Source organism: Oncorhynchus kisutch, unplaced genomic scaffold, assembly GCF_002021735.2.
Source record: "Oncorhynchus kisutch isolate 150728-3 unplaced genomic scaffold, Okis_V2 Okis03b-Okis08b_hom, whole genome shotgun sequence".
Taxonomy (NCBI): domain Eukaryota; kingdom Metazoa; phylum Chordata; class Actinopteri; order Salmoniformes; family Salmonidae; genus Oncorhynchus; species Oncorhynchus kisutch.
Window position 1 is genome coordinate 10,655,177 of NW_022261980.1, and position 62,107 is coordinate 10,717,283.

The following is a 62,107-nucleotide window of genomic DNA, read 5'->3' on the forward strand; positions in this document are numbered from 1 at the left end:
GACTGTTAACTGAGTCTTTACTCTAGTTATAATATGTTATAACCACATTACAGGACTGTTAACATATTATAACTAGAGTAAAGACTCCGTTATAACCACACATTACAGGACTGTTAACTGAGTCTTTACTCTAGTTATAATATGTTATAACCACATTACAGGACTGTTAACTGAGTCTTTACTCTAGTTATAATATGTTATAACCACATTACAGGACTGTTAACTGAGTCTTTACTCTAGTTATAATATGTTATAACCACATTACAGGACTGTTAACTGAGTCTATACTCTAGTTATAATATGTTATAACCACATTACAGAACTGTTAACATATTATAACTAGAGTAAAGACTCAGTTATAACCACACATTACAGGACTGTTAACTGAGTCTTTACTCTAGTTATAATATGTTATAACCACATTACAGGACTGTTAACTGAGTCTTTACTCTAGTTATAATATGTTATAACCACATTACAGGACTGTTAACATATTATAACTAGAGTAAAGACTCAGTTATAACCACACATTACAGGACTGTTAACTGAGTCTTTACTCTAGTTATAATATGTTATAACCACATTACAGGACTGTTAACTGAGTCTATACTCTAGTTATAATATGTTATAACCACATTACAGGACTGTTAACTGAGTCTTTACTCTAGTTATAATATGTTATAACCACATTACAGGACTGTTAACTGAGTCTATACTCTAGTTATAATATGTTATAACCACATTACAGGACTGTTAACTGAGTCTTTACTCTAGTTATAATATGTTATAACCACATTACAGGACTGTTAACTGAGTCTATACTCTAGTTATAATATGTTATAACCACATTACAGGACTGTTAACTGAGTCTTTACTCTAGTTATAATATGTTATAACCACATTACAGGACTGTTAACTGAGTCTATACTCTAGTTATAATATGTTATAACCACATTACAGGACTGTTAACTGAGTCTTTACTCTAGTTATAATATGTTATAACCACATTACAGGACTGTTAACTGAGTCTTTACTCTAGTTATAATATGTTATAACCACATTACAGGACTGTTAACTGAGTCTATACTCTAGTTATAATATGTTATAACCACATTACAGGACTGTTAACTGAGTCTTTACTCTAGTTATAATATGTTATAACCACATTACAGGACTGTTAACTGAGTCTTTACTCTAGTTATAATATGTTATAACCACATTACAGGACTGTTAACATATTATAACTAGAGTAAAGACTCAGTTATAACCACACATTACAGGACTGTTAACTGAGTCTTTACTCTAGTTATAATATGTTATAACCACATTACAGGACTGTTAACTGAGTCTATACTCTAGTTATAATATGTTATAACCACATTACAGGACTGTTAACTGAGTCTTTACTCTAGTTATAATATGTTATAACCACATTACAGGACTGTTAACATATTATAACTAGAGTAAAGACTCCGTTATAACCACACATTACAGGACTGTTAACTGAGTCTTTACTCTAGTTATAATATGTTATAACCACATTACAGGACTGTTAACTGAGTCTTTACTCTAGTTATAATATGTTATAACCACATTACAGGACTGTTAACATATTATAACTAGAGTAAAGACTCAGTTATAACCACACATTACAGGACTGTTAACTGAGTCTTTACTCTAGTTATAATATGTTATAACCACATTACAGGACTGTTAACTGAGTCTTTACTCTAGTTATAATATGTTATAACCACATTACAGGACTGTTAACTGAGTCTATACTCTAGTTATAATATGTTATAACCACATTACAGGACTGTTAACGTAGTCTTTACTCTAGTTATAATATGTTATAACCACATTACAGGACTGTTAACTGAGTCTTTACTCTAGTTATAATATGTTATAACCACATTACAGGACTGTTAACGGAGTCTTTACTCTAGTTATAATATGTTATAACCACATTACAGGACTGTTAACGGAGTCTTTACTCTAGTTATAATATGTTATAACCACATTACAGGACTGTTAACGGAGTCTTTACTCTAGTTATAATATGTTATAACCACATTACAGGACTGTTAACGGAGTCTTTACTCTAGTTATAATATGTTATAACCACATTACAGGACTGTTAACTGAGTCTGTACTCTAGTTATAATATGTTATAACCACATTACAGGAGTCTTTACTCTTAAAATAATGTGACCTGACTTTCCTTATTCATCCCTGAGTGGATAAATGTTGTATTAAATTTGATTAAATAGAATTTGTCTTCCAGGACAAGGGGAGGTTCTGTCTAACGTACGAGGCGTCCATGACACGCATGTTCCGAGAGGGTCGCACAGAGACGGTGCGTTCCTGCACCGTGGAGACCTGTGCCTTCGCCCGCTCCATGGTGGAAGACAACCCGGTAAGCATCTTGGTTCAACTGATCTGTGAGCGTTACAGGAACTGAAAAGTTGTGGGTCAGTCCTCGTGAAATAGACATATTTTTTGGCATAAAAAAAATCTGCATATATATATATTTCCATATCTTTGCTCGTGGGAGAAATGTAAACTATTTCCATATCTTTGCTCATGGGAGAAATGGTTAGATTGTGATATCTGGATGTGTTTGGCCAAAAGAGACAGATTCCACCTTTCCTTAGTACCCCTTTACCCCTCTGTTTCAGACACATTTTGGTTGAATGCATTCAGTTGTGTAACTGAATAGGTCTGCCCCTTTCCTTTTGTCTCCTCCTACCCTTTCCTTGTCTTCTCTGTAGAGAGAGCTGCGACTGAAACTGTTGAAGGAAGCTGCGACGAGACACCAGCAGCTCTACCGGCTGGCCATGACTGGAGGAGGCATCGACCGCCACCTCTTCTGTCTCTACGTGGTCTCCAAGTACCTGGGGGAGGATTCGGCCTTCCTCAAAGAGGTCACATGCAGTATTTTTGACTTGTGGATGTTACTATTCGTCTTTAAAGTGGGAATGGAGGTCTTTGTGTGTTTTTGGTTTTTCTACAGTTAGTTTTCCTTTGAGAGGTTTTATGTTAACGCGTGTGTGTGTCTCCTCTCCCGTAGGTGCTGTCGGAGCCCTGGAGGCTGTCCACCAGTCAGACTCCTCTCCAGCAGGTGGAGTTGTTTGACCTGGCCAGACACCCGGAGTATGTGTCCAGTGGGGGAGGCTTTGGTCCGGTGAGTTCCCTGCCTGACCTCAAAAGGGCCCTCTACTCAAAATCAATTAGGCTTTTAAGTAGCATTAAAGATTGTCAGATGTTTTCAGACCAGATTCGGGAGTGATATGCCTTAAAACATAATCGCACAATCTTATTGTCTGTGTTCTTCATCCTGGTGCTCAAAAATCCTACGCAATATATTACGCAAAGCAGCCACAACTGTCAGTAAGCGTGTCCATGATTGAGTCTTTGAATGAAGAGATTGAGATAAAACTGTCCAGTTCGAGTGTGTGTTGCTGCTCGTTCTAACTGCAGCGAACTGAAAAGAGGAGCGACCCAGGGATGTGTGTGCTTTGGGGACCTTTAACAGAATGTGACTGGCAGAACGGGTGTTGTATGTGAAGGATGAGGGCTACAGTAGATATCTCAGATAGGGGGGAGTGAGACCTAAGAGGGTTTTATAAATAAGGAGTGATTTACGATAGAGGAATCCAAGTCTAGTTTTAACTTTAGCCTGCAGCTTGGATATGTGCTGAGAGAAGGACAGTATACCGTCTAGCCATTCTCCCCAGTACCTGTATGAGGTGACTACCTCAAGCTCTAAACCCTCAGAGGTAGTAATCACACCTGTAGGGTAAGGGGCATTCTTCTTACCAAACCACAACCATGTTTTTTAAGGCATCTTGACCAACAGATGCATATCTGTATTCCCAGTCATGTGAAATCCATAGATTAGGGGCCTAATTAATTCCAATTGTAACTCTGTAAAATCTGTGAAATAGTGGGGGAAGCCTGTAAAACAATTTTTTATTTCTTTTTTTTCTTCTTAAAGGGCCCAAGTTTTCTCTAATTTTAGCAATTGAAAATCCAGTAGGATATAGTGTGATTATCTCTGTGCTGCAGTGTAATCCTTTTCCACACGCTGATTGTGTTTTCTCTCTTTGTGTGTCAGGTGGCAGATGATGGATATGGTGTGTCCTACATCATCTTGGGAGAAAACCTCATTAACTTCCACATCTCCAGCAAGCACTCGAGTCCTGAGACGGTGAGTTGGCTGATCCACATGGCCTGTCTTCAATGTTCCTTTCAAATCAGCTGTCCTCACTTGAAACAAAGACATCGCTATCGCCTGGGTAACATACAGACCTGAATTTCATGGTAGACCAGCCACTATTGATACCAACTGCATATCCATATAGGTTATTTTGCATCAGTTTGCCTTAGAACGTGTCTGTTCTAAAGTGTTATTGTATCAGCTTGTTGTAGAACGTGTCTGTTCTAAAGTGTTATTGTATCAGCTTGTTCTAGAACGTGTCTGTTCTAAAGTGTTATTGTATCAGCTTGTTCTAGAACGTGTCTGTTCTAAAGTGTTATTGTATCCGCTTGTTCTAGAACGTGTCTGTTCTATCAGCTTGTTGTAGAACGTGTCTGTTCTAAAGTGTTATTGTATCAGCTTGTTATAGAACGTGTCTGTTCTAACTAGTTCCCTCTCTGTCCAATAGGACTCTCATCGTTTTGGAAACCTCATCAAACAGGCCATGCTCGACATCTTGGCCTTATTTCAGCTGGATGCAAATGCCTTCAAATGATCTTCTCCCCTCCCCCCTACCTGAAAGCCTCAACTTGAACTCTTCCATAGGCTTACTCAGACGAAATGCTGTGTTATGATTTTAGAATGTGTTTTAAGATCATATAATAACAAAATAAGAGTGTATAGGAATGATTTATAGGGGTGTTTTTTTTTCTCCATTTTAAGTTGTGTATTGCATGCTAGCTCACAGACCCATGCTGCCATGTGTTGTCCTATGTTGAGGTTACGCTCAGCTCATTTCAAAGTGCTGGTGCCTTAATGCACTGTGGTAGTTGAAGTGAGATTTGGAGAGGTGAAGTGAACATTTCAGTCAGTGCTTACAGTACGCCCGCTGTCTTGCGTGCAGTTCTTTTGAGCTGCTAGCTGTGTATTTTGCACTGTGCAAAAGCATTTTGGTTTCTGGGTTTTAATATCAGTTGTTTTAACCGTTGCTCTGTGTACCACCAAGTAAAGGACTGTTGGCAGGGGTACAGTATCCATTCTAGTACAACTCCCATGGACAGGTGATGCTGTCCTAAAATGGACACCGTAACAGCCTTAGAGTCTGACACATTTCAATAGTATTGATTAGTGACAGTTGAAGGATCATACTTAAGGCCCGGTTGCCCAGACCCGGAAACAGGTCCTGGACTGAAGAGCACTTTATATGGATATTCTCCTTCCAATATGTTTGTCTGCCCAGGACTATGCTAAATCTGTGTCCAGGAAACTGGCCCTCTGTACTACAGTATAAATACAGTTGGTAAAGTCTTAAAGGGATAGTGCTACATTTTTGGCAATTAAGCCCTTTTTCTACTTACCCAGAGGCACATGAACTCATGGATACCGTTTTTATGTCTCTGCTAGCTGTACCCACTTATTGCGCTAATGCTAGTTAGCAATGCCTCACCGAACTACCTTCAACTTCCTTCAAACTGCACCATGAGGCATTACACGTCATTTTGTTTGTTAGATGTAAAGTATAATTACAAATATTTAAACTTGATAATTTGAATTTCAAAAGTATTTGAAATATCGTATAGCAATATAAATGTCTGCTGTAGAAGGGATTCCTTTGTTGCTAAGGCGATAGCGTTACATGTTTCGTTATAAATATGTAAAACAGCTTATATATATATACCAAAATAAAAGTGTATGTTACCAGTGGATTAATAGTTGTATACTTGTTTGACATTTTTGCTGCACTGTCAGGAACTAGTAACACAAGCAATTCACTGCACCCGCTATTAAATCTGATAAACTGTGTACACTACCAATGCACTTTGATTTGATGTCAGCCCGACTACCATAGCTGTTCTAACCCAGAAGATGGATCTCTTTAATTGGAATACCAGTACCTTCACTTTGGCCTTTCTCCTTCGTCCTCTTCACCCCGAGACTGTAATCTACTAGAAGCCTGGTAGGTATGCCTTGACGGATGGATGTACAAGTCCTGTCATAGTCCACAGCTGAAAAGTACTGCACTACCACACTGCTAAGGTCCTGACACATATTTCCTGTTGTGGCTTTCCGCTTTGAAGACTGATGATACGTAGCCACGGGCTGAACTTAGAAGTCTCCCCGCAGCGCAACTCATATCTACTGTTACTGCTCTACTCGAGCTTTTGAAGTCAGTATAAACACTGTCTAACTGCCTTTAGAAGTGTATATGAACATACACATTCATTATTAACAACAATGTTAAATGTGCATTCATGTATCCAGGCTTAAACCAGTCCCAAGGTGACACAATGACAAATATCTAATTTAGTTTGCTGTTTACCACACCGTTGTCGATGAAGTGAGCATTTTTATTTAAGATTTTTACTAATAAAACCAATATAATTTAATGCAAACATAGCAGAGTCTGTCTCCACCTGCTGCCTCATTTCTCTCCTCTTCTTTCTCAGTCGCTGCACTGTCTGACCTGATAGCTAATCAACATAATACTAATAACGCACACAAGGCGATGCGGATGAGTCATCAAAATGTCAAGAAGGAGTTGGCCATGTGCCATTGTCTGGATAGAGCAACAGGGATTACATTACCCACAGGAAATAAAAGGTATGAACTCTTGTTGTGTAAATATCCAGGGACAGGGATTACATTCTGCACGTCCTCCTCCAAGGCCAGCTGTCTGGACCTCATGGTTTTATCCAGCGTTAATGGTCAACATGCTGTCGTAGTGAGTTTGTGAAGTTGGTTTAAAAGTATCTTGGGACACAAACCTTTCATATAATTAAACATAAAAGTCACCATCATTAGGAAGCATGTAGAAAGACTCCATTCTACTCACGGGTTGGTGTGAGGTATACTGCCACGGGTTGGTGTGAGGTATACTGCCACGGGTTGGTGTGAGGTATACTGCCACGGGTTGGTGTGCCGTATACTGCCACGGGTAGGTGTGAGGTATACTGCCACGGGTTGGTGTGCCGTATACTGCCACGGGTAGGTGTGCCGTATACTGCCACGGGTAGGTGTGAGGTATACTGCCACGGGTTGGTGTGAGGTATACTGCCACGGGTTGGTGTGACGTATACTGCCACGGGTTGGTGTGCCGTATACTGCCACGGGTTGGTGTGAGGTATACTGCCACGGGTTGGTGTGCCGTATAATGCCACGGGTTGGTGTGCCGTATACTGCCACGGGTTGGTGTGCCGTATACTGCCATGGGTAGGTGTGATGTATACTGCCACGGGTCGGTGTGCCGTATACTGCCACGGGTCGGTGTGAGGTATACTGCCACGGGTAGGTGTGAGGTATACTGCCACGGGTTGGTGTGCCGTATACTGCCACGGGTCGGTGTGACGTATACTGCCACGGGTCGGTGTGAGGTATACTGCCACGGGTCGGTGTGCCGTATACTGCCACTGGTCGGTGTGATGTATACTGCCACGGGTCGGTGTGCCGTATACTGCCACGGGACGGTGTGCCGTAGACTGCTACAGGTAGGTGTGAGGTATACTGCCACGGGTAGGTGTGATGTATACTGCCACGGGTCAGTGTGCCCTATACTGCCACAGGTCGGTGTGCCGTATACTGCCACGGGTCGGTGTGCCGTATACTGCCACGGGTCGGTGTGATGTATACTGCCACGGGTCAGTGTGCCGTATACTGCCACAGGTCGGTGTGCCGTATACTGCCACAGGTCGGTGTGCCGTATACTGCCACGGGTCAGTGTGATGTATACTGCCACGGGTCGGTGTGCCGTATACTGCCACGGGTTGGTGTGAGGTATACTGCCACGGGTTGGTGTGTCGTACACTGCCACGGGTTGGTGTGACGTATACTGCCACGGGTTGCTGTGATGTATACTGCCACGGGTCGGTGTGCCGTATACTGCCACGGGTCGGTGTGCCGTATACTGCCACGGGTAGGTGTGATGTATACTGCTACGGGTCGGTGTGCCGTATACTGCCACGGGTTGGTGTGAGGTATACTGCCACGGGTTGGTGTGAGGTATACTGCCACGGGTTGGTGTGCCGTATACTGCCACGGGTTGGTGTGCCGTATACTGCCACGGGTTGGTGTGCCGTATACTGCCACGGGTCGGTGTGATGTATACCGCCACGGGTCGGTGTGCCGTATACTGCCACGGGATGGTGTGCCGTAGACTGCTACGGGTAGCTGTGATGTATACTGCCACGGGTCGGTGTGCCGTATACTGCCACGGGTCGGTGTGCCGTATACTGCCACGGGTCTGTGTGCCGTATACTGCCACGGGTCGGTGTGCCGTATACTGCCACGGGTTTTTGTGCCGTATACTGCCACGGGTTGGTGTGCCGTATGCTGCCACGGGTTGGTGTGAGGTATACTGCCACGGGTCGGTGTGCCGTATACTGCCACGGGTCGGTGTGCCGTATACTGCCACGGGTCGGTGTGATGTATACTGCCACGGGTCGGTGTGCCGTATACTGCCACGGGTTGGTGTGCCGTATACTGCCACGGGTTGGTGTGCCGTATACTGCCACGGGTTGGTGTGCCGTATACTGCCACGGGTTGGTGTGCCGTATACTGCCACGGGTTGGTGTGAGGTATACTGCCACGGGTTGGTGTGAGGTATACTGCCACGGGTTGGTGTGCCGTATACTACCACGGGTTGGTGTGCCGTATACATTCTCCACATGGGGGTAAATGTAGTCTCCACCTGGGGGTAAATGTAGTCTCCACCTTGGGGTAAATGTAGTCTCCACCTGGGGGTAATGTAGTCTCCACCTGGGGGTAAATATAGTCTCTACCTTAGGGTAAATGTAGTCTCTACCTTAGGGTAAATGTAGTCTCCACCTGGGGGTAAATGTAGTCTCCACCTGGGGGTAAATGTAGTCTCCACCTGGGGGTAAATGTAGTCTCCACCTGGGGGTAAATGTAGTCTCCACCTGGGGGTAAATGTAGTCTCCACCTGGGGGTAAATGTAGTCTCCACCTGGGGGTAAATGTAGTCTCCACCTGGGGGTAAATGTAGTCTCCACCTGGGGGTAATGTAGTCTCCACATGGGGGTAATGTAGTCTCCACCTGGGGGTAAATGTAGTCTCCACCTGGGGGTAATGTAGTCTCCACCTGGGGGTAAATGTAGTCTCTACCTTAGGGTAAACGTAGTCTCTACCTTACGGTAAATGTAGTCTCCACCTGGGGGTAAATGTAGTCTCCACCTGGGGGTAAATGTAGTCTCCACCTGGGGGTAAATGTAGTCTCCACCTGGGGGTAAATGTAGTCTCCACATGGGGGTAAATGTAGTCTCCACATGGGGGTAAATGTAGTTTCCACCTGGGGGTAAGTTGCCAGAGGATGTTCTCGTTTAGGCTTATTAGTAAGTCCACTAAATGTTTATACCTCCCAGTCACAGATGTTGATGACGGATAGACATAGGAATAGTCCCAGTACATAGAGGTCTCTGTGACATTTACTATGCATTTGGCATTTACATCTGAGGAGATCACACAAATGATCTACCGGACATGCAGTAATAAGCTCTGGATGTAACATTTAGTGTGCCAGGCAGTTCTCTTGTTAAATGTCAAATGACAGTACTTGTCAGTGCTGTTGCGCTGGTATCATTATGAGCTTTTTAAATATAATGGGTCCAATGATTCCTACTACAATAGGCCTTACAAACATTTCCATAATATCTGTGGGTGTGGGGAAATTACAGTGTCTAGTGAAAGTAGAAACATTTTGTTGTGCAGTTTCATTCTTCTCCAGCTGCTCAGATAGGAGAGATGACCTGATCTCCACAGTGTCTGGGTGATATGATCGTCAGATAGGAGAGATGACCTGATCTCCACAGCGTCAGGGTGATATGATCGTCAGTTAGGAGAGATGACCTGATCTCCACAGTGTCTGGGTGATATGATCGTCAGTTAGGAGAGATGACCTGATCTCCACAGTGTCTGGGTGATATGATCGTCAGTTAGGAGAGATGACCTGATCTCCACAGTGTCTGGGTGATATGATCGTCAGATAGGAGAGATGACCTGATCTCCACAGTGTCTGGGTGATATGATCGTCAGATAGGAGAGATGACCTGATCTCCACAGTGTCTGGGTGATATGATCGTCAGATAGGAGAGATGACCTGATCTCCACAGTGTCTGGGTGATATGATCGTCAGTTAGGAGAGATGACCTGATCTCCACATTGTCAGGGTGAAATGATCGTCAGATAGGAGAGATGACCTGATCTCCACAGTGTCTGGGTGATATAATCGTCAGATAGGAGAGATGACCTGATCTCCACAGTGTCTGGGTGATATGATCGTCAGTTAGGAGAGATGACCTGATCTCCACATCGTCAGGGTGATATGATCTTCAGATAGGAGAGATGACCTGATCTCCACATTGTCAGGGTGATATGATCATCAGATAGGAGAGATGACCTGATCTCCACAGTGTCTGGGTGATATGATCGTCAGATAGGAGAGATGACCTGATCTCCACAGTGTCAGGGTGATATGATCGTCAGATAGGAGAGATGACCTGATCTCCACAGTGTCTGGGTGATATGATCGTCAGTTAGGAGAGATGACCTGATCTCCACAGTGTCTGCGTGATATGATCGTCAGATAGGAGAGATGACCTGATCTCCACAGTGTCTGGGTGATATGATCGTCAGTTTCTCAATTGTCCAATTTATTCTATTTAAAAAGTTAATAGTGTAGTTAGCATTAGCGCAAACCTCAGAATACATTTCAATAACAACATCTGAAAACTATGCAAAGACATGAATACTTTCACTAGGCAGTGTACTGTAAAACATTCTAGAATGTGAATACTTTCACTAGGCAGTGTACTGTAAAACATTCTAGAATGTGAATACTTTCACTAGGCAGTGTACTGTAAAACATTCTAGAATGTGAATACTTTCACTAGGCAGTGTACTGTAAAACATTCTAGAATGTGAATACTTTCACTAGGCAGTGTACTGTAAAACATTCTAGAATGTGAATACTTTCACTAGGCAGTGTACTGTAAAACATTCTAGAATGTGAATACTTTCACTAGGCAGTGTACTGTAAAACATTCTAGAATGTGAATACTTTCACTAGGCAGTGTACTGTAAAACATTCTAGAATGTGAATACTTTCACTAGGCAGTGTACTGTAAAACATTCTAGAATGTGAATACTTTCACTAGGCAGTGTACTGTAAAACATTCTAGAATGTGAATACTTTCACTAGGCAGTGTACTGTAAAACATTCTAGAATGTGAATACTTTCGCTAGGCAGTGTACTGTAAACATTCTAGAATGTGAATACTTTCACTAGGCAGTGTACTGTAAAACATTCTAGAATGTGAATACTTTCGCTAGGCAGTGTACTGTAAAACATTCTAGAATGTGAATACTTTCACTAGGCAGTGTACTGTAAAACATTCTAGGATGTGAGTACTTTCACTAGGCAGTGTACTGTAAAACATTCTAGAATGTGAATACTTTCACTAGGCAGTGTACATTCTAGAACCTGAGATCATGATAGGAAATCAGATTCCATCAAGATGATCTAGTGGTCCAGTTCTGTCGCTGCTATCTGAACACCTCTCCTGAATACATACTCACCATCAACATCTTAAAACAATCTAGATCAATCCCTGATCATGTATCAGTGTGTAACCCTCTTTACATTTTTTAAATCTTTATTTAACCAGGTAGGCCAGTTGAGTTCTCATTTACAACTGCGATCTGGCCAAGATAAAGCAAAGCAGTGCGTCACAAACACAGAGTTACACATGGAATAAACAAACATACAGTCAAAAACACAATAGAACAATCTATATACAGTGTGTGCATTGTCATCCTGGTACATTTCTCTCTTGGCCCATTAAAAGAGTAGGTTTGTATATCATCCCCTTTCTCTTCACACCTGCTGGTGTCAACGTCATCCTTCACCAGTCTCAGAGCAGGGTCAGTGTCCATCAGAAAGCGAATAAAGCTAGCACCAAGTCCCAGTGTTGTTTAATCTTGGCAGTACCTGAGTACAGACAATGGCTTGGGCAGACTCTTCCCTGTGATTCAATTTGCTGTTCTACCTTGGCTGTGATACAGAGATTGCATCCACCCTGTAATGAGGTCATTCATTTCGCTTTGATGCACCGGGGCTGTCCAGTCTGAGAACTAAAGGAGGCTGCCGGCAGAGACTGCCTGAGTAACACCATACACAACACACTACACACCATATACAAAACAACACACCATATAAAACACACCATACACAACACACCATACACAACACACCATATACAACACACCATACACAACACACCATACACAACACACCATACACAACACACCATACACAACACACTACACACCATATACAACACAACACACCATATAAAACACACCATACACAACACAACACACCATACACAACACACCACACCATATAAAACACACCATACACAACACACCATACACAACACACCATACACAACACACTACACACCATATACAATACAACACACCATATAAAACACACCATACACAACACACCATACACAACACACCATACACAACACACCATATACAACACACCATACACAACACACCATATAAAACACACCATACACAACACACCATACACAACACACCATACACAACACACCATATACAACACACCATACACAACACACCATATACAACACACCATATACAACACAACACACCATACACAACACACTACACACCATATACAACACAACACACCATATAAAACACACCATACACAACACACCATACACAACACACCATATACAACACACCATACACAACACACCATACACAACACACCATACACAACACACTACACACCATATACAACACAACACACCATATAAAACACACCATACACAACACACCATACACAACACACCATACACAACACACCATATACAACACACCATACACAACACACCATATACAACACACCATATACAACACAACACACCATACACAACACACTACACACCATATACAACACAACACACCATATAAAACACACCATACACAACACACCATACACAACACACCATACACAACACACCATATACAACACACCATACACAACACACCATACACAACACACCATACACAACACACTACACACCATATACAACACAACACACCATATAAAACACACCATACACAACACACCATACACAACACACCATACACAACACACCATATACAACACACCATACACTACACACCATATACAACAAAACACACCATACAAAACACCCCATACACAACACACCATACAAAACACACTACACACCATATACAACACACCATACACAACACACCATATACAACACAACACACCATACACAACACACCATACGCAACACACTACACACCATATACAACACAACACACCATACACAACACACCATACACAACACACTACACACCATATACAACACACCATACACAACACACCACAGCCTACACACCATATACAACACAACACACCATACACAACACACCACAGCCTACACACCATATACAACACAACACACCATACGCAACACACCATACACACCACAAAATACGCAACACACCATACACAACACAATATACACACCACAACATACACAACACACACAACACAACACACCATACACACCACAAAATACGCAACACACCATACACAACACAATATACACACCACAACATACACACCATATACAACACACCATACATAACACACCATACACACCACAACATACACAACACACCATACGCAACACACCACACCATACATAACACAGCATACACAACACACCATACACAACACACCATACACAACACACCACACCATACACAACACACCATACGCAACACACCACACCATACATAACACAGCATACACAACACACCATACACAACACACAACATACACAACACACCACAACAGAGCACAACACACCATAAACAACACACAACATACACAACACACACCATACACAACACACCACAACAGAGCACAAGATGATACAAAGCAACATAAAAAACACAAACACACTGCAGAAATGACTGCTACGTTATCATCTGTTCCCCAATGTCTGTACCTCTGTCTCTCTATGTCCCCCAGCACGCTGTCAGTTTGACTTGTTGATAGACTTCACCCCCCCCCCCCCCCCCAGAGAATACAAGTATATATCTCAATAAAGGAGAACAATAAAAGCACAAAGAAATTATATGGACAGACAAGTATAATGAATGAGTGAATGTACAAGGTTTCAAGTAGACTATGACATTATTTTCCCCCTGAAGCACTGTCTGGAGAAACACTGAAACTGAAACATTATGCATGGTGATTATACAGGATTTACACTATTACCCATGATCCAATTTCCATCTGCAAACAGACTGGGGGGGGGGATGGGGGATGAAAACCAGCTGCCTAAAAAGATCATAAGTGTTGTTTGTCTCTAACAAACTGTTGGACATATGTTACCAGGGACTTGGGTCTCATATGGGAGCTGCTCAACTGTCATGTTATTATTCCAATGGGACAAGATGCCTTTTTGGAGGACAAATACAGCTTCATTAGAGAGAAGCTGGAGAAAGTCTGGATTCCCACAGTCTCCTGGGGGGGGATTGGACAAAAGATCAGGATTTGCTGCAGGTGGCAGTCAATAATGAATGGCTTTGTAAGGCTCACTGGAGTTATGAGAGCTCTATTCAGATGCGTCCGCTTTCTCTTTCACACAGCGGAGAAGGTTACACTCGGTAGGGCTATATACACTATATATACAAAAGTATGTGGACACCCCTTCATATTAGTGGATTAGACTATTCCAGGCTCACCTGTTGCTGACAGATGTATACAATTGAGCACCCAGTCATGCAATCTCCATAGGGAAACATTGGCAGTAGAATGGCCTCACTGAAGAGCTCAGTGGCTTTCAATCTTCATAGGATGCCACCTTACCAGTAAGTCAGTTTGTCAAATTACTGCCATGCTAGAGCTGCCCTGGTCAACTGGATGTGCTGATATTGTGAAGTCGAAACTTCTAGTAGCAACAACGGCTAAGCCATGAAGTGGTAGGCCACACAAGTTCACAGAACGGGACCGCCGAGTGCTGAAGCACGTAAAAATCATGTGTCCTCAGCTGCAACACTCACTACCTTGTTCCAAACTGGCCTCTGGAAGCAACGTCAGCAAAATAACTGTTCGTTGGGGTTTCCATGGCTGAGCAGCCACACACAAGTCTAAGATCACCATGCGCAATGCCAAGCTTCGGCTGGAGTGGTGTAAAGCTTGCCGCCATTGGACTCTGGACCAGTGGAAACGCGTTCTCTGGAGTGATGAATCACGCTTCACCATGTGCGACGGTTAAATCTGGGTTTGGCGAATGCCAGGAGAACGCTACTTGCTCCAATGCATAGTGCCAACTGTAAAGTTTGGTGGAGGAGGAATAATGGTCTGGGGCTGTTTTACATGGTTCGAGCCCCTTAGTTCCAGTGAAGATAAATCTTAACGCTACAGCATACAATGACATTCTAAACAATTCTGTGCTTCCATCTTTGTGGCAACAGTTTCCTGTTTCAGCATGACAATACCCCCGTGCACTAAACGAGGTTCATACAGAAATGGTTGGTCGAGATCAGAGCCCTGACTTCAACCCCATCAAACACCTTTGGGATGAATGGGAAGACCGACTGCGAACCAGGCCTAATCACCCAACATCAGTGCCTGACCTCACTAATGCTCCTGCAGCAATGTTCCAACATCTAGTGGAAAGCCTTCCCAGAAGAGTGGAGGCTGTTATAGCAGCAAAGGGGGGACCAGCTCCATATTAAGTGTCCACATACCTTTGGTCATGTAGTGTGTCTCCTATACTCAGTAGGACAAAATACACTCAGGCCACTTTATTAGGTACACCATCCCATTCACTGGGTGGCTCCTACAGACAGTGAGTTACGTGGTCGTGGCTTGCTATATAAAGCAGACAGGAATTGAGGCATTCAGTAACTGTTTGATTGAACGTTAGAATGGGCACAACGAGGGCCTCCCGGGTGGCGCAGTCGTTAAGGGCGCTGTACTGCAGCGCCAGCTGTGCAACCAGAGACCCTGGGTTTGTGCCCAGGTTCTGTCGTAACCAGCCGCGACCGGGAGGTCCTTGGGGCGACACACAATTTGCCTAGCGTCGTCCGGGGTTAGGGAGGGCTTGGCAGGTAGGGATATCCTTGTCTCATCACGCTCCAGCGACTCCTGTGGCGGGCCGGGCGGTGTGCACGCTAACCAAGGTGCACGCTGTTTCCTCCGACATATTGGTGCGGCTGGCTTCCGGGTTGGATGCACACTGTGTTAAGAAGCAGTGCGGTTTGGTTGGGTTGAGGACGCATGACTTTCAACCTTCGTCTCTCCCGAGCCCGTACGGGAGTTGTTATTGATGAGACAAGATAGTAGCTACTAAACAATTGGATAGCACGAAATTGGGGAGAAAAAGGGGTAAAAATTCAACAACAAAAAACAAACAAACCAAAAAAAAGAATGGGCACAACGACTTTGAGTGTTGTGTGATCGTAGGTGCCAGGCAAACTAGATCCAGTATGTCAAAAACGGACGCCCTGCTGAGATTTTCACGCATGACAGTGTCTAGCGTTTACAGAGAATGGTGCGACAAACAACAAACATCCAGTCAGCGGCAGTCATGTGGGCGAAAACATCTCATTGATGAGAGAGGTCGAAGGAGAATGGCAGAATCGTGCAAGCTAACATGCGGGCCACAAACAGACAAAGAACGGCGCAGTACAACAGTGGTGTGCAGAACGGCAACTCTTCGGTCCTTGTCACGGATGGGCTATTGCAGCAGACAACCACACCAGGTTCCACTCCTATCAGCTTAAAACAAGACGAAGCAGCACACGTGGGCACACGATCACCAACACTGACAATTGATGAGTGGAAAAACATTGCCTGGAAAATGACAGCTAGTTCAGTTTACTTGAGTCCCCAGCTCTCAATCCAATAGAGCATATTTGGGGTGAGACGAACAGCCTGTTCTCAGCTGTACCATCATCTAATCTTCACCAATTGTGTGATGTCATCACGTCAGCATGGACCAACATCCCTGTGGAATGTTTCCGACATCTTGTAGAACAACCCAAAGAATTCAGGCTGTTCTGGAGGCAAAGTGGGGTCCAACCCGGTACTAGGTGGGTGTACCTAAAACACTGTCTGGTGAGTGTGTCTCAGTAGAGCTATATATGTCTCATACTCAGTAGAGCTACTATAGCTCTACTGAGTATGAGACATATATAGCTCTACTGAGTATGAGACATATACAGTGGGGGAAAAAAGTATTTAGTCAGCCACCAATTGTGCAAGTTCTCCCACTTAAAGTTTATCTCAATACTTTATTATATACCCTTTGTTGGCAATGACAGAGGTCAAACGTTTTCTGTAAGTCTTCGCAAGGTTTTCACACACTGTTGCTGGTATTTTGGCCCATTCCTCCATGCAGATCTCCTCTAGAGCAGTGAATGTTTGACCTCTGTCATTGCCAACAAAGGGTATATAACAAAGTATTGAGATAAACTTTTGTTATTGACCAAATTGTTATTTTCCACCATAATTTGCAAATAAATTCATAAAAAATCCTACAATGTGATTTTCAGGATTTTCTTTTCTCATTTTGTCTGTCATAGTTGAAGTGATGGAAATTACAGGCCTCTCATCTTTTTAAGTGGGAGAACTTGCACAATTGGTGGCTGACTAAATACTTTTTTTGCCCCACTGTATGTCTCATACTATATACGTCTCATTCTCAGTAGAGCTATATATGTCTCATACTATATATGTCTCATTCTCAGTAGAGCTATATATGTCTCATACTCAGCAGAGCTATATATGTCTCATACTCAGCAGAGCTATATAAGTCTCATTCTCAGTAGAGCTATATATGTCTCATTCTCAGTAGAGCTATATAAGTCTCATTCTCAGTAGAGCTATATATGTCTCATACTCAGCAGAGCTATATATGTCTCATACTCAGCAGAGCTATATAAGTCTCATTCTCAGTAGAGCTATATATGTCTCATTCTCAGTAGAGCTATATAAGTATCATTCTCAGTAGAGCTATATATGTCTCATACTCAGCAGAGCTATATATGTCTCATTCTCAGTAGAGCTATATATGTCTCATACTCAGCAGAGCTATATATGTCTCATACTATATATGTATCATACTCAGTAGACCTGAGTACACACTGACTGTACCAAGCAAACATCAGGAACACCTTCCTAATATTGAGTTGCACCCCTCCCCCTTTTGCCCTCAGAACAGCCTCAATTCATCGGGGGCATGGACTCTACAAGGTGTTGAAAGCGTTCCACAGGGATGCTGACCCATGTTGACTCTACAAGGTGTTGAAAGCGTTCCACAGCGCTGCTGACCCATGTCGACTCTACAAGGTGATGAAAGCGTTCCACAGGGATGCTGACCCATGTTGACTCTACAAGGTGATGAAAGCGTTCCACAGGGATGCTGGCCCATGTTGACTCTACAAGGTGTTGAAAACGTTCCACAGGGATGCTGACCCATGTTGACTCTACAAGGTGATGAAAGCATTCCACAGGGATGCTGACCCATGTTGACTCTACAAGGTGTTGAAAGCCTTCCACAGGGATGCTGACCCATGTTGACTCTACAAGGTGTTGAAAATGTTCCACAGGGACTCTACAAGGTGTTGAAAATGTTCCACAGGGACTCTACAAGGTGTTGAAAATGTTCCACAGGGACTCTACAAGGTGTTGAAAATGTTCCACAGGGACTCTACAAGGTGTTGAAAACATTCCACAGGGATGCTGACCCATGTTGACTCTACAAGGTGTCGAAAGCCTTCCACAGGGATGCTGGTCCATGTTGACTCTACAAGGTGTCGAAAGCCTTCCACAGGGATGCTGACCCATGTGGACTCTACAAGGTGTTGAAAATGTTCCACAGGGATGCTGACCCATGTTGACTCTACAAGGTGTTGAAAGCGTTCCACAGGGATGCTGACCCATGTTGACTCTACAAGGTGTTGAAAATGTTCCACAGTGATGCTGGCCCATGTTGACTCTACAAGGTGTTGAAAACGTTCCACAGGGATGCTGACCCATGTTGACTCTACAAGGTGTTGAAAATGTTCCACAGTGATGCTGGCCCATGTTGACTCCAATGCTTCCCACAGTTGTGTCAAGTTGGCTGGATGTCCTTTGGGTGGTGGACCATTCTGTATACAGTCTCATTATTATTATTTTATTGTGTAACTTTTTTGTACAATTTGTAATTTGTAATTTTATTTTGTAAATATTTTCTTAAATCTATTTTATTTAAACTGCATTGATGGTTAAGGGCTTGTAAGTACGCTTTTCACGGTAAGGTCTGTTGTATTCAGCACATGTGACAAATACAATTTGATTTGATACACAGGAAACTGTGGCGTGTGAACAACCTAACAATGTTCCAGTTCTTGACACAAAAGGCATCTAGGTTTTTCGTCTTTCCCATTCACCCTCTGAATGGCACACATTCACAATCCATGTCTCAAGGCTACACTGGTTGAAGTGGATTTAACAAGTGACATCAATAAGGGATTACAGCTTTCATCTGGTCAGTCTATGTCATGGAAGGAGCAGGTGTCCTTAATGTTTTGTGTACTCAGTGTATGACTCTTATACTCAGTACAGCTTATAATGTACATGTCTAATCGATAGTGAAGAACTACCGTGACCAGTCGATAAGATCTGAAAAAAAAAGATTTTGGAGTTTCATTTCATTTATCCCCCTCATGTTCCCATCACATCAGACATGTTTACACCATTAGACTTGTGATAATCGATAGCAGGGGAATTCAAATCTGGAATACTGCTGGATATGGCCCGGTTCCGTAACCAGACGCTGGGAGACAGGAAGCAAGGACAGGGTGAGGATTTAATAATAAATAGACATAGAACAGCTGGAGATGAGAAACAAAACAACATCAATGCAAACACAGGAACGAAACTGAGGAAGTGACAGATATAAGGGAGGCAATCAATGACGTGATAGAATCCAGGTGAGTCCGATGAAGCGCTGGTGCGCGTAATGATGGTGACAGGTGTGTGTAATGATGAGCAGCCTGGCGACCTTCGAGCACCAGAGAGGGAGAGAGGGAGCAGACGTGACAGTAACCCCCCTCTAAGGGCGCCACCTGGCGTCCTACCTGGGTGAGCCCGACGGGCCGGCTGAGGCGGGGGAGCCCGACGAGCCGGCAGAGGCGTGGGAGCCCGACGAGCCGGCAGAGGCGTGGGAGCCCGACGAGCCGGCAGAGGCGTGGGAGCCCGACGAGCCGGCTGAGGCGCGGGAGCCCGACGAGCCGGCTGAGGCGCGGGAGCCCGACGAGCCAACCGAGGCTTGTGAGCCTCTCAAGCCAGCTGAGGCATGGGAGCCTGACGAGCCGACTGAGGCATGGGAGCCTGACGAGCTGACTGAGGCATGGGAGCCTGACGAGCTGACTGAGGCATGGGAGCCTGACGAGCTGACTGAGGGCATGGGAGCCTGACGAGCTGGCTGAGGCATGGGAGCCTGACGAGCTGACTGAGGCATGGGAGCCTGACGAGCTGACTGAGGCATGGGAGACTGACGAGCTGACTGAGGCATGGGAGACTGACGAGCTGACTGAGGCATGGGAGACTGACGAGCTGACTGAGGCATGGGAGCCTGACGAGCTGGCTGAGGCATGGGAGACTGACGAGCTGACTGAGGCATGGGAGCCTGACGAGCTGACTGAGGCATGGGAGACTGACGAGCTGACTGAGTCATGGGAGCCTGACGAGCTGACTGAGGCATGGGAGACTGACGAGCTGACTGAGGCATGGGAGCCTGACGAGCTGACTGAGGCATGGGAGCCTGACGAGCTGGCTGAGGCATGGGAGCCTGACGAGCTGACTGAGGCATGGGAGACTGACGAGCTGACTGAGGCATGGGAGCCTGACGAGCTGACTGAGGCATGGGAGCCTGACGAGCTGGCTGAGGCATGGGAGACTGACGAGCTGACTGAGGCATGGGAGACTGACGAGCTGACTGAGGCATGGGAGACTGACGAGCTGACTGAGGCATGGGAGCCTGACGAGCTGGCTGAGGCATCCCCGGTTGCTTCGGCAGAGGCACCCGGACCCGACGTCACCCCTCCAAAAATAAAAAAGACATAAAACATTCCCTGGTGACAGGTGTGCGTAACAATGAGCAGCCTGGCGACCTTGAGCGCCAGAGAGGGGGAGCGGGAGCAGACGTGACAGGATATCTGTTCAACCTGAAACTGAATTGCACCCACCTGGTGTCCCTGGTCTAAATCAGTCCCTGATTACACGAGGAAAACAAAAAGAAGCAGTGGAACGAACTGGCTTCCACGTCCAGATTTGAATTTGAGGGGTCTAAAGTACACCACGGTGGTCATTTATGATTTACTTTATAAAACAGCAGAATTTACATACCATGTAATGTACCACCTCTCTTACTCTACGTCTCTGGTTGATACTGTGGCAAAGCAGAACGTCTATTAGATTCTAATAAAGAGTTTGGAGTTGAAATGTTCATGACATTCTGATTGCAATTCTTCCTCTAGTCATATTCCCATTAGATTAGATGTGTTTATATCGTTAGACTTCTGACGGTCTGTAAACCATGATTTATTATTGACTCTATAAAACAGCCACAGTGCAGTTTGCAAACCAGTTCACCTAGAAGGTAATATCTACATATAGCTCCATAAATAAACAGACATCTATTCTGTAGTGAACTGTGGGGTCAGAAGGCTGTGAGGAAAGTGTGTCTCTCAGCCACTGAATACACTGGCACTTTTAGATGGTTTCTGTTGATGTTTACACTAGTGTTTATGTTGATGTTTACACTAATGTTTGTTTGTGTTGATGTTTACACCAGTGTTTCTGTTGATGTTTAGACTAGTGTTGGTTTGTGTTGATGTTTACACCAGTGTTTCTGTTGATGTTTACACTGGTGTTTGTGTTTATGTCTGTGTTGATGTTTACACTAGTGTTTATGTTTACACTGGTGTTTATGTTTGTGTTGATGTTTACACTGGTGTTTATGTTTGTGTTGATGTTTACACTACTGTTTCTGTTGATGTTTACACTAGTGTTTCTGTTGATGGTTACACTAGTGTTTCTGTTGATGGTTACACTAGTGTTTCTGTTGATGTTTACACTAGTGTTTGTTTGTGTTGATGTTTACACTAGTGTTTCTGTTGATGTTTACACTAGTGTTTCTGTTGATGGTTACACTAGTGTTTCTGTTGATGGTTACACTAGTGTTTCTGTTGATGTTTACACTAGTGTTTCTGTTGATGTTTACACTGGTGTTTATGTTTACACTGGTGTTTATGTTTCTGTTGATGTTTACACTAGTGTTTATGTTTACACTGGTGTTTATGTTTGTGTTGATGTTTACACTGGTGTTTATGTTTACACTGGTGTTTATGTTTGTGTTGATGTTTACACTGGTGTTTATGTTTATGTCTGTGTTGATGTTTACACTGGTGTTTATGTTTCTGTTGATGTTTACACTAGTGTTGATGTTTACACTGGTGTTTATGTTTGTGTTGATGTTTACACTAGTGTTTATGTTTACACTGGTGTTTATGTTTGTGTTGATGTTTACTCTAGTGTTTATGTTTGTGTTGATGTTTACACTGGTGTTTGTTTGTGTTTATGTTTACACTAGTGTTTCTGTTGATGTTTACACTAGTGTTTCTGTTGATGGTTACACTAGTGTTTCTGTTGATGTTTACACTAGTGTTTGTTTGTGTTGATGTTTACACTAGTGTTTCTGTTGATGTTTACACTAGTGTTTCTGTTGATGTTTACACTGGTGTTTATGTCTGTGTTGATGTTTACACTGGTGTTTATGTTTATGTTTCTGTTTACACTGGTGTTTATGTTTGTGTTGATGTTTACACTAGTGTTTATGTTTACACTGGTGTTTATGTTTGTGTTGATGTTTACACTGGTGTTTATGTTTATGTCTGTGTTGATGTTTACACTGGTGTTTATGTTTCTGTTGATGTTTACACTAGTGTTGATGTTTACACTGGTGTTTATGTTTGTGTTGATGTTTACACTAGTGTTTATGTTTACACTGGTGTTTATGTTTGTGTTGATGTTTACACTGGTGTTTATGTTTGTGTTGATGTTTACTCTAGTGTTTATGTTTGTGTTGATATTTACCCTAGTGTTTATGCTTGTGTTGATGTTTACTCTAGTGTTTATGTTTGTGTTGATATTTACTCTAGTGTTTATGTTTGTGTTGATGTTTACTCTAGTGTTTGTTTATGTTGATATTTACCCCAGTGTTTATATTTGTGCTGATGTTTACTCTAGTGTTTGTGTTGATATTTACTCTAGTGTTTATGTTTGTGTTGATGTTTACTCTAGTGTTTGTTTATGTTGATATTTACCCCAGTGTTTATATTTGTGCTGATGTTTACTCTCGTGTTTGTTTATGTTGATATTTACCCTAGTGTTTATATTTGTGCTGATGTTTACTCTAGTGTTTATGTTTTTCTACAAACTCCACCCGCCCTCCAAAACCTCTGCCAAAAAGCCTTAATCCAATGTGTTGTAGACATATCTACCCCCCACACAACACCTCAACCTCAAACTCCCAACACCAACTATCATAAACATGCTCCCTAACCCCCTTGCCATCAATACCCGCCTCCTACAGTACCAACCAACCAACCCCCTGGTAATTGGAATGTTAATCTCAAACAAACACACACTGCCCTGAATCTCTTTTATCAATCCCTACCAGTCTGTGTGCCCCAAAACTACCCACAACCACCCACCCTTCACCTCAAGAACCCTGTGTCTCTCATTGCCTCCCAGGCAGCACTTCAGTGATCTGCCTGCCTTCCTGTCACACTCTAAAGGTCCACGTGCCTCATGATTACTGTTCTATGTATAATAGGTAGCATTCATCATCCACTAGTGACAGGAAATGATGGAGGAGTCTGGGGAGCAGAATAAAACCCAGCGCCAGAGCACTAATCTCTTCTTCTCCTCTTTTCTTTCTCTGTTAATACAATGACATGCTCATATTCCTCCCATTAACACACTCATCCCCACTCCACTAATACAATGACATGCTCATATTCCTCCCATTAACACACTCATCCCCACTCCACTAATACAATGACATGCTCATATTCCTCCCATTAACACACTCATCCCCACTCCACTAATACAATGACATGCTCATATTCCTCCCATTAACACACTCATCCCCACTCCACTAATACAATGACATGCTCATATTCCTCCCATTAACACACTCCCTACACCTTCCCTCTTTCTTTCCATCTCTCACCCTCTTCTACATATCCTTTTTTGATCTTCCTCTATCCCCATCTTCCTCTATCCCCATCTTCCATTATTCATTTTATTTTTCACTTGTATTTTTCACATTCTGTCTTTCACAACCCTCTTTCTGCAGCTCCCCAGCTAATTTGAATCAAGCTGGAAATGGGGACGTTCAAGTAAACAGCATAACATATCGCCAATGCAATCAGAGAGCATCCCTCCCTCCCTCCCTCCCTCCCTCCCTCCCTCCCTCCCTCCCTCCCTCCCTCCCTCCCTCCCTCCCTCCCTCCCTCCCTCCCTCCCTCCCTCCCTCCCTCCCTCCCTCCCTCCCTCCCTCCCTCCCTCCCAATGCATTGCAGCTCCTCCCTGCACCTTGCTCAGCAGCGGCCCCTCCCTCTATCTCTCTCCCCTCTATCTCTCTTCCCTCTATCTCTCTCCCCTCTCCCTCTCTCCCCTCTCCCACTCTCTGTCTCACTCAGCTCGGTGCAGCATGTATGTTAGAGTGTCTGAGACACCGGAGCCTGTGTTTACATGCAAGCCTATCAGTGGAGGTGGATTTAGAGCATCTGGAGGACCCAGGCATCTCCCATGCTCCTCACCGGGGACTCACCTCCTTTTATCTCGCCTCGGGTATCCCATTTCTCCCTTTGAATCCTCATTTCAATGGCCTCTTCAATCTCTGCCCTGCTCTCTGAGGCATTTTGGATTTCCTTGGCAACGTGGAGCAGCTTAAATTAGAATTCTGTGCATGACGGTCCTGGTAAGTAGCCTCCTCTGTCTGTTCTGTGGGTTTCCAGCACTGAGCCATAGAGGCAGGCTCATCATGGTGCATTGGTGGGGCAGAATTGGCAGGAAAATATTTGTCTGGACAAATGGTACGTATTGAAAGGGGGAAAGGGGGGAGAGCGAGAGAGAGGGAGGGAATGTTCAATGATCATTCTACTGAATAGGATTCAGGACCAGGTTTGTTCTGTCACCTGAATGCTGCCATTTATTTAAATGTTTAAGAGCATACATGTTGGCTACTGTGTGTGTGTGTGTGTGTGTGTGTGTGTGTGTGTGTGTGTGTGTGTGTGTGTGTGTGTGTGTGTGTGTGTGTGTGTGTGTGTGTGTGTGTGTGTGTGTGTGTGTGTGTGCGTGTGGTATGTGTGTGTGTGTGTATGGTATGTGTGTGTGTGTGTGTGTGTGTGTGTATGGTGTGTGTGTGTGTGTGTGCGTGTGCATGGTATGTGTATGGTGTGTGTGTGTGTATGGTATGTGTGTGTGTGTGTGTGTGTGTGTGTGTGCGTGTGCATGGTATGTGTATGGTGTGTGTGTTTGCATATGTGCACCAGTTTGTACCTGCAGGTTGTGTGAGTACAGGGTGTCTGTGTGTGTGTCTGTTTGTGTGTACGGTGTGTCTGTGTGTGAGTACGGTGTGTTTCTGTGTGTGTACAGTGTGTTTGTGAGGGAGTACGGTGTGTGAGTATGGTGTGTGAGTAAGGTGTGTGTGTGTGTGTGTACGGTGTGTGTCTCTGTGTTTCTGTACGGTGTGTCTGTGTGTGAGTACGGTGTGTACGGTGTGTCTATGTGTTATAGTACAGTGTGTGTCTGTGAGTGTACGGTGTGTGTGTGTGTGTGTGTGTACGGTGTGTCTGTGTGTGTGTACGGTGTGTCTGTGTGTGAGTATGGTGTGTCTGTGTGTGTACGGTGTGTCTCTGTGTGTACGGTGTGTCTGTGTGTGAGTACGGTGTGTCTGTGTGTGTACGGTGTGTCTCTGTGTGTACGGTGTGTCTCTGTGTGTACGGTGTGTCTGTGTGTGTGTACGGTGTGGTTGTGTGTGTACAGTGTGTCTGTGTGTGTACGGTGTGTCTGTGTGTGAGTACGGTGTGTGAGTATGGTGTGTGTCTGTGTGTGTACGGTGTGTCTGTGTGTGTGTGTGTATGGTGTGTCTGTCTGTGTGTATGGTGTGTCTGTGTGTGTGTGCGGTGTGTCTGTCTGTGTGTATGGTGTGTCTGTCTGTGTGTATGGTGTGTCTGTGTGTGAGTACGGTGTGTGTGTGTGTGCGGTGTGTCTGTGTATAACTGTTTCTCTTTGTGTGTGTGCGGTGTGTCTGTGTATAACTGTTTCTCTTTGTGTGTGTACGGTGTGTCTGTGTGTGTGTGTGTCTGTGTGTGTACGGTGTGTCTGTGTGTGTGTGTATGGTGTGTGTGTCTGTGTGTGAGTACGGTGTGTGTGTGTGTGTGTGTGAGTACGGTGTGTCTGTGTGTGAGTACGGTGTGTGTGTGTGTGAGTGTATGGTGTGTGTGTGTGTGCGGTGTGTCTGTGTATAACTGTTTCTCTTTGTGTGTGTGCATGAATGTCTCTGTATGTGAGTCTCTCATGTGCTCCTGTGTCCCTGCTGTCTCCATATGTATTTTAAAGGTGTGTCATATTGCTAGTGTAGGGGGGGGGGTGATGGAGGGGGGTGTAGGGGGGTGTGTGTGATGGAGGGGGGTGTAGGGGGGGGGGGGGGGTGTGATGGAGGGGGGTGTAGGGGGGGGGGGGGGGGTGTGATGGAGCGTGCCTGCTGTGTGTTCCTGTCTGAATGCTCCTCCACCACCATGCTTATTGTAGCTCCAACTAATCTGTCCTTGTTAGCACGCCTCTTTCTAAAGACCCTAAACACGTCGTCTAGCCTGACACTGATTTGCTTCCGGAGGTCAAACCTCATTCAATCACAATGAATTTACTGTGTTCCCTCTGGGGTTGAAAGAATGGTGTTTCATTTCACCCACAGGTTCCAGGGAAGGCTTTTTGTCCCATTTGTATGTAGGTCAAACACCCCAGCCTCTCATCCGTTCTCTGTGTGTGTGTGTGTGTCTGTGTCTGTCTGTCTGTGTGTGTGTGTCTGTGTCTGTGTGTGTGTGTGTGTGTGTGTCTGTGTGTGTGTGTGTGTCATCCTTTCATCCTTCCAGCCTGCATTATTTGCATCCCTCATAATTCTGCCTGGCTGCAGTGCTCTGGCACACAGTATAAATCTATAGAGACTCTTCTACCTCCTATAGAAGTCAGTACAGCAGCTGCCTGCAAGCCACTAGCTGACACCTCTAGCTGGTGAAGTTGAGGCTGTTTTTGCTTAGAGACACACTACACTGTTGGTTACTGTACACGAGGCTCCCTAAGATAGGCGAGACTGGAAAGAGACTTCTCTTCCACTGGTTTCACCCCACTGCTATTTTGTAACACTGTGAGACCCAAAGATGCAAAAATACAACGTTTCCTAAATTCCTAAAAGAATCCTATCCAACACTACCTAGTTCATCTCCTTCATCACTACCTAGTTCATCTCCTTCATCACTACCTAGTTCATCTCCTTCATCACTACCTAGTTCATCTCCTTCATCACTACCTAGTTCATCTCCTTCATCACTACCTAGTTCATCTCCTTCATCACTACCTAGTTCATCTCCTACATCACTACCTAGTTAATCTCCTTCATCACTACCTAGTTCATCTCCTTCATCACTACCTAGTTCATCTCCTTCATCACTACCTAGTTCATCTCCTACATCACTACCTAGTTCATCTCCTACATCACTACCTAGTTCATCTCCTTCATCACTACCTAGTTCATCTCCTACATCACTACCTAGTTCATCTCCTACATCACTACCTAGTTCATCTCCTTCATCACTACCTAGTTCATCTCCTTCATCACTACCTAGTTCATCTCCTTCATCACTACCTAGTTCATCTCCTTCATCACTACCTAGTTCATCTCCTTCATCACTACCTAGTTCATCTCCTACATCACTACCTAGTTCATCTCCTTCATCACTACCTAGTTCATCTCCTTCATCACTACCTAGTTCATCTCCTTCATCACTACCTAGTTCATCTCCTTCATCACTACCTAGTTCATCTCCTTCATCACTACCTAGTTCATCTCCTTCATCACTACCTAGTTCATCTCCTTCATCACTACCTAGTTCATCTCCTTCGACCGACATGTACCTCTATGTAGTATTGTTGGGTCAGTAGGATACATGTTGGCATCAGCAGCCTCTGAAACGGTAGAAACATGGTCCACTCATCTCACATCCGATTAGTCCCCTACACAAGCATATGTTGTAGGCCATTACATGAAATCTTTTTTCCTGTCTTCTCTAATATGTCATGATTATGAAGAACAAAATACAATCTAAACCTGAGATAGAGGTCGCTTTGGAAATGTTGAAGAAACACAACATTGGGCTGAAAGGTTTGACCTGACACACAGGGTTACATTAATATACTGATAGAAACAGGTTTTATCTGACACACAGGGCTACATTAATATACTGATAGAAACAGGTTTGATCTGACACACAGGGCTACATTAATATACTGATAGAAACAGGTTTGATCTGACACATTAATATACTGATAGAAAAGGGTTTGATCTGACACACAGGGCTACATTAATATACTGATAGAATAGGGTTTGATCTGACACATTAATATACTGATAGAAACTGGTTTGATCTGACACAAAGGGTTACATTAATATACTGATAGAAAAGGGTTTGATCTGACACACAGGGTTACATTAATATACTGATAGAAAAGGGTTGTTTTCCTTCCAATATTCAGAAAATATGTACAACCAAAAACTTCAAGAGTAAATTCGATGTCTCCTCTACACATCAAAATAACAGAAATGAATATATCTTAAAAAAAAACGTATGTATTGTGAGGTCAGAATACTGCCGTGACGACCATTCGTTGTATGGTAAAGGAGTAAGATAGGAGGTTCTCTCTCCAGATGAAGCCAGAAAGGACAACCAAATATTACTGAATACATACGTAGGAAAAACCCCAGAATAGTTGATCCTTTCAAAAAGATACGCCACTGTTCAAAAGTTTGAGGTCACTTAGAAATGTCCTTCTTATTGAAAAATAAAAGTCCATTAAAATAACATCAAATTGATCAGAAATACAGTGTAGACATTGTTAATGTTGTAAATGACTATTGTAGCTGGAAGCGGCCAATTTTTTTATGGAATATCTACATTTTGGCGTACAGAGGCCCATTATCAGCAACCATCACTCATGTGTTCCAATGGCATGTTGTGTTAGCTAATCCAAGTTTATAATTTTAAAAGGCTAATTGATTATTAGAAAACCCTTTTGCAATTATGTTAGCACAGCTGAAAACTGTCGTGCTGATTAAAGAAGCACTAAACTGGCCTTCTTTAGACCAGTTGAGTATCTGGAGCATCAGCATTTGTGGGTTTGATTACAGGCTCAAAATGGCCAGAAACAAAGCACTTTCTTCTGAAAATCGTCAGTCTATTCTTCTTCTGAGAAATGAAGGCTATTCCATGCGAGAAATTGCCAAGAAACTGAAGATCTTGTACAACACTGTGTACTACTCCCTTCACAGAACAGCGCAAACTGGCCCTAACCAGAATAGAAAGAGGAGTGGGAGGCCCTGGTGCACAACTGAGCAAGAGGACAAGTACATTAGAGTGTCTAGTTTGAGAAACAGATGCCTCACAAGTCCTCAAATGGCAGCTTCTTTAATTATGCAAAACAACAGTCTCAACGTCGACAGTGAAGAAGCGACTCCGGGATGCTGGCCTTGTAGGCAGAGTTCCTCTGTCCAGTCTCAATGTCGACAGTGAAGAGGCGACTCCGGGATGCTGGCCTTGTAGGCAGAGTTCCTCTGTCCAGTCTCAACGTCGACAGTGAAGAAGCGACTCCGTGATGCTGGCCTTGTAGGCAGAGTTCCTCTGTCCAGTCTCAACGTCGACAGTGAAGAAGCGACTCCGGGATGCTGGCCTTGTAGGCAGAGTTCCTCTGTCCAGTCTCAACGTCAACAGTGAAGAGGCGACTCCGTGATGCTGGCCTTGTAGGCAGAGTTCCTCTGTCCAGTCTCAACGTCGACAGTGAAGAAGCGACTCCGTGATGCTGGCCTTGTAGGCAGAGTTCCTCTGTCCAGTCTCAACGTCGACAGTGAAGAGGCAACTCCGTGATGCTGGCCTTCTAGGCAGAGTTCCTCTGTCCAGTCTCAACGTCGACAGTGAAGAAGCGACTCCGGGATGCTGGCCTTGTAGGCAGAGTTCCTCTGTCCAGTCTCAACGTCGACAGTGGAGAGGCAACTCCGTGATGCTGGCCTTCTAGGCAGAGTTCCTCTGTCCAGTCTCAACGTCGACAGTGAAGAGGCGACTCCGTGATGCTGGCCTTGTCGGCAGAGTTCCTCTGTCCAGTCTCAACGTCAACAGTGAAGAGGCGACTCCGTGATGCTGGCCTTCTAGGCAGAGTTCCTCTGTCCAGTCTCAACGTCGACAGTGAAGAGGCGACTCCAGGATGCTGGCCTTGTAGGCAGAGTTCCTCTGTCCAGTGTCTGTGTTCTTTGGCCTATCTTCATATTAAATTTTTATTGGCCAGTCTGAGATATGTCTTTGTCTTTGCAACTCTGCCTAGAAGGCCAGCATCACGGAGTTGCCTCTTCACTGTTGATGTTGAGACTGGACAGAGGAACTCTGCCTAGAAGGCCAGCATCACGGAGTTGCCTCTTCACTGTTGACGTTGAGACTGGTGTTTTGCAGGGGACTATTTAATAGTGTATGTTTTTGATCGCAAAATAAGAAAAAAAATGGAATTTGTAAAGTTGATCAATTTGGCAATTTCAGACAAAATATGACTTCATTTCAGATGTATATATCATTACACAATTTATTCCTTCACATGTAAATGCTTTTGCTCCATTTTGATGTGATTTTAATTGAATTTCAGTTTTCTTACTACACATTTTTCTCCCATTTAAGCCCAATGTTGCAACATTTCCAGAAATTTCTACAAACTTGAAAAAACAACAACATTTTCATAATCAGAGGCGTGTTCCAGGTATTTTTGAAGGGTAATGAAATGTTTTCCTCATTTGGATCTATGTTTGGGTCTCGCAGGGTGAAATGGGAAAGCAGAAGGTCTATAGTAGTGTTTGGAGAGACAGAGAGGGAGGGAGGAAGGTAGGTAGGGAGTCTATAGTAGTGTTTGGAGAGACAGAGAGGGAGGGAGGAAGGTAGGTAGGGAGTCTATAGTAGTGTTTGGAGAGACAGAGAGGGAGGGAGGAAGGTAGGTAGGGAGTCTATAGTAGTGTTTGGAGAGACAGAGAGGGAGGGAGGAAGGTAGGTAGGGAGTCTATAGTAGTGTTTGGAGAGACAGAGAGGGAGGGAGGAAGGTAGGTAGGGAGTCTATAGTAGTGTTTGGAGAGACAGAGAGGGAGGGAGGAAGGTAGGTAGGGAGTCTATAGTAGTGTTTGGAGAGACAGAGAGGGAGGGAGGAAGGTAGGTAGGGAGTCTATAGTAGTGTTTGGAGAGACAGAGAGGGAGGGAGGAAGGTAGGTAGGGAGTCTATAGTAGTGTTTGGAGAGACAGAGAGGGAGGGAGGAAGGTAGGTAGGGAGTCTATAGTAGTGTTTGGAGAGACAGAGAGGGAGGGAGGAAGGTAGGTAGGGAGTCTATAGTAGTGTTTGGAGAGACAGAGAGGGAGGGAGGAAGGTAGGTAGGGAGTCTATAGTAGTGTTTGGAGAGACAGAGAGGGAGGGAGGAAGGTAGGTAGGGAGTCTATAGTAGTGTTTGGAGAGACAGAGAGGGAGGGAGGAAGGTAGGTAGGGAGTCTATAGTAGTGTTTGGAGAGACAGAGAGGGAGGGAGGAAGGTAGGTAGGGAGTCTATAGTAGTGTTTGGAGAGACAGAGAGGGAGGGAGGAAGGTAGGTAGGGAGTCTATAGTAGTGTTTGGAGAGACAGAGAGGGAGGGAGGAAGGTAGGTAGGGAGTCTATAGTAGTGTTTGGAGAGACAGAGAGGGAGGGAGGAAGGTAGGTAGGGAGTCTATAGTAGTGTTTGGAGAGACAGAGAGGGAGGGAGGAAGGTAGGTAGGGAGTCTATAGTAGTGTTTGGAGAGACAGAGAGGGAGGGAGGAAGGTAGGTAGGGAGTCTATAGTAGTGTTTGGAGAGACAGAGAGGGAGGGAGGGAGGTAGGTAGGGAGTCTATAGTAGTGTTTGGAGAGACAGAGAGGGAGGGAGGAAGGTAGGTAGGGAGTCTATAGTAGTGTTTGGAGAGACAGAGAGGGAGGGAGGAAGGTAGGTAGGGAGTCTATAGTAGTGTTTGGAGAGACAGAGAGGGAGGGAGGAAGGTAGGTAGGGAGTCTATAGTAGTGTTTGGAGAGACAGAGAGGGAGGGAGGAAGGTAGGTAGGGAGTCTATAGTAGTGTTTGGAGAGACAGAGAGGGAGGGAGGAAGGTAGGTAGGGAGTCTATAGTAGTGTTTGGAGAGACAGAGAGGGAGGGAGGAAGGTAGGTAGGGAGTCTATAGTAGTGTTTGGAGAGACAGAGAGGGAGGGAGGAAGGTAGGTAGGGAGTCTATAGTAGTGTTTGGAGAGACAGAGAGGGAGGGAGGAAGGTAGGTAGGGAGTCTATAGTAGTGTTTGGAGAGACAGAGAGGGAGGGAGGAAGGTAGGTAGGGAGTCTATAGTAGTGTTTGGAGAGACAGAGAGGGAGGGAGGAAGGTAGGTAGGGAGTCTATAGTAGTGTTTGGAGAGACAGAGAGGGAGGGTGGAAGGTAGGTAGGGAGTCTATAGTAGTGTTTGGAGAGACAGAGAGGGAGGGAGGAAGGTAGGTAGGGAGTCTATAGTAGTGTTTGGAGAGACAGAGAGGGAGGGAGGAAGGTAGGTAGGGAGTCTATAGTAGTGTTTGGAGAGACAGAGAGGGAGGGAGGAAGGTAGGTAGGGAGTCTATAGTAGTGTTTGGAGAGACAGAGAGGGAGGGAGGAAGGTAGGTAGGGAGTCTATAGTGTTTTGTATTGTTTGTGCTGCAGCTTTAGGTTGATACATACAGTATGTGTCACGATAACAAGGTGACAGTAGATATCAAACTACAGAACATCGATGTCACATGAAATGTGGGGCTTTCACATCGTGACTGAGCGAGTGATTAAAACCACGACGGTTACCTGGCAACACGTTACTGTCGGTGGTCTCATGTAACAATCTATAAAACCTTCATAAACACTCTTCTCCAATTAGTCTTGCCATAATGAAAGCACAGATTCTTTAGCAAGCCCATCTGTTCAAGCACAATATCAACACGTGATTCCTTATAATAAGTACAGCACTCACATGATCTGGATATCAGGCTCATTCATATCAATGATTTGCAGTAGAAACATACTGTAGCAATAGAATGTTCATTAGGTACCGCTTAAGGCAGGACAATGTGTGTGAGCGCCACAGCGCCCCCTGGTTGTTTCAATACACTCACTGTTCATAGGCTACTACCGTTCGCTGATGTACGAGCCTATTGTGGGCCGCTGCAGTCTTTAAACATGCGAGTTGGAGACTTTTATCTCCCTCACCAACTTCAAACATCAGCTATCTGAGCGGCTAACCGATCGCTGCAGCTGTACATAGTCTATTGGTAAATAGCCCACCCTTTCTCACCTACCTCATCCCCATACTGTTTTTATTTATTTACTTTTCTGCTCTTTTGCACACCAATATCTCTACCTGTACATGACCATCTGATCATTCATCACTCCAGTGTTAATCTGCAAAATTGTAATTATTTGCCTACCTCCTCATGCCTTTTGCACACATTGTATATAGACTCCCCCTTTGGTTTCTACTGTGTTATTGACTTGTTAATTGTTTACTCCATGTGTAACTCTTTGTTGTCTGCTCACACTGCTATGCTTTATCTTGGCCAGGTCGTAGTTGCAAATGAGAACTTGTTCTCAACTAGCCTACCTGGTTAAATAAAGGTGTTCTCAACTAGCCTACCTGGTTAAATAAAGGTGTTCTCAACTAGCCTACCTGGTTAAATAAAGGTGTTCTCAACTAGCCTACCTGGTTAAATAAAGGTGTTCTCAACTAGCCTACCTGGTTAAATAAAGGTGTTCTCAACTAGCCTACCTGGTTAAATAAAGGTGTTCTCAACTAGCCTACCTGGTTAAATAAAGGTGTTCTCAACTAGCCTACCTGGTTAAATAAAGGTGTTCTCAACTAGCCTACCTGGTTAAATAAAGGTGTTCTCAACTAGCCTACCTGGTTAAATAAAGGTGTTCTCAACTAGCCTACCTGGTTAAATAAAGGTGTTCTCAACTAGCCTACCTGGTTAAATAAAGGTGTTCTCAACTAGCCTACCTGGTTAAATAAAGGTGTTCTCAACTAGCCTACCTGGTTAAATAAAGGTGTTCTCAACTAGCCTACCTGGTTAAATAAAGGTGTTCTCAACTAGTCTACCTGGTTAAATAAAGGTGTTCTCAACTAGCCTACCTGGTTAAATAAAGGTGTTCTCAACTAGCCTACCTGGTTAAATAAAGGTGTTCTCAACTAGCCTACCTGGTTAAATAAAGGTGTTCTCAACTAGCCTACCTGGTTAAATAAAGGTGTTCTCAACTAGCCTACCTGGTTAAATAAAGGTGTTCTCAACTAGCCTACCTGGTTAAATAAAGGTGTTCTCAACTAGCCTACCTGGTTAAATAAAGGTGTTCTCAACTAGCCTACCTGGTTAAATAAAGGTGTTCTCAACTAGCCTACCTGGTTAAATAAAGGTGTTCTCAACTAGCCTACCTGGTTAAATAAAGGTGTTCTCAACTAGCCTACCTGGTTAAATAAAGGTGTTCTCAACTAGCCTACCTGGTTAAATAAAGGTGTTCTCAACTAGCCTACCTGGTTAAATAAAGGTGTTCTCAACTAGCCTACCTGGTTAAATAAAGGTGTTCTCAACTAGCCTACCTGGTTAAATAAAGGTGTTCTCAACTAGCCTACCTGGTTAAATAAAGGTGTTCTCAACTAGCCTACCTGGTTAAATAAAGGTGTTCTCAACTAGCCTACCTGGTTAAATAAAGGTGTTCTCAACTAGCCTACCTGGTTAAATAAAGGTGTTCTCAACTAGCCTACCTGGTTAAATAAAGGTGTTCTCAACTAGCCTACCTGGTTAAATAAAGGTGTTCTCAACTAGCCTACCTGGTTAAATAAAGGTGTTCTCAACTAGCCTACCTGGTTAAATAAAGGTGTTCTCAACTAGCCTACCTGGTTAAATAAAGGTGTTCTCAACTAGCCTACCTGGTTAAATAAAGGTGTTCTCAACTAGCCTACCTGGTTAAATAAAGGTGTTCTCAACTAGCCTACCTGGTTAAATAAAGGTGTTCTCAACTAGCCTACCTGGTTAAATAAAGGTGTTCTCAACTAGCCTACCTGGTTAAATAAAGGTGTTCTCAACTAGCCTACCTGGTTAAATAAAGGTGTTCTCAACTAGCCTACCTGGTTAAATAAAGGTGTTCTCAACTAGCCTACCTGGTTAAATAAAGGTGTTCTCAACTAGCCTACCTGGTTAAATAAAGGTGTTCTCAACTAGCCTACCTGGTTAAATAAAGGTGTTCTCAACTAGCCTACCTGGTTAAATAAAGGTGTTCTCAACTAGCCTACCTGGTTAAATAAAGGTGTTCTCAACTAGCCTACCTGGTTAAATAAAGGTGTTCTCAACTAGCCTACCTGGTTAAATAAAGGTGTTCTCAACTAGCCTACCTGGTTAAATAAAGGTGTTCTCAACTAGCCTACCTGGTTAAATAAAGGTGTTCTCAACTAGCCTACCTGGTTAAATAAAGGTGTTCTCAACTAGCCTACCTGGTTAAATAAAGGTGTTCTCAACTAGCCTACCTGGTTAAATAAAGGTGTTCTCAACTAGCCTACCTGGTTAAATAAAGGTGTTCTCAACTAGCCTACCTGGTTAAATAAAGGTGTTCTCAACTAGCCTACCTGGTTAAATAAAGGTGTTCTCAACTAGCCTACCTGGTTAAATAAAGGTGTTCTCAACTAGCCTACCTGGTTAAATAAAGGTGTTCTCAACTAGCCTACCTGGTTAAATAAAGGTGTTCTCAACTAGCCTACCTGGTTAAATAAAGGTGTTCTCAACTAGCCTACCTGGTTAAATAAAGGTGTTCTCAACTAGCCTACCTGGTTAAATAAAGGTGTTCTCAACTAGTCTACCTGGTTAAATAAAGGTGTTCTCAACTAGCCTACCTGGTTAAATAAAGGTGTTCTCAACTAGCCTACCTGGTTAAATAAAGGTGTTCTCAACTAGCCTACCTGGTTAAATAAAGGTGTTCTCAACTAGCCTACCTGGTTAAATAAAGGTGTTCTCAACTAGCCTACCTGGTTAAATAAAGGTGTTCTCAACTGGCCTACCTGGTTAAATAAAGGTGTTCTCAACTAGCCTACCTGGTTAAATAAAGGTGTTCTCAACTAGCCTACCTGGTTAAATAAAGGCGAAATAAAAATAAAAATAAATGATTGGCTCAACCGTGACATATCAGACAGGAAGTCATCACTCATCACTGTTTTGACTCTGTAAGCAGATGTGTCTCACGCATAATTCTGTTTTATCCTCTCAGACTACACAGAGACTACACAGAGATGCTACAGAGATGCGGGCATGGTATAATGATTGTCTATAGCCTTGCTGTTACATTGTTCTCCTGGCCTATAGTGGTCATATAAAGGGTCTGTTCTGAATGTACACCTCAGGGTCTTGGTACTTAAACTGAACCCAATAACCATGGGCTCTTTCTCCCATTTAACCTGTGTAATTGATTGTGTTGTCTGTACAGTTGGGTAGCATGTAAGCACTGGGAACACCAATCTATATGCAGTTCCAAGATTGATAATTGCACGTTGATCGATTTGATTCAAATGGGAATGTTTTAACTATTTGGCAGAGGATGCCTCCATAGCACCCTATTTGGCTTTTAACAGGATGGAAAACCAAATAGTGGTGAAGGTTGAGGACAATGCAGAGGATGGCTGCACACAGTCTCTCTGGTGGTCTGACTGGTCATTACAGTAGTGAGGCGGTTCACTAGCCCCACTTCTGTTGCACACAAGACGGAATAGAATGCAAGTCATCAACAAGCCATTACTAGTTCAACTCTTGACACGCAAAAAAAACAGATCTATAGATGAACATGTACACTGTAGGCCAACTTCCTGTTCAACAGTCCATCCACACCGCCCATCTCTTACATTGTGTGACCCTGTTGTGAGCAGTAGCTTTTCATGTAAATCAAGTCTGTGCCAAGGATATTTAGTCTGCCTGTCCTGTACACTAGTCCTCCGTGAGATATGGGGGGAAGTCAGAGAGTGAATGAAGCTACAGAATGCTGTAATAGTGATGTGGAAGGATGGACGGATTATAATCTCAACAGGGAGAGTGTTTAAGGATGCTGCTGAAACCACAGCATTGCAGTAAACAGATGTAGGATCTTAATTTGGTCACACTTTTACGGCTGAAAATGCTGAAATAAAAATAGTTGTGTATTCAAGGTTGAAAAGTTTCTATACATTTCAGACTTCATTTTCCCTAACGAAAAATCTATCAGCCAGTACAAAAATATCCGTGAATTCTAATCCACATAATAATTCACACTTCCTGTTGCTGCAGGATTATTTTCCTGCTGTAGCAAAGTTGCTCAAATTAAGATCCTAAATATGTAATGGTTCCTTCCTGTCAGGGACCGTTAAGACGGTCGGACCACGTGTAGACCGCGTGTGCCGGCGGGAGGGACGGGTGAGACAGACAGACAGACACAGACAGACAGACAGACAGACAGATCAGTCACGGGGTAGCCTACTCAATCTTGCTCTCTTCAAATGTATTCACAAGGTCACAGTGGCGCTTCGCTGCAGCAGCCTCTCCCATTTAAATGTAATCATAACAGCTTTATGTAAAATCTGATCCAGGCATGGTGGAGGATGTGGTTTGATTCTCCCTCTGACTCCTACACTCCACCGGCTCTATAATGCAGTGATCTTTGCATATTCTAAAACAAAGTGTGGGCTACTGATTTAACACTCGTCCTGCCCATTTGTTGTAATTGTCACTGTGAATATTTAGGGATGTATTGGCTAGAGTGAGCTATATCAGCTAAATGAATATGAGAACGAAGATAGCTGGTGGTAATTATTATACTGGCGATTTGGGATGAAAAAAAAATCTCCCAGAATCGCCCATTGTGCTGTCCATAAAGGGCCTTAAGAAGCTTGGCCGGTGGAAAATTGCCTTCAGGATTGCATTGAGCCACAGTTTTCAATTCTACTGGAAACTTGGATCCCTGTTGATACAGAGGGGAAAAGGTTTGTGTAATTACCAGCTTAGGCTGCTGCTATAGCAGGGAATTTCCAAGAGGAATGGCGTTAATGAGGAAAGAAGCATACCTTTACAGAATTATTATTAGACATTCAGTCAGAGCAGAGAGAGACAGATCTGTGTGGAAATATTACCAATTAGACTCGGCACAGGCTTTGCACCGCAAGTCATTTCATACAGAACAAAGCACCCAAATGAAGTGAAACCAACCGAACAGCGACCATTACAATGTGTTCAGCACTCGTACAGGGATGTGTCATGCAGCACCATTTTCTGCACATTACATAACGAGCTGATGTTCTTACAGATCAGATATTCTATTTGTGTTTTTCACATTTCAGGTATTCTTCATCTGGTTGTGTTCCAGTTCCTTCAACACAACAGGGTATTAGAACGTAGTGCAGCTAATTACAGAAGACGTCTTACTTACTAGTCCCTATGTACTGTACACTGGAGCAGGCCTATTGGTGGTAGTGGTGGGATCTCCTTGTAGGGCCAAGTCCAATGGATAAGCATGACAGAGGCATAGATTAACAGCAGTGGAGGCTGGTGACTTGAAAAATGGAGGAGGATGGGAGACCCACGGTATAGGAGCGGACCGCACGGAAACGACAGTGTTTTTCCAAAATCGTCAGACGTATTATTTTAACCTATGTGATTATGTGTTATCATCTTAGGCTAAGTAAATACCGGAGGAAAGGGGAAAGCCTACTTGAGGCTGTCAACATCTCTCTTTAATCCAAATGTTTTGGATGATGCGATGGAAGTTATCTAATCATTTGGAATTGTTTTCCCAGAAAAGACAGTCGATAACGTATGGATATGTTCAGCAAGTAAAACATTGTAAAGTGCCATTACCTCTGAAAGCTCCTTGTAGTTGCTCATGCTGGCAGAACCTTCCCTTTCCCCATGTCCTCTATCCACGCAGCTTTTCCCCAGAAGCTTGAATCTGACGTGGGCATTTACATGCTCCCTGCTTTTGTTTTGCCGTTTAGCTGAACGATCGATGTTCTTCAGGCCACTGCTTGCTGTTTGGGGTTTTAGGCTGGGTTTCTGTACAGCACTTTGAGATATCAGCTTATGTACGAAGGGCTATATAAATACATTTGATTTGATTTTGATCTGTACCCACCTTTCGACTAAGGCTCAGACTTTCCAAAAAGCGGGCTAGCAATACAGGCTTTTATGACAGGCTCCCTGTTTAACCAGCTATACTTTTGAAACCAGTTGGATTTGAACAGAGGTCAGAGGTCAACCTTTGCTTTAAATTGGCACCTTTTCTGTGTAGCCCAGAGAATGAAAGGGGTTCTTCAACAAAAAAGTCCACAACATTTTCTTCAGTGTTGGCCATTCTACCATTCTGGCAGAGAAATCTGCACACTCACGCTGATAGCTAGCTAGCTTAAAATAAATTGCACTAACTGGACACAAAAATTTAGTTTTAAAACTAAGAAAATAATGTATAATGTACCTCCTCCGTCTCCTGTAATTTGAAAAAACTCATTTGAATTGAATAATATCCCAAAAATGCTCAAATATCACTTTTCATCTCTATCCAACAATGTCACAAAGCTTCTCAACACATTGAACCCCCATAATGCTCTGTGGCACAATCCCAACACAACACTAGGTTAATTCTCTGACTATAATTCTGTGATTGGATGGACAACATGTTAATTCATGCTGCAAAAGCTTTGATTGGTTGCAGGACGTACTCCGGAAGTGGTCATAATTACCATGTATGTCTAAGGGGGTGAGGCCTATGAGCCTCCTAGGTTTTGTATTGAAGTCAATGTAGCCAGAGGAGGACGGAAGCTAGCTGTCCTCCGGCTACGCCATGGTGCTACAGTACTGTTGACGTTACTGTAGACCTTCACTGTAGACCTTCATCATAATCAATTATTTGGTGACATATTAATATATTTAGCATACTTTTATCTAAAAATTATAACTTTTAAATGTTTCTAATGATTTTATTTGTAAGAAATTTCACTGAGGAAGATGGTCCTCCTCTTCCTCCTCTGAGGAGCCTCCACCGATTAACAGTAACCTCATATTGTTTTGTTGTTAATTCTACAAAGTAATCAGTAATTTACACTAAAAAGTCATATTCAGAGTATTTAAATGATGGAGAATTAGCCTACATGAGAAGGGGCCACTTGGGGGACATTTTCGGGGTCCCTGTGTCTTCAGATTCACAGACACCCAAATACCACCTGAGTATATTTTAACATGGCCTGTGGATTAACCAGACACACCATTTCTCTTATTAGTAGTAATCATTTGCCATTGACCTTGAAACATATTATCATAATGGGGAACCATTAACTTGAAGAACATATCAAGATATTATTTCTGAATCAAAAGGTATAACACAAGCTCTCTGGTAGGAGCTCAGCTCTTCCAATCCCCCCTGCCTAGTTTTGCTATCTTCACTTCAGTGTGCAAGGGCTTATTCTGTGGGATTCAAGGCTGCAGATAGAAACAATTTGCAAAGCTGGTCAAATCCCCTATTCTGCAAGACAGAGAACAATGGCTCTTCTATTAACACTCCATTTCTGTCTGGATGTGCTGTGACATTGTGCCCTAACAAATCAGCCCACGGGGGAATCCCAATGTGGTCTTAGTATAAAACGTCTTCTTCTCCTTTCCTGCACCAGCACTGACTGGAAAAAAGTGAAAGCAATCATGATATTGGAGGCATTCAATAATTAGCTTTCACTTTCCACATGTTGTCAGATCAGCCGAGAAAAGGAGATGAGGAAGCCTCTTTAGACTATTGGGACCAACTGCTGTCTGGTTGCCATGGTAGCGGACAGTCTCTCCAAGTGTTCTGTGTCTGAGATCCAGTAACCAATTGTAGTTCTTGCTCTGGCAGTTCCTCCCATGGTACACATACATTAGAGAAAAAGACAGGCCCCTAAAATAGTCCCAATCCAATATCATAGACAAGCAACCAGGACGTTGAAACCGTTGGAGTAAACATGAATTTGAACTGAGATCACTTTTCAGTCCAGTAGCAGCCGGGGAGGCTTTCACCTAAACAAACCTACATGTACATAATACAACAATACAACCTCGTACCCTAGTACACTGACTCGGTACCGGTACTACTTGTATATAGCCTGTATATAGCCTCATTAATGTTATTTTATTGTGTGACTGTTACATTTTTATCAATTTGTTAATGTTCTTTCTTTTAAACTGCATTGTTTGGGAAGGGCTCGTAGGTAAGCATTTCACGGTAAAGTCTACACTTGTTGTACTGAATTTGGCGCTTGTGACAAATAACATTTGATTTGTGTTGTGTGGTTGGAGCCCTGTGTTCCAAGCTGTCAATTTTATCCCCTTGTTTTGTGTGTTCTCTAGAGTAGATTTGCCTGCTCGGATCTCCCACATTTCCCAGCAGCAACCTTCCCTCCACTTGGATCGCTCCCCTTCAATCAGCTGTCACTCAAATCTCATTAGCATTAGCACTGTTTTAAAGGAGGAAAAGGCCCATTGGAACAGGCTCCTGTTGGAGGTCTAGGTGGAGTTGTCATGATGGCGGATACCTAGTCTTTTGTCTTTTCCCCCCTTTGTGCTAGGCACTAGTAAAGGGGGCATGGTCTAACACAGGTTAAATAAGTGTATTGAATACCTATTCAATCCCTTCATCTGTTTGTGGTAATGAGGGAAAAGAGCACAGAAAAGGAAGCCATGCAAAAGCATTGAGATGCAACCCCATGTCTGAAAAGCTCCCCTGAAAGAGCATTGAGATGCACCCCCATGTCCCTGAAGGAGGGGAGCACAGATGTGCTGCAGGCGAGTGTCTGTTGAATTAGATAAGAGAAGACAGACGAGACAGTTCTAAGTCATCAATGAGCTCTAATTTACTTCATTTCTCATGTCAAATCAACCTGCTACACATGCAAAGTGTACTTTTATCAAGTACTTAATAGCAGCCAGCTTTTCATTTGACGCAATCTACAGTATGTAGCCTCTACACTTTGGACAGTATTTTGAAAATGTTGAAATGCTTTGAAATGATCTTTGTTGCGATGGTTTGTGAAATTTGAGAATATTTATTGATTTTGGCTCAATCTGTCTGAGAAGTGTCTCTTTTACAGTATGGCAACATCAAGGTGTCCAGAGTTTTTTTTTTTCTTCCCGTAAGTAAACTTTTAACAGATTCTCAGCTGTCAAACGCAACATCAAAGGTGGGTCGTTTTAGACTAAAAATAAAGCTCAAAGCATAAAAAAACCAAGTTGTTTCCGTTTCCATTTTAAATGGAATGTATTGGGATGCCAACTGCTTTACCCTTATTAGCTTCATGGTGTTACAGTATCATTGAGATGTGAGGCTAACTCATTAGCTTCATGGTATTGCAGTGTCATTGAGATGTGAGGCTAACTCATTAGCTTCATGGTGTTACAGTATCATTGAGACGTGAGGCTAACTCATTAGCTTCATGGTGTTACAGTATCATTGAGACGTGAGGCTAACTCATTAGCTTCATGGTGTTACAGTACAGTATCATTGAGATGTGAGGCTAACTCATTAGCTTCATGGTGTTACAGTACAGTATCATTGAGATGTGAGGCTAACTCATTAGCTTCATGGTGTTACAGTATCATTGAGATGTGAGGCTAACTCATTAGCTTCATGGTGTTACAGTACAGTATCATTGAGATGTGAGGCTAACTCATTAGCTTCATGGTATTACAGTATCATTGAGATGTGAGGCTAACTCATTAGCTTCATGGTGTTACAGTATCATTGAGATGTGAGGCTAACTCATTAGCTTCATGGTGTTACAGTACAGTATCATTGAGACGTGAGGCTAACTCATTAGCTTCATGGTGTTACAGTACAGTATCATTGAGATGTGAGGCTAACTCATTAGCTTCATGGTGTTACAGTACAGTATCATTGAGATGTGAGGCTAACTCATTAGCTTCATGGTATTACAGTACAGTATCATTGAGATGTGAGGCTAACTCATTAGCTTCATGGTATTACAGTATCATTGAGATGTGAGGCTAACTCATTAGCTTCATGGTATTGCAGTATCATTGAGACGTGAGGCTAACTCATTAGCTTCATGGTATTACAGTATCATTGAGACGTGAGGCTAACTCATTAGCTTCATGGTGTTACAGTACAGTATCATTGAGATGTGAGGCTAACTCATTAGCTTCATGGTATTTCAGTGTCATTGAGACGTGAGGCTAACTCATTAGCTTCATGGTATTGCAGTATCATTGAGATGTGAGGCTAACTCATTAGCTTCATGGTATTGCAGTATCATTGAGACGTGAGGCTAACTCATTAGCTTCATGGTATTGCAGTATCATTGAGATGTGAGGCTAACTCATTAGCTTCATGGTATTGCAGTATCATTGAGATGTGAGGCTAACTCATTAGCTTCATGGTGTTACAGTACAGTATCATTGAGATGTGAGGCTAACTCATTAGCTTCATGGTATTACAGTGTCATTGAGATGTGAGGCTAACTCATTAGCTACATGGTATTACAGTGTCATTGAGACGTGAGGCTAACTCATTAGCTTCATGGTATTGCAGTATCATTGAGATGTGAGGCTAACTCATTAGCTTCATGGTATTGCAGTATCATTGAGATGTGAGGCTAACTCATTAGCTTCATGGTATTACAGTATCATTGAGATGTGAGGATAACTCATTAGCTTCATGGTATTACAGTATCATTGAGATGTGAGGCTAACTCATTAGCTTCATGGTATTACAGTACAGTTTCATTGAGATGTGAGGCTTTCTCATTAGCTTCATGCTATTACAGTATCATTGAGATGTGAGGCTAACTCATTAGCTTCATGGTATTACAGTATCTTTGAGATGTGAGGCTAACTCATTAGCTTCATGGTATTACAGTATCATTGAGATGTGAGGCTAACTCATTAGCTTCATGGTATTACAGTATCATTGAGATGTGAGGCTAACTCATTAGCTTCATGGTATTACAGTGTCATTGAGATGTGAGGCTAACTCATTAGGTTCATGGTATTACAGTACAGTATCATTGAGATGTGAGGCTAACTCATTAGCTTCATGGTATCACAGTATTGTTGACATGTGAAGCTACCTCAATAGCTTCCTGGTATTACAGTACAGTATTATTGATATGTGAGGCTAACTCATTAGCTTCATGGTATTACAGTATCTGTGAGATGTGAGGCTAACTCATTAGCTTCATGGTATTACAGTATGATTGAGATGTGAGGCTAACTTATTAGCTTCATGGTATTACAGTATCATTGAGATGTGAGGCTAACTCATTCGCTTCATGGTATTACAGTATGATTGGGATGTGAGGCTAACTCAATTAGCTTCATAGTATTACAGTATCATTGAGATGTGAGGCTAACTCATTCGCTTCATCAAATCAAATCAAATCAAATCAAATATATTTATATAGCCCTTCGTACATCAGCTGATATCTCAAAGTGCTGTACAGAAACCCAGCCTAAAACCCCAAACAGCAAGCAATGCAGGTGTAGAAGCACAGTGGCTAGGAAAAACTCCCTAGAAAGGCCAAAACCAAGGAAGAAACCTAGAGAGGGACCAGGCTATGTGGGGTGGCCAGTCCTCTTCTGGCTGTGCCGGGTGGAGATTATAACAGAACATGGCCAAGATGTTCAAATGTTCATAAATGACCAGCATGGTCGAATAATAATAAGGCAGAACAGTTGAAACTGGAGCAGCAGCACGGCCAGGTGGACTGGGGACAGCAAGGAGTCATCATGTCAGGTAGTCCTGGGGCATGGTCCTAGGGCTCAGGTCCTCCGAGAGAGAGAAAGAAAGAGAGAAGGAGAGAATTAGAGAACGCACACTTAGATTCACACAGGACACCGAATAGGACAGGAGAAGTACTCCAGATATAACAAACTGACCCTAGCCCCCCGACACATACACTACTGCAGCATAAATACTGGAGGCTGAGACAGGAGGGGTCAGGAGACACTGTGGCCCCACACGAGGACACCCCCGGACAGGGCCAAACAGGAAGGATATAACCCCACCCACTTTGCCAAAGCACAGCCCCCACACCACTAGAGGGATATCTTCAACCACCAACTTACCATCCTGAGACAAGGCTGAGTATAGCCCACAAAGATCTCCGCCACGGCACAACCCAAGGGGGGGGCTAACTCATTAGCTTCATGGTATTACAGTATCATTGAGATGTGAGGCTAACTCATTAGCTTCATGGTATTACAGTATTATTGAGATGTGAGGCTAACTCAATTAGCTTCATGGTATTACAGTATCATTAAGATGTGAGGCTAACTCATTAGCTTCATGGTATTACAGTATCATTGAGATGTGAGGCTAACTCATTAGCTTCATGGTATTACAGTATCATTGAGATGTGAGGCTTACCCAACCTGACTTATTGGTCACACTTCATGTGTCAGTACCTTTGACAGACCTTTTGATTTATTTAGATGGGATTCATTTTAATAACTGTCTCTAAGTATTATTTGGTCCAATAATTTGAGTAATTTGGTAAAGGAATTTTGAAGCAGGAAAGTATCAATTAGAAGTATCAACCTCTTTTAATGCCCTGGTTTTCACTGATAGGCATACTGAGTCATCTACAGTGTCGATGCCCAGCATAGCAGAATTGCTGCCTGTAAAATCAATATTTTTCTTGCCTTGAAGGTCAGTCACTATGTTACCAATTTGTGTGGAAGGGGAAGAGAAATAACAACATCCAACATGGTGTTTGCGTTTTGTGTTCCGACAAGTGGAAATGTGGAAATATGTTGCGTGCTGACGGTGTTCCCATTTCTCTGTTACAAAGTCAAAGAAAATCCTTCATACTTCATGAGTTGTGAATGATTGAAAACATGTAGTGAATGATTGACAACAATCCTTATTTGCACAGCTGACACAAAAGGTCAAGTTGTCTCATCTATAGTATGTTGTGTAAGGTTGTTTGCCATAGTTAGTTTTGAATATTTTGCCTTGAATAGTTTTCTTTGAATAGATAGCCTTGAATATTAAACATCGAATAGCTGGCCTTGAATAGTAAGCCTTGAATAGTAAGCCTTGAATAGTTAGCCTTGAAAAGTCACTGTTCATAGTAACAACACCCACCCGTAGCACGCCAGCAGGAATATCTCACTGGTCATCCCCAAAGCCAACACCTCCTTTGACCGCCTTTCCTTTCAGTTCTCTGCTGCCAATGACTGGAAAGAATTGCAAAAATCGCTGAAGTTGGAGACTTCTATCTCCCTCACTAACTTTAAGCATCAGATATCTGAGCAGCTTACCGATCACTGCACTGCCCATCTGTAAATAGCCCATCTGTAAATTTCCCATCTGTAAATAGCCCATCTGTAAATAGCCCATCTGTAAATAGCCCATCTGTAAATAGCCCATCTGTAAATAGCCCATCTGTAAATAGCCCATCTGTAAATATCCCATCTGTAAATAGCCCATCTGTAAATAGCCCATCTGTAAATAGCCCATCCAATCTACCTGCCTCATCCCCCATATTGTTTTTATTTACTGTTTTTCTCTATTGTACACCAGTATTTCTACTTGCACATCATCTGCACATCTATCACTCCAGTGTTCATTTGCTAAGTTGTAATTACTTTGTAATTCCTCACGCCATTTGCACACACTGTATATAGACTTTTTCTATTGTGTTATTGACTGTACATTTGTTTATTCCATGTGTAACTCTGTGGTGTTGTTTGTGTCACACTGCTTTGCTTTATCTTGGCCAGGTCGCAGTTGTAAATGAGAACTTGTTCTCAACTGGCCTTCCTAGAATATTAAGCCTTGAATAGTTGGCATTGAATAGTTAGCCTTGAATAGTTAGCCTTGAAAAATTAGGCTCATAGGTCATAGAATAGTATTTGCATTTATTATGGATCCCCAATAGCTGCTGCCAAGACAGCAGCTACTCTTCCTGGGGTCCAGCAACATTAAGGGAATTATACAATTTAAAAAAACATTACAATACATCCACAACACATTAAGTGTGTGCCCTCAGGCCACTACTCTACTACCACATATCTACAATACACAATTGTGTTATCGTGTGTGTGCATGTGTCTGTGCCTGTTTGTGTTTCTTCACAGTCCCCGCTGTTCCATAAGGTGTATTTATTATCTCTTTAAAAAAAAGGGAATGTGTAGACATTCACAGTGTAAGTGGACCACTCCCTGTGATAACCAGCTTTCTTGCTCAGCTGCATCTTACAGGAGAGAGAGGGGGGGACGGATGGTACAGAGAAAAATGTGTCAGAATGTGATGAGAACGAGAGGTCCAGAGAGGAAAGGGCTAGCAGTCCTACAACTGCAGGAGAGAGGAAGACGAGGAAGGTCCACTGTGCTTCCTCCCAAGGTCATTATTAAGAGGACATGGAGAGAGGGATGGAGAGACAGGGAGAGAGGGATGGAGAGACAGGGAGAGAGGGATGGAGAGACAGGGAGAGAGGGATGGAGAGACATGGAGAGAGGGATGGAGAGACAGGGAGAGAGGGATAGAGAGACAGGGAGAGAGGGAGGTGGAGACATAGAGGGAGGGATGGAGAGACAGGAAGAGAGGGATGGAGAGACAGGGAGAGAGGGATGGAGAGAGGGAGGTAGAGACAGGGAGAGAGGGATGGAGAGAGGGAGGTAGAGACGGAGAGAGGGATGGAGAGACAGGGAGAGAGGGAGATAGAGACAGGGAGAGAGGGATGGAGAGACAGGGAGAGAGGGAGGTGGAGACAGGGAGAGAGAGATGGAGAGACAGGGAGAAAGGCAGGGAGAGGGGGATGGAAACAGGGAGAGAGGGAGGTGGAGACAGGGAGAGAGGCAGGGAGAGAGAGATGGAGATGGAAACAGGGAGAGAGGGAGGTGGAGACAGGGAGAGAGGCAGGGAGAGAGAGATGGAGATGGAAACAGAGAGAGAGGGAGGTGGAGACAGGGAGAGAGGGATGGAGAGACAGGGAGAGAGGGAGATAGAGACAGGGAGAGAGGGATGGAGAGACAGGGAGAGAGGGAGGTGGAGACAGGGGAAGAGAGATGGAGAGACACGGAGAGAGGCAGGGAGAGGGGGATGGAAACAGGGAGAGAGGGAGGTGGAGACAGGGAGAGAGGCAGGGAGAGAGAGATGGAGATGGAAACAGAGAGAGAGGGAGGTGGAGAGAGGGGTTGAATTTCCTGTTTTTATGGGTTGAATTTCCTCCAAAGTGGAAAGAAATGAGATCATGCACTAAACTCCAATACAAACATGCAAAGTGATTTGAGACTGAAAGCAACATCGGTAATGGGTTCTCTTGTCATTTTAATTTGAAGGGTTATTTCAATTACATTGTTTGATTTATTTCTGCCCCATATATAATAACAAATAGAAATAGAAAACTTTTGCAAGTGAATCCCGGATGACATAATACAGTAAAATATCCTGTAACCATTCTCTCTGTAATGTATTTTCGCAGGAAGACAAAACATCAAATAAGGCCGCATGACTTTAGGTTAGGATACAACTAAAGCACCAAAGCACAGCAATGCCTTTCATCCACACGTCCATGTTATTGTCTGGACATGCAGTGGGCGATACAGGCTGCGGTTACACAGGCAGACCAATTCTGATCTTATGCCCAGTTATGAGTTGGTCAAAAGAGCAATTCTTAGCAAAAGATCAGAATTGGTCTGCCTGTGTAAATGCAGCCTTAGTCATGTGTTTTTGCGAGTTGTTGTTCCAGACCATCTTTGACTCATTGTGTTTGGCATTTCATCACAGTTCAAAATGACGTCACAACATTTACATTCAAGTGCTTTTATCAGTTGAAATATCAAAATGTCTCCTTCATCCTTTTTATTTTCCTCGGCTGGTAGACTGATGTCCTGTCTGGGCTCGATAAAGACCAGCCATTTCGTCTATCAGATATCTAATAGATGTTTGATTGTGTGACATATTCCAAACCCTCAATTAGCATCAGTGAGATGTCACAGTCATTAACCCAATACATTAATGAACCCAAGGTTCAATTCTCATCTATATTGTGTGGCATATTCCAAACCCTCAATTAAGTTGGGTGGAGGTCTGTGAATGCTTTTAAACCAACCTGATCTATCCATTCACAAGCCACACAATAATACTGTATGGTGAAAGGTTGAAACATGTTCTTGCAGTTTGAAACCAACAAAGTAGATTTTGTGGTATTACAGGAGTTGTTGTATTACAGGAGTTGTGGTATTACAGGAGTTATACTGTCACTATACAACCCTTTGGAAAATTTGAATTTAGATTGGAGGAGAAATGTAGAAGACAGTTAGACCTACTGGGTCGCTGGTCCTGCTAAAAGAACAGTCCCAACTGTTCTAATGGCAGTACTTTCTCTCCGTCTGGCATTTGTAAGGTGTAATTTGTGTTACCACACTGCTACCAGCAGAATCCCTCTCATCCTACTGTCACGTCTGTTTTGTTAATCGTACAACTATGTGACACAAGTTGCGCAAAGAGAGATACTATCGAGCACTTCCGCCGAACAATTGAAGCACTCTTGAAAAACCATTATGTGTTGCAGGGAATGAGCTCCCTCACGTCTCATCTGTGTGAGTTCAAGCTGTTTATATGCTGATTCAGTACTGCCACTTATCAGCAGTGACGACATGCCGGCTCTCTGGCAGGAGACTGTTTCTGTTCCACTTGATACTTCCATTCATACTCTACAACCTGGACAGCTTTGTACAACTCTCTACTGTACACTCATCATTTTGCTCCTCTCGCTGGGGGAAACCCAGTCGAGGTAGAGCTGTGGTACTGATCTAGTGCGTAGTACTACTGGGGTATTATACTTTCATTAAACTGTAATGGACTGTTTCTCAGAAATACCTGAAAAACAGATGTCTGTAGATCAAAGTGAAATACTTCCTAGAGTATTTATCTTTTGGAGAATGCATCGGAGACCACAGAAATGTTTAATAAGAATGGTTAGCTTACTACTTCATAAACCACATAAACCATGAAATCTTACTGTACTGCCCAGTGGTTAAATATGATGTCGACCGCAGCCACTCTTGGAAGCCAAATGCATCATGTGCCATAGAACTAGAATCCATAGAACAAGCCTCCCTATTCAAGTCAATGATGGCATAATGGGTGGATTCTATTTCTATGGTATGTGCCACATAGTTTTGGTTACTGCGGTTACCGTGGTCCTAAAATGGAACCTTTGATCATTCGTTTATGTCCAGGAATCTGTCCCTGGAGAAATGTACAGTCTAGTTAACATGTTTAGTCCCTGGAGAAATGTACAGTCTAGTGAACATGTTTAGTCCCTGGAGAAATGTACAGTCTAGTTAACATGTTTACTATCTGTCCCTGGAGAAATGTACAGTCTAGTTAACATGTTTAGTATCTGTCCCTGGAGAAATGTACAGTCTAGTTAACATGTTTAGTACCTGGAGAAATGTACAGTCTAGTTAACATGTTTACTATCTGTCCCTGGAGAAATGTACAGTCTAGTTAACATGTTTAGTATCTGTCCCTGGAGAAATGTACAGTCTAGTTAACATGTTTAGTATCTGTCCCTGGAGAAATGTACAGTCTAGTTAACATGTTTAGTCCCTGGAGAAATGTACAGTCTAGTTAACATGTTTAGTCCCTGGAGAAATGTACAGTCTAGTGAACATGTTTAGTCCCTGGAGAAATGTACAGTCTAGTTAACATGTTTAGTATCTGTCCCTGGAGAAATGTACAGTCTAGTTAACATGTTTACTATCTGTCCCTGGAGAAATGTACAGTCTAGTTAACATGTTTACTATCTGTCCCTGGAGAAATGTACAGTCTAGTTAACATGTTTAGTCCCTGGAGAAATGTACAGTCTAGTGAACATGTTTAGTATCTGTCCCTGGAGAAATGTACAGTCTAGTTAACATGTTTAGTCCCTGGAGAAATGTACAGTCTAGATAACATGTTTAGTCCCTGGAGAAATGTACAGTCTAGTTAACATGTTTACTATCTGTCCCTGGAGAAATGTACAGTCTAGTTAACATGTTTACTATCTGTCCCTGGAGAAATGTACAGTCTAGCGAACATGTTTAGTCCCTGGAGAAATGTACAGTCTAGTTAACATGTTTACTATCTGTCCCTGGAGAAATGTACAGTCTAGTTAACATGTTTACTATCTGTCCCTGGAGAAATGTACAGTCTAGTTAACATGTTTACTATCTGTCCCTGGAGAAATGTACAGTCTAGCGAACATGTTTAGTCCCTGGAGAAATGTACAGTCTAGTTAACATGTTTAGTCCCTGGAGAAATGTACAGTCTAGTTAACATGTTTAGTCCCTGGAGAAATGTACAGTCTAGTTAACATGTTTAGTCCCTGGAGAAATGTACAGTCTAGTGAACATGTTTAGTATCTGTCCCTGGAGAAATGTACAGTCTAGTTAACATGTTTACTATCTGTCCCTGGAGAAATGTACAGTCTAGTTAACATGTTTACTATCTGTCCCTGGAGAAATGTACAGTCTAGTTAACATGTTTAGTATCTGTCCCTGGAGAAATGTACAGTCTAGTTAACATGTTTACTATCTGTCCCTGGAGAAATGTACAGTCTAGTGAAACCACAATATTTGGTTAGTTACTGTATGTTCAGTATGTATATATGCCTACATTACTTGCATACAAGTGAGCCTACCTGTATCATGTATGTCATACAAGTGAGCCTCCCTCTATCATGTATGTCATACAAGTGAGCCTCCCTGTATCATGTATGTCATACAAGTGAGCCTCCCTGTATCATGTATGTCATACAAGTGAGCCTCCCTGTATCATGTATGTCATACCAGTGAGCCTCCCTGTATCATGTATGTCATACCAGTGAGCCTCCCTGTATCATGTATGTCATACCAGTGAGCCTCCCTGTATCATGTATGTCATACCAGTGAGCCTCCCTGTATCATGTATGTCATACCAGTAGGCCTCCCTGTATCATGTATGTCATACCAGTGAGCCTCCCTGTATCATGTATGTCATACCAGTGAGCCTCCCTGTATCATGTATGTCATACCAGTGAGCCTCCCTGTATCATGTATGTCATACCAGTGAGCCTCCCTGTATCATGTATGTCATACCAGTGAGCCTCCCTGTATCATGTATGTCATACCAGTAGGCCTCCCTGTATCATGTATGTCATACCAGTGAGCCTCCCTGTATCATGTATGTCATACCAGTGAGCCTCCCTGTATCATGTATGTCATACCAGTGAGCCTCCCTGTATCATGTATGTCATACCAGTGAGCCTCCCTGTATCATGTATGTCATACCAGTGAGCCTCCCTGTATCATGTATGTCATACCAGTGAGCCTCCCTGTATCATGTATGTCATACCAGTAGGCCTCCCTGTATCATGTATGTCATACCAGTGAGCCTCCCTGTATCATGTATGTCATACCAGTGAGCCTCCCTGTATCATGTATGTCATACCAGTGAGCCTCCCTGTATCATGTATGTCATACCAGTGAGCCTCCCTGTATCATGTATGGGTCATCAGATGTTTTTGGACTTGGGGACTTTTCTTTCACCATGCATTTTGGGGAAAAACAAACAGTATTTCTGATTGACCTTTTGAGTTTGTAGATTCTTGTTGCACTGTGCAGACAGCCTTTCTTCCTCTCGGTCTCTGTGGGCTTTAACCAGGAGTCAGTGAAATGGTTTGAGGACAGTGACATTTACCCTGTCCTTTAGGGACATTTAGCAACATTAGCGCATATTGATGGATGGTACAGATTTTTTAGCTTGACTGTCAAGGAAAGTCCTCTCAATAAAGAGAATGTCCAGAGAGCTATTATTCTAACTTAGCATGGCTTCTTCACAGAGCACATCCCACAGACATGGATGAGCCTCAAATTGTATGATCGATGTGGGAACCAGAGCTTGAAGGCTTTTGCAAGTTAAAACGCCCCTGAGTCTAAAGCAAATAAGGGTTTAAACAGTCTATCTCTCTCTCCGTTTATCACTTCTCTGCAGCAATCTCCGTTGTATATCACTCCAAGGTCGACAGCTCGCCAGCCAGCCGCATGGTAGTGTTGTATGGTATCGCATGGTAGTGCCGCATGGTAGTGTTGCATGGTAGTGCCGCATGGTAGTGTTGCATGGTAGTGTTGCATGGTAGTGTTGCATGGTAGTGTTGTATGGTAGTGTTGCATGGTAGTGTTGCATGGTAGTGTTGTATGGTAGTGTTGCATGGTAGTGTTGCATGGTAGTGTTGCATGGTAGTGTTGCATGGTAGTGCCGCATGGTAGTGTTGCATGGTAGTGTTGCATGGTAGTGTTGCATGGTAGTGTTGTATGGTAGTGCCGCATGGTAGTGCCGCATGGTAGTGTTGCATGGTAGTGTTGTATGGTAGTGCCGCATGGTAGTGCCGCATGGTAGTGTTGCATGGTAGTGTTGTATGGTAGTGTTGTGTTTAGTTGCAGGCAGCACACTTGTTTATACACGCCATTTAATCCATTGAATTAAAGCACATTTCGGTAAACTATTTCTCATTCCAACTACTTGTCACAGGGAGATTGACAGGTGACTCAAGGTGCTTCTAACACCTGGAACAGTAACTGACAGACCCTGGAGCCCACAAGGCAGCCCATTTCTCCCTCGGCCAGCAGATGAAGAGTTCATAAAGCCAGGATAAAGAATGTATCTGTCCCTCACGGTTGGATGGACATTAGTTCTTTGGGGTTCACAGAAGACTTACAGTCCTATGTCGGTAGAGCAGCAGTTGGTGTTTAGGACCGTGACACACAGATAAGAGAAGAGTAACAGAGAAGAGTAACCTGCAATCGGAATAGACAGAGAGTCTAGAGTACAAGGTCCTCCATGCAATTGTACAGAACAATACATTGTGTTCCATACAAGCCTGGCATAATTCTCTTCCACATTGGAAGTAGGTATCTCTCCATAATATGTCAACTAAACTGACATTTGTTTATGGCTGTAAATACTTTGTCTGCTTCATTTAGTTTGAGGTTTATGAGAGAGCCTGATCAGAAGTGAAAAGGACTCATTTGAGCATTGTCGTTTATTGCATTAAAAAAACAATTCAGATGTGTCCTCTGTGAGTGGCGTAGATACTAAACACCACAGGAATAGTTTGAAGAAGATTTTTGTTGTGAAAGGAAATCTGAGGTTTTCTGTTCACCTTCTGGTATTTCACCTGATATTTATACCACTTGTCTAACCCAGAGTCTTTAGTCCAAATCTGAGGCGGATGTAACCCTGTGACATCATCTTCTGAGTTATGATTTTTGTCTGTTGTGTGGCTAAAGTATTGTTTGTAAAATAAACACAAATGTTTTTTATATCAATAGTACTTCAGGAGATAAGTGTCAAACCTGACAAAATAATATATTTAAAAAAATGTGTTTATACATGTAGTTCTTCTTTAAATGTGCCAACCATCCCTCTTACTTCTGTCTCCGCAGGTAAGCAGTAGAATGGTGTCCGGGGAGGCAGGTGGGCACAGCTACCTGGTGGCGTGCTGGCAGCCCATCCTGGTCCTAATGCTGGGCACTGTCCTCTCCGGCTCCACCACCGGCTGCCCGTCCCGCTGTGAGTGTAATGCTCAGGAACGTTCCGTGGTGTGCCATCGACGGAGGCTGGCCTCGTTTCCCGAGGGCATCCCCATCGAGACAAAACTACTGGACCTCAGCAAGAACCGTCTGAAAAGCCTGGGGCCTGAGGAGTTCATCAACTACCCACAGCTGGAGGAGCTGCAGCTCAATGAGAACAATATCTCTTCCATGGAGCCCGGGGCTTTTAGCAACCTTGTCGGCTTGCGGACTCTGGGGCTGCGCAACAACCAGCTTAAGCTAATCCAGTTGGGAGTGTTCACAGGCCTCAGCAACCTCACCCAGCTGGACATTAGCGAGAACAGAATTGTCATCCTGCTGGACTACATGTTCCAGGAGCTGTACAACCTGAAGGCTCTGGAAGTCGGCGATAACGACCTGGTGTTCATCTCTCACCGAGCGTTCCATGGCCTCAGCAGCCTGGAACAGCTGACCATGGAGCGCTGCAACCTGACGTCGGTGCCCACTGAGGCCCTGAGCCATCTGCACAACCTGCTGTCGCTGCGACTACGCCACCTCACCGCCAATGCCGTCAGGGATTACTCCTTCAAGAGGCTGGAACGCCTGAGGGTGTTAGAGATCTCCTACTGGCCCTACCTGGACACCATGACTTCCAAATGCCTGTACGGCCTCAACATCACCTCCCTGACCATCACAAACTGTAACCTCACCGCCATCCCTTACCAGGCCATCCGACACCTTGGGCACCTTCTCTTTCTCAACTTGTCTTTTAATCCCATTCACACGGTGGAGGGGAACAAGCTGCACAATCTAATGAGGCTCCAGGCCTTCCACTTGGTAGGAGGGAGATTAGCCACAATCGAGCCCTACTCCTTCCGGGGCTTGAACCATCTCCGAGTCCTCAACGTATCCAGCAATAGCCTGAGCACCCTGGAGGAATCCGCCTTTCACTCCGTGGGGAACCTGGAGACCCTGGCACTGTACGGGAACCCACTGGCCTGCGACTGCCGACTGCTCTGGGTCTTCCGTCGCCGCTGGAGGCTCAACTTCAACCGGCAGCAGCCCTCCTGCTCTTTGCCCGAGGCCGTGCAGGGCAAGGAGTTCAAAGACTTCCCCGACATCCTCCCCTCCGATTCCTTCACCTGCCAGAAGTCCAGGATACAAGACCACAAGGCACTGCAGAGGCACGTAGACGAGGGCACAACGGTCCATTACACATGCCAGGCCGACGGCGACCCAGCCCCCGTGATCATGTGGCTGTCCCCCAAGAAGCAGTTCATCACCACCAAGTCCGTGGGGCGTCTCAGTGTGTCCCCCGAGGGCACGCTAGAGGTGCGCTACGCCCAGATCCAGGACAACGGTACCTACCTGTGCATCGCCAGCAATGCCGCAGGGAATGACACCAAGCCTGCCCACCTGCATGTGCACAGCTACTCGCCCAACTGGCCGCACCAGCCCAACAAGACGTTTGCTTTCATCTCCAACCAGCCCAGCGAGGACGGGGCCAACGGGACCCTGGCCCAGGTTCCCTTCCCATTCGACGTGAAGACTCTGATCATCGCCACCACCATGGGATTTATCTCGTTCCTCGGCGTCGTCCTCTTCTGTCTCGTCATCCTCTTCCTCTGGAGCAGAGGAAAAGGCAACGTCAAGCCAAACATAGAGATTGAGTATGTACCGCGTAAGGCGGAGGCAGGTGAGAGTAGTCCAACCGGCGATGCGCCACGTAAATTCAACATGAAAATGATGTGAGACTCAAGCTTACTGACACACTATATTCTCTTTAAATATATGTGGAATTTATGAGAGATAGACATCTTGATACTATACCCCAAGACTGTTTTACCTTCAGGGACTGAGTCTTAAACAGCGAGTGTTGGATTTAAAAAGTATTCAAATCTCTGTGCGTTTTTATGGGCAATAGTCATAAAGAAAATAAGCCAGTCATGTTTTATGCTCCTTTCAACCTGAAAAGGGAGATTGTCTTTATCTAGTCCTTTGATTGTTTTATTTTCTCTGTGTCTTGTTCTTCTTACCAATGTACAATGAGCAAAGGAATGGTCGCAATACCACTTAAAGGGGTAGTTCACAAAAATACTGAAATTGACAGCAGCAACGGTAAGAGGAATATCATGTCAATTTGTTTGAACTATACCTTTAATGGTTATGGGTTTTGAGCATATTACTGTATTATGAGCAGGCGCAATTCAAGCAATGTACGTACAGAGCATTCGGAAAGTATTCAGATCCCCCTTGACTTTTTCCAAATGTTGTTACGTTACAGCCTTATTCTAAAATTTATTAAATCATTTTTTAACTCATCAATGTACACACAACACCCGATAATAACAAAGCAAAAACTGGTTTTCAGACCCTTTACTCAGTAAACACCGGTATTTGGGGAGTTTTTCCCATTCTTCTCTGCAGATCCTCTCAAGCTCTGTCAGGTTGGATGGTGAGCGTCGCTGCACAGCTATTTTCAGGTCTCTCCAGAGATGTTCGATGGGGTTCAAGTCCGGGCTCTGGCTTTTCATCAAGGATCTCTTTGTACTTTGCTCCGTTCATCTTTGCCTCGATCCTGATTAATCTCCCAGTTTCTGCTGCTGAAAAAAATCACCACAGCATGATGCTGCCACCACCATGCTTCACCGTCGGGATGGTGCCATGTTTCCTCCACACGTGACGCTTGCCATTCAGGCCAAAGAGAGTGTTTAGGTGCCTTTGGCAAACTACAAGCCGGCTGTCATGTGCCTTTTACTGAGGAGTGACTTCCGTCTGGCCCCTGTACCATAAAGGCCTGATTGGTGGAGTGCTGCACAGATGGTTGTCCTTCTGGAAGGTTCTCCCATCACCACAGAGGAACTCTGTCAGAGTGACCATCGGGTTCTTGGTCACTTCCCTGACCAAGGCACTTCTCCCCCCATTGCTCAGTTTGGCAGTGAGGCCAGCTCTAGGAAGAGTCTTGGTGGTGCCAACGAAAGATGGAGGCCACTGTGTTCTTGCAATGCTGCAGAAATGTTTGGTATCCTTCCCAGATCTGTGCCTTGACACAATCCTGTCTCTGAGCTCTACGGACAATTCCTTCGACCTCATGGCTCGGTTTTTGCTCTGACATACACTGTCAACTGTGCGACCTTATATAGACAGGTGTGTGCCTTTCCAAATCATGTCCAATCAATTGAATTTACCACACGTTGACGACAATCAAGTTGGAGAAACATCTCAAGGATGATAAATAGAAACAGGATGCAAATAATTTTTTGAATTTGAATACATTTTCAAAAAATAAAAAAAACCTGTTTTTGCTTTGTCATTATGGGGTATTGTGTGTAGATTGATGAAGATTTCTATTTATTTAATCCATTTTAGAATAAGGCTGTAACGTAACAAAATGTGGAAAAAGTCAAGTGGTCTGAATACTTTTCGAATGCACTTAAGAGATAAAAGTAAGCTAGAAAGGCATAGAATGGCATATTCTAAGTTGTAAATCAATATATGTATTATGCTTGACAATCATCAAAATCACAAAGGTCATCGGTATAAATCACGGAATAAGTACAATGTAAAATATCAGCAATGAAGTTAGGGTCCTCTGATGCCATTTTGTCTACTGAATGTGCAGTGGCTCAAATCCTTTCCTAGCAAACTAGGAACATTCCCTGAACATTAGCTAAGATTCCCCTTAAGTTCTAGTTCGGGTCTTAGGATGATTAACATCCCAAAAACATTAAAATAATGTTTTTGTTAACAAAATCATTTTGTACAATATTCTTTTTTTAATGAAATATCCTTGGAATGTTCTCCTAACATTCCCTAAAATGTTGTGCACAACATCTGTAAGAAACACCACAGAACATCCCCCAAACGTTCTCATTAGGTTACCAGGTAATGTAATAACACAATGTAGCAGTAATGTTTTTTACAACATACGGCCGCAACAAAATAAGAGAGCATCGTTCTGGGAACATTCTTGCAAAATGCAAATGTTTTATACAAACATTGTATAACCATCAGCACAAGTGGACAGTTTTTTTTGTGTTATGTGAACATTTGCCGCAACCTAACAAATGTTCTGGGAACTTTCACAAAATTAATTTAGGTTTTTCTGGGTTGTTTGTATAATCACAAACATGCTTCAAATGATAAGTGTGATATTCAATTTGAAGCCCTATGTTTTCTTTGTCAGTGTGTTTTCTCCTGTTTACAGTGATCAGGAACCAGTTGTTGTAATACAGTTGATGTGTTAACAGGGTTTTATGTGGTGAAATACATTTTACAGCCATAGTCTGCTCTGAAAGTAGTATGTTCATACACCCTTAAACCCACTGGTTATGAAATAATGGACGGAATGGGAGCATATTAAAACAATGAAGTTTTATACAGTAATTGTATTACTTTTTGATGCTATTCCACTCAAGCACATTGAGTCTATTTGCCTGCTGTATATCTCCGAGTGTGAATACAGTAGTAGGCTTAACACTGTTGACAAGCCTCGGATTTCAGGTCTCAGAGTTGGTTTTCTCCCTTTTGTATGCGGTAGCCTTGCCAGATGGGGATGCTATAACCAGTTTATTCTTTCATGCTGTGAGTGCAGCTGTGAATCATTTACAGGGGATGACGTTGCTATGAGAACACCAGAAGAAGCCAATATGAAACTGTGTCATCCTGACACTCTAGGAGTTGAACACGAAAGGATATTATTGGAGTTGATCCTGCTACAGTATCAGAGGCCAGGGAGGAGCTATGAAATGTAGCAGTGGTTCCCAAACTTTTTATAGTCCCGTACCCCTTCAAACATTCAGCCTCCAGCTCCAGCTCCAGCACCACTCTCAAATGCTGCTTTTTTGCCATCATTGTAAGGCTGCCACACACACACTATACGATACATTCATTAAACATAATCATTCGTTTTTGTCACAACCCGGCTCGTGGGAAGTGACAAAGAGCTCTTATAGGACCAGGTCACAAATAATAATATAATAATAATCAATCATTTTGCTCTTTGTTTAACCATCTTACATAAAAAAACGTACTTGTTTATTGAAATTGTGATTAACTCACCACATGTTAATAAGGTTGTGCTTAAAAGGAGGCACATAACTCTCCAATGTTGGGTTGTATTGGAGAGTCTCAGTCTTAAATCATTTTCCACACACAGTCTGTGCCTGTATTTAGTTCATGCTAGTGAGGGCCGAGAATCCACTCTTACATAGGTACGTGGTTGCAAAGGGCATCAGTGTCTTAATTAACAGCGTGATTTGCCAAGGCAGGACACTCTGAGTGCAGTCCTTTCCAGAAATCTAGCAGTGGCTTCTGATTAAATTACATTTTCACAGAACCGCTTGTTGCAATTTTGATGAGGCTCTCTTGTTGAGATATCGGTAAGTGGACTGAAGGCAGAGTATGAAAGGGGATAACGAATCCAGTTGTTTGTGTCGTCCGTTTCTGGAAAGTACCTGTAACGGTTTTCTTTAGGTGAAGTAGAGGCGGACCAAAATGCAGCGTGGTTGTTCATGTCTTTAATTTATAAAGACACTACACATGAGATAACTAACAAAAACAACAAACGTGAGAAAACCTAAAACAGTCCCATCTGGTGCAAAACACAGAGACAGGAACAATCACCCACCAACAGACAGTGAAACCCAGGCTACCTAAGTATGATTCTCAATCAGAGACAACTAATGACACCTGCCTCTGATGAGAACCATACTAGGCCGAAACATAGAAATACCCAAAACCTAGAAAAACAAACATAGACTGCCCACCCAAGTCATGCCCTGACCATACTAAATAAATACAAAACAAAGGAAATAAAGGTCAGAACGTGACTGTACCCGTGTAATTGTGCATCCAACTCACTCAGGTGCTTCGCTAGATCACATTTGACATGGTCAGTAAACCGTAGTTCATTTGCACACAAAAAATCATACAATAACAGAAAGACCTGTGTGTTGTCCTTGTTAATGCAGACAGAGAAGAACTCCAGCTTCTTAATCATAGCCTCAATTTTGTCCTGCACATTGAATAATTGTGGAGAGTCCCTGTAATCCTAGATGCAGGTCATTCAGGTGAGAAAAAACATCACCCAGATAGGCCAGTCGTGTGAGAAACTCGTCATCATGCAAGCAGTCAAACGAGCAGTCAGCTCGTTTCTCTATTTAAAAAATGTCAATACTTTGCCCCTTGATAACCAGCGCACTTCTGTATGTAAAAGTATGTTGTAAAATCGTTACATGGTTCCTGCCTACATCATTGCATAGTGCAGAAAATACACGAGAGATCAGGGCCCTGCTTTAACAAGTTAACCATTTTCACTGTAGTGTTGAAAATGTCTTTCAAGCTGTCAGCAAGAGCCTCTCGGTGGATGCTGCAGTGTACCCAAGTGACGTCTGGAACAACTGCTTGCACGCGCGTCACCACTCCACTATGTCTCCCTGTAACATGGCTTTTGCGTTAGTACAGATACCAACACATCTTGACCACCAAAGTCCATTTGATGTCACAAAGCTGTCCAGTACTTTATAAATATCCTCTCCTGTTGTCCTGGTTTCCAGTGGTTTGCAGAGAGGATATCTTCCTTAATTGACCCCCCCATAAATGTAACAGACTTATACCAGGAGCTGTGCCAGGCCCGCCACGTCTGTTGACTCATCCAGCTGTAACACATAGAATTCACTGGCTTGTATGCGAAGCAGAATTGTTTCAGAACATCTCCTGCCATGTCACTGATGCGTCGTGTAGCAGTGTTGTTTGATGGAGTCGTTGTCTGTATAGTTTTTTTGGCCATTTCCCCAGCACTGTCCCATCCATATCTGTGG

The 62,107-nt window shown here is 43.4% G+C and overlaps 2 protein-coding genes across 5 annotated transcripts in view; both read left to right on the top strand.

The window, feature by feature from the left end:
- The window catches only part of LOC109884176 (carnitine O-palmitoyltransferase 1, liver isoform), an 18,035-nt gene extending 12,127 nt beyond the window's left edge, over positions 1–5,908 (top strand). For all 4 annotated transcript variants that reach the window (XM_031812551.1, XM_031812550.1, XM_031812549.1 and 1 more), the window contains exons 15-19: positions 2,285–2,416; positions 2,772–2,924; positions 3,071–3,184; positions 4,118–4,210; positions 4,668–5,908. In XM_031812551.1, the coding sequence (XP_031668411.1) occupies positions 2,285–2,416; positions 2,772–2,924; positions 3,071–3,184; positions 4,118–4,210; positions 4,668–4,754 (579 nt within the window). In that variant the 3' untranslated portion in view covers positions 4,755–5,908. The remainder of the gene's footprint in view (positions 1–2,284; positions 2,417–2,771; positions 2,925–3,070; positions 3,185–4,117; positions 4,211–4,667) is intronic.
- A 19,133-nt stretch (positions 5,909–25,041) lies between these two features.
- Positions 25,042–59,668, top strand: LOC109878585 (leucine-rich repeat and immunoglobulin-like domain-containing nogo receptor-interacting protein 1-B). Its single transcript, XM_031812965.1, has 2 exons — positions 25,042–25,340; positions 55,179–59,668. The coding sequence occupies exons 1-2, from the start codon at positions 25,329–25,331 to the stop codon at positions 57,036–57,038; spliced, it is 1,872 nt and encodes a 623-aa protein (XP_031668825.1). The 5' UTR covers positions 25,042–25,328; the 3' UTR covers positions 57,039–59,668.
- Positions 59,669–62,107: the final 2,439 nt, after the last annotated feature.